The 72,089-nt window shown below is 36.5% G+C and overlaps 1 protein-coding gene across 1 annotated transcript; it reads right to left on the bottom strand.

Moving 5' to 3' along the window:
* Positions 1-48,486: 48,486 nt before the first annotated feature.
* LOC107895551 (uncharacterized) lies at positions 48,487-52,146 on the bottom strand. Its single transcript, XM_016820815.1, has 7 exons — positions 52,124-52,146; positions 51,768-51,916; positions 51,178-51,365; positions 50,633-50,940; positions 49,812-50,000; positions 48,846-49,122; positions 48,487-48,759 (listed from the first exon to the last, which is right to left on the bottom strand). Exons 1-7 carry the CDS (start codon positions 52,144-52,146, stop codon positions 48,487-48,489), a joined length of 1,407 nt encoding a protein of 468 aa, XP_016676304.1.
* Positions 52,147-72,089: the final 19,943 nt, after the last annotated feature.

Here is a 72,089-nt window from a genome sequence, read left to right as displayed (position 1 = left end):
TTTGTCAATCATTTCGGTTAGAGATCCGAGATTTACTTTGCGATTTTGACAAAAGTTGCAAAGGCATTAGGTACGAAGTTAAATTTCAGCACTGCCTTTCATCCACAAACTGATGGACAATCAGAGAGAGTGATTCAGATTCTTAAAGACATGCTCAGATGTTGCGTGTTGGAGTTCCAAGGAAGTTGGGAAAGGTACTTACCGTTGGTGGAATTTTTTTACAATAACAGTTATCAGACGAGTTTGAAAATGGCACCTTATGAAGCGTTGTATGGTCACAAGTGTCGGACACCACTGTATTGGACCGAACTCAAAGAAAACTAGATTTACGAAGTTGATTTAATCAAGGAAACTGAAGAAAAAGTGAAAGTGATTCCAGACTGTTTGAAAGCTGCTTCGGATAGGCAAAAATCTTACGCAGATTTGAAGCGAAAAGAGATCGAGTTTCAAGTTGGTGATAAAGTGTTTTTAAAAGTGTCTCCGTGGAAGAAAGTTCTTAGAACCGGTCGGAAAGGCAAGTTGAGTCCACGTATCGGACCGTATGAGGTAATTGAAAGAATTGGCCCGGTAGCGTATCGGTTAGCATTACCGCTGGAATTAGAGAAGATTCATGATGTATTCCATGTATCTATGTTACGTCGGTATCGTTCAGATCTTTCACATGTGATTTCACCGACAGAAATTGAGTTACAATCGGATATGACTTACAATGAAGAACCGACTAAAATTTTAGCTCGGGAGGTCAAGCAACTGAGAAATAAAATATCGCTCTCGTGAAGGTATTGTGGCAAAAACATGGGGTAGAAGAGGCTAAATGGGAGCTCGAGGAAACTATGAGGAATCAATACCCACACTTGTTTACCGGTAAGATTTTCGGGGACGAAAATCCTTAAAGGGGGGGAGAGTTGTAATATCCCGAATTAGGGCCTAATCAAAATAGTGGTTTTGTGACCCCAAATCTGAGATAGATATAATTATTTTATAATTATTTTGAGGTTTATGATATGATTGCATGATTGTGTGAAAATTTCGTGACGAAATTCTATGCATAAAGTGCTTAAGTTGAAATTAAGGACTAAATCGAATAATTTGCAAAACTTGCATTCTAGAAGTTTTTAGTATGAAATTGCTTTGGAATATTAATGAGGAGGTCTTAAATAGCAATTTGATTAATTTCTGAGTTTATGGACAAAAATTGGACATGGATGGAATTTTTGAAAGTTTAGTAAGGAAGGGCATTTTGGTCATTTGGATATTAAATGAAATAAAATGGGAAAAATAACACAAAAATGATCATCTTCTCCATAAGTTGCTGCCAAATTTTTCTCTCCACCATAGCTAGGATTTCAACACTTTTAAGCCTTGATTGTAAGTGATTTCTATGCCCGTTTTTAATTATTTTTATGTTTTTGAAATCCCGGTAGCTCGATTTAGCTTATGCTAGCAATAATTCAACCTAAGGTTCATATTTGGAAAAATAACCATAGGTGAAATTTGTATATTTTGGTGTTTTATGATAACATATGAGGTTTTAAATTATGCTAGACAACTTGTGCTACTCGGTTTTAAGTGAAAACAAGTAAAAGGGCTTAATCGATAAAAATACCTAATATTCATAAGTACATGTTAGAGTGTATGTTGCTATAGAAGGGAAAGATGATCAGTGTAACACCCCTTACCTGTACCTGAGGCCGAGATAAGGTATGAGGCATTACCGGACAAACATACAAACATTAAACTAAAATACGGGCCATAAAATTTCATTCATATTTCAAAACGTTCATTCACTTACACATAGTCCCTTATTTGAGTCTACGAAGCCCAAAACATACTTTAGAAAGGGTTCGGGACTAAACCGAGAACTTACAAAAATCTTGGAAATTTCATGCTTTAAGGCTCCACACGCCCGTGTCCCAAAGTCATGTTCCATACACGGCTGAGACGCATGGTCGTGTCTCTGCCTGTGTGGAATATACCTGAGCTATTTTCCAAGCTTTGGTCAACCTTAATCTCTTAACACTTATACAAAATCAAAAGCATATAACATGGTTTTCATTTAATGGTTAAATATTCTCAATTAAACCACAAATATAGCATTTGTATGTCATTATACATGTGTCTCTCATACTCATTTTACCTTGTTTATTATAGTACCACTTATACATTTATACCAAGTTTATCATCTTACAAAATATCTTCAACTTAATCATCAAGCGTTCATATTTAAAACTAGATCATATCTTTATAAAATACCACAATTCAGATATGCAAAATAACATGTTTGCCTGAAACATTTCAATTCAACTCCATACCCAACAAGCATTACATTGAGACTAGTGATATATATATATACATGTCATGATACATATCATTCTCTTTCTATTTTCTTATAAACACATATCATTTATTTCATTATATCAATATTTCATATACCATAGTTTCCATGTATTCCACATATATTTAGTTTCCTCCTCCTCCTCTCCATTCCACATCCTTAATGTATATAGCATTCTTGTAAGTACGATTTCACAATTTACTAATAAATGCTCATATGAAACTGTCTACACGAGTCATAGTCACTTACTTATTTATAATTCGAGCTACAGAGCTCCAAATTAAGATTTGTAAATTTCCCCTAAAATTAGACTCACATATCTTTCCACCATAAAATTTTCATAATTTTTTGTTTCTCCAATTAGTACATTTTATTCATTAAAATTTCCCCTGTTTCACTTTCTGACAGTTCTGACCTCTCTTCACTAAAAATTAATTATCTCACAGTACAGAACTCGGATAATGTTCTTGTTGATTTATCTTGAAAATAGACTCATTAGGTATTTTAAAAATATAAGTTTAAGCCTCTAATTATTTTTATCCAATTTTTTTTGATTTTCCAAAGTTAGAACAGGGGATCACATAATCATTCTAAACCAGTCTCACAAAAACATAAATATCTAAATATATAGAACTCCTTTTCTTTCTCCTTTTCTTTTATATGAAAATAGACTCATTAAGCTTTAATTTTATATCTCATTCAGTCTCTGATTCAATTTATACTATTTTTGGTGATTTTTCAAAATCACATCACTGCTACTGTCTAAAATAGTTTTATTGCTAATTGACTCTTTCACACTTTCTTTGTATTAACCTCATTTTAACATACATATCACAAATCATTTTCACCACATTTCATACATCACAAGTATAGGCCCATGAACACAAGGTCACCATAAAATCCTCCTCATGTATAACTTACTTGTTTATAACCTCACCACATCCTGGTCACTTAATGAACACATCATTCACATAATCAAGTTCCTGCACTTATTCATCACAAAACTCACAAAGCAATACATAGAGAGTCTTCCGTTGAACACTTCGGATCAATCCTTGATACTCGGTGGTTTCAGCACATAGCTCCACCCATCATATAGTTCAGCTCTCTTGTACACATGGTGAACACTCAGTACCACCCATGTCACTTAGCCAATTTATCTCGTAGCTCTCTTGTCTACATGGTGTCCTTCACCTGGAACCACGCATGCAACCTAGCTACATATATCCCATAGCTCTCTTGTCTACATGGTGTACACATAGTATCACCCATGCGACCTAGCTACATCATAATGTCTTGTAGCTCTCTTGTACACATGATGTGCACTCAGCACCATACATGTGACCTAGCTACATACTCTCTGTATCATCCAATCTTTCCGAAGGTTCAACCGGGATTTCTCTCTCTTTGCCAACAATTTCACCAATCAAGTAATTATCCACAAACATATTTCCAATATTATTATAAAATATCATAATACAAGTAATATTGATGTATTACTTACATATAAACTTACATCTCATTTAATATCAAGGCAATAACATTAAATTACACATTGCCTTATTAAAAATCATATGATCTTACAATTTTCCATAATATCCATAATCATAGAAATCACATTTATGTATGATAATTCAATGAACTTCATGTACCGTAGACATATTTTTAAATCAATTCATAAACTTGGCACCATAATCATTTAATTTAATATAATTCAATTAATTCACTAAATTTAACTTTCAAATATAAATTATAGCATTATTGTTGTATTATTATCATACCAACTTACATACTTTCAACACCTCAGAAATCATAATGAATATATCAATTTTACATTGAAACATGCATAAATTAATGCTTATTATACATATGAACTTACCTCGATACTAAAACGGCCATTTTACCAACTTTCCCAATTTTTGATTTTTCTCTCATTCTAGGTTCAAATCTCGTTTTCCGGGATCTAAAACATCATATTTTACTTATTTAATTCATGTGCTATTCAAAACAGTCCTTAACTCAAACTTTGGAAAAATTACAATTTTACCCCTAGGCTCGGGAATTAAACTTCATCCCTTATTCTTATGTCTTATGACATGCTGATCACTTTTTCCTTCTATAGAAACATCAAAGTCTCACTCTAACATATACTTATGACTATTAGGTATTTTTACCGATTAAGCCATTTTACTCGTTTTCACTGAAAACCGAGTAGCACAAGTTGTCTAACATAATTTAAAACATCATATTCTATTATAAAACAGAAAAATAAACACATTTCACCTATGGGTATTTTTCCAAATATGAACCCTAGCTTAAATTATTGCTAGAATAAGCTTAATCAAATTACCAGGATTCCAAAAACGTAAAGAACTTGAAAAACGGGGTTATAACGGACTTACTATTGAGCTTGGAAAGCTTGAAAACCCTATCCATGGCTTCCCCCATGCTAATTTCGGCCTCCATGAGAAAGATGAGTCAATTTTGGCTTTATTTTCCCTTTTTATTTCTTTTAATTACCAAATGACCAAAATGCCCTTCCTTACTAAACTTTCAAAAATTCCATCTATGTCCAATTTTTGTCCATCACTTAGAAATTGGTCAAATTTCTATTTAAGACCTCTTAATTAATATTTCAAAGCAATTTCATACTAGAAACTTCTAGAATGAAAGTTTTGCAACTTATTCAATTTAGTCCCTAACTTCAAATTGACCACTATATGCATAGAATTTCTTCACAGAATTTTCACAAAATCATGCAATCATATCATAGATCTCAAAATAATCATAAAATAATTATTTCTATCTCGAATTTTGTGGTCCCAAAACCTCTGTTCCAACTAGACCCAATTTTGGGCTATTACAGTCAGCGTGTCATAAAACATAAGAATAAGGGATGAAGTTTAATTCCCGAGCCTAGGAAAAAAAGTGTAAATATGCAAAAGTTTAAGGGCAAAATGATAATTTTTCCAAAGTTCGTACTAGGGGCTGTTTTAATGAATGAATGTATGTATTAAATAAATTAATTTGGTACTATAGATCAAGAGAAACAAGATTCAAGTCGTGATCGAAGGAAAAATAAAGTTTATGAGGAATAGGCTCGATTGCTAATATTTTGTATCGAGGTAAGTTCATGTGTAAATAAGGTAACATAATTTTATTTTAAGTGATTTAATGATATTTGTATGATATGATATTTATTATCATGAAATATTATGCTTTGTGAATTATTATTTGGTAATATGCAAATTATGTGAACAACTTGATAAGTATGAGATGTTAGCAAATATCGGTTTCTATATTTTGAAGAAGGCGATCAAAATGTGTAATTGAGAAGAATCCCGTTTGAACCTTGGGAATAGATTAGGGTACAAGTGACATGTCACTAGGATGGTTGAGTTCCAAACTCGTTGAATTGAGTCCGAGTTCGTGAGATGTAACTAGGCATCCGAGCTCGTTGAGTTGAGTCCGAGTTCACTTATTGAGTCCGAGTTCGTTTATGGGCAGGTTACATGGTAGCTTGGCTACATAGATTTCAAAAGCTATTGAGCTTGTTCAGTTATGAGTATAGCACTTACGTACAAACTATCCGCGTATTCGAAATTATATTCCGATGTGTTCAACGGGAGAATCCTAAGAGAATATGGAGAATACTTAAAACTAAAGTGATTCGATAATGAATGTGTTGAAGAAGTGAAAATGGACAGGTATGAGTTTAATCCTTGGTTGAGAACTTGGTAAGACAAAATTGTGGTAAGATAGTAAGTATTCTTATGATATGAGTGTCTTAATGATGTTTATGTTGGATTGCATGATCATGTTAGTTGTTATTTGCATGTGAACTTACTAAGCATATGCTTACTCCCTCCTTTTCATTCAATATAGTTTTGACAAGCCAGCTTGAGAATCAGGATAGGTCGAAGGCTCGTTCACACTATCCGAAAACCTAAATTGGTAAAATGGCTTGTATATTTTGAGTGTGGCATGTATATCAATATACTCATTTTGTGTAAATGATCATATGATATGGTTATGTTTTGGTAAGAAAAGGGTTTGTAAATGATTAGCTATTGGAATGGCTAATCAAGTTTATATATGATAACATATATGCTTTATGTCTTAACTAAACCATGAAAATCCTTGGAAAGGTCAAATTGGCCACAAAACAGAATCAGACAACAGTAGTGACATGAATTTGAAAAATCACTAAACATAATAGAAATGGAATTAAAGGATGAATAAGTTATGAAAACGAATCTTGATGAGTCTATTTTCATATGGATGGGACAAAATAGGTAAATGAGTTATATTTTATGATATATTTAAGTTTTGGTGGAACAGGGTTAGAGTGGTCTCTGAATCCCCTGTTCTGAATTTAAAAATTCACCATAAATTGTAAAAAAATAATTAGAAGTCATGTTTTATATGTATAGATTTCTTATTTAGTATAGTTTATAAGAAATAAATGACATAATCATTGAAACTCTATACAGGGAGATATCTGATTCGAAATACACAGGGGTTAGATTAGTCGAACCCTGAAACAGGGGAGACTTTAATCAATAAACTATACTAATTAGCTTGACCAAAAATTATAGAAAAAAATTAGTAGATAGATATATGAGTCTAGTTTTAGATTAAATTCACGGATCTTAATTTTGAGTTTCAAAACTCGAGATATGAACTTTTAAGCAACTGTGATGCAGTTAGCCAACTTGTCTAGAAATTCTAAAATAAATTGTTTAAGCTGTTTAATTAATGAATTAAGTTTAGTAACACCTCATGCTCGACTATAGAAATGGTCTCGGGTACGGGGGTGTTACAGAGTTGTTCAACAGTGTCTTATTGAGGTTTTGGATCCACTTATTGGTCAATGATAGGTATGAGAACTAGAACATTGTCAAAAGTGATAGCAGGAACTGAGTGAGAATTCAATTCCTTCTCAAAAGCAATGTTTCTAACTTTATTTCTCCCTCCAAACTCAACATCCTCAAAAAATATTACAGTTCTTGACTCAAAAATATTTCTTATTGTGGGATCATAAAACTCATAGCCACTAGATCACTCAAAAATATTTCTTATTGTGGCTTATAAGGCCTTGCCTCAAGTGGACATCCCCAAATGTGAAAATGCTTTAGAATAGGTTTTCAACCTATCCAAAGCTCATAAGATGTTTTTGCAACTGTTTTAATTGGTATTCTATTCAGAATGTAAATTGTTGTCTTTAGAGGCACTGACGAAATCAACACTTTCACACTTATCATGTTTCAACCTTCCTTTTACACACAATAAGAAATGAGCTCATTTAGAGTCCATTTCTCCTATTAATAGATGTAACCAATTTTAAATTGGTTAAATTGTGTAGGAAGTGATACCAAAACCATAAGAAAAAGCAATTCCTCAGGAAGCTCAATCTTAACTGCCTTAAGTCTTGAGGCAACATGAAACACCTCCGTAATATACTCTCTCATGTTTCTTTGACCCTTATATTTCATAGATATCAAAAAAATTCAAAAATAATGTCATCTCAACCTTATTGTTTTTAGCAAAATGTTTTTCAATTTTGTCAAGGAAATACTTGGCCTAAGTAATCTTTTCAAATTTTGTGCCCCTAAAGGCTTCTAGAATGATGTGTTTCATGATCATTAGACTCATGCGATTTGAACGGTCCCACATTTCAAAATCCCTCCTAACATCAGAGGTGCTTTCTGCAGTGAGAGGTGCAGATTGTTCTCCCTTTAATGTAAGGTCTATGTCCATACAGCCAAGCACTATAAGTAAGTACATTTTTCATTCCTTAAAACTAGTCATAGGTATAGAATTTATATTAGTAGATATTGTGGCAGCAGAAGTTGAACTAGTTAAATATAGAACAAAAACAAATAAAAACAAGCTCACATCAATATTCATAAGTAAACAATAAATTCAAGATAATGACTAATCCCATCTCAAGATACCAAACACAACATTAATATCAAGTCTTTGAACAATAATATTAACAGTAAACGATACTCTTGTTGCAGCAATCAAACATTGACAATAAATAATGTCAAACAATGAATTAATCTTTGGACTAACTTATTATTTACATAAATTACCTTCTAATTGTCGCACATTTATCACCACAAATATCATTAAAATTCTGCCAAATATTAATTTACCTTTGGGTCAATTAATAAACGCATGAATCACAAAAACATATAATCATCTTGATTTTTTTAAATAAACTAATCTACACAAAAGAGGTCACTTTGGCGGCATTATGTTTCAACTAATCTATTTAAAATATTCGATATCCTTAATTAAAACCTAAAGCTAAAATCTGAACTTATTTGTTTTAATATATTTCTCTTAATTTCATATTTCAATCAAATTAAAAGATAATAATATATAAATGTATATATACTTATCCCAAAACAACATACAATGATGTTGACAAATATAGTAATAGTTGAATAAATCTTAAACCATAAACAACTTCACATAAGACTTCAAATTTAAACCAAAATAATTTGAATAAAGGTAAACCTCATCTCAAGATATCGGACACTCTATTAATATTTCATATTTGGACAAAACATTAACTTGTAAGTGATATATTGGTTTAATAATCAAACATTGACAATAAGAACATGTCGAACCATAAATATTCCTTTAGGCCAATTTATTACTTACATGTAAAACCAAATAATTTTTACATGTCTATTACCATAGTTGCACATGTAATATAATTAACCTTCATTTGGGCCAATCAATATTAACATAACTTAAGTTACATACACACAACCTTTTATATTTTAAAACAAAATAATTTATACAAAAAAAATCACTTTAGTAACTTATTGCTTCAATTAAGTTATTTTAAAATATATATTAACATGTAGATATTCACATTTAAAATTTACCCAATAATCAAAGGTTAAAACTAAAATTTCTGATTGCACTACAGTTTTCGAAATAGCCCAAAATACAGTTGTCTAAATAGCGCAATAAAAAAAATGAAAACCTTAATCTTTGACTCTTTTCTTTTTGTTCCAAAACAATATATGTCAAAACCAAACAAAAAAATATAGTGATTCAAGGGTAAATAATTAACAAGCACATGTATTCATAATTTTGGCATAGACAAAAAGAAAACACCAAAGCAATTCATGCATATACGTATATTCAAAGTCAAATAGAAAAATTTATCGTGCATATATAATGTATATCCAAACTTGTATTTATGATTAAATAGAGATTCACATAAATACTTGAAAAAAATATTTCAAATCAATATATCTCAAAAACAAAAACATATTAGTTGATATATCCCATAATTCATATAATAGATTATATTAATATAATTTAACTAAATATTATAAATAATAATATACCAAACCCAAATATTATTCAACCACACTTAAAACCAAATTCAAAAATCATAATGAATTTACATCAAAGCATCAAAAAACTAAATAAACATTCCTAGCATAAAATTAACAATTTCAACCAACACATAGGTTTTAGGGAGCAAAAAAAGAAAAAAGAAATAGGAATATATCACACAATCATTGCTAGCAGCCAAACAATGAAACAATAAATCATAGGCTACCCGCTCATCGTATCTTAAAAAAAGAAAAAAAAAATTCAAAGCACGATGCTTTTGGTTTCACCGTTCAGCAAGAGACCAAACCATTTTCTTTTTTTAAATTAAACGCATATCATGGTCCATTAGAAAGTAAGTATTCTGTATATAAGCATCTGTAATTCAGGGAAAGCTAACCTTATCGAAGTTTCTCATTACCATTGTACTAACCCATATAATTCAGCCCCACGATAATGTCTTATAAAAAGAATTAATAATTAAATTCATTACTAAATAAACTGAATTCAATTCCTTAACTCCAATGCGGATTATACAATAACAGCCTAACAAGAAATTATCATTAGGATGATTTCCCTTCCATCATGAATCGAATAATAAGAAAAAGAACTCAATTATTATACTTGGCTTGGCCAGATACCACACGCTCATGTGGCGTGCTCATGTGGCGTGCTCGTGTGGGCCCACACGCCTGTGTGACCCACACATCTAATTTGGCCTAGCCCGTTGGATCACATGGCTACACTCTGGCATTACACGACCATGTCTTGCGCATGGCCTGACATTCGTCAATCGCACGGCCGTGTCGTCACACACGGCCTACCACACGGTCATGTGGCATCGACAGTGGGGTTTTTCGGCTTTCTTCGAATCTCGTTTTTCTATGTTTCGGGTACACATCTGATACGATTTCATAGTAATTGCAATTCCAAGACCACCAGAACCTAAACTTGACCAACAAACCACCGTATTAATTGCTTAAATCGAAATTAAAACCGAAACCAAGTCTCCCCACAATCTAATATACAACCGAATCCCTTACCTTAAAACGAGCACGATTATTTCGCGTAACTACAGAACCGAAGAGAAGTCCCCAGCCCTTAACTCTACTCCTAAGCACAAAATACACATCATTAACATAACCAAACACCCAACCATTGCACAAAGCTTTTGAAGCACTTACCAAACACCACGTGAAACCAAATGTTGCACAAACAAAGACAGATTGAAACAGAAATCGAAAGGAGAAGGAGAAGAGAGAAAGGCTGATTTTCGACAAAGAGGGAGGAGAAACTGACGTCAGAAATTCCATGGATGAGAGAGAAACGATATATTTTTTTTGAAAAAAATAAAATAAAAATCCCATGGAATATTCTGATAACTCCCCACTAAAACACATCTAACTACCCTAGAATCCCAATACCATCGAACTACTATCATAAAACCGAGCAAAACAAATAACATCCACGCTCGCACAAGGATTCGAACACAGGACCTCCAACCACCTAACTCGTTTACCACTCGAACCAGCAAGGTCATTCTGATACGAAATTACAGACAATTAAATATAAGCCCACTGAACAATGGTAGGTCTTAATTCCAAAAACAACCAAAATTGCTAAAGGTAAGACTTGAACTTGGGACCTCTCACACACACCCAGAACACTTAACCACTGAAGCAGATACACATTTGTGTCAAAATTTAATAGAAACATACATAAGAAATTTGGGGCATTACATAGAGTTACACGGGCAAAGGCACACAGCCGTGTACAAGATACGGCCGAGCTACATAGGCGTGGGACAAGAAAAGGAGAGTGCACATAGCCGTGCGACACGGGCATGTCCAAGGCCGTGTAAAGACTTGGCATGTAGTGTTAAAATCGCACACGGGCTGTGTTAAGCCACACGAGCCTGTGACACAGCCGTGTGGCCCAACACGGGCTTCACACGATCATGTCTCCTTTTAAACCCCTAATCCCCTTTTTTTATTTTTTTCTTCTTTCCTAGCCCTAACCCTAGCCGCTGTTTCCATAGCCCTCCTCTACTCCAACTAAAAGCACCTCCTTTTCAGCCATCATTAAGAAAATCAGCCCTTCCCTCTCCCTTTTCTTTCATTTTCTCCTCCTTTCGAACATCCCTCACCCATCCCACATTCTCACCCCGTTAAACCACTCCAACCGACCCCCTCTTTTTTCCTCTTCCTTACCCCCAACTCCGGCCAACCATTGCCCTTTCTTTTCTACTTACAAACCCGACCCTCACAACCTCGCAACCCACCCGAGCCCCCACATCCCTCGATTTCCCTCTTCTTTCCCCTGCGCACAAACCAACTCCTACCACCGTACCCCGTCGGCCCAAACCCCCACTCCCGCGTGTTGACATTCGGGCCGTCCCCCAACCTACCCACGCCGGTCCACCATCATCATCCGGTAACCACCACTGTCGGTTACTTTTTCTTTACCCTTTTATTATCATTATTATTTGTTTATTATCTTCTTTATTTAATTATTCTATTAATATTTTATTTTAGTTTATTATTATGATTTGATTATGTTGATTTTTATTTTGCTGCCGATTAGTTTAGGTTAGTTTTTCTTATCAATATGATTATTATTATTTTGACTTTATTATTATTTATACTTGCTGCTGCTCTTTTCTCTTATTTCATTTTCTTATCATCCAAGGTTTATTCTTCATGCTACTATTTTAGTTTATTTTTATAATCACTATTATGATTCCTTTTTATTTTATTATTCTTACTTTCTTGCTACTATTTCAATTACTACTGTTCTTTATAATTACTTCTGCTTTTTCTTATTCTTGATTTCAGAATGCCATGAATTTTTCTTTTAGTTGAGAACTCCTCATTTGATTTATTATCCCTTATTTTCATCACTTTGATTCATGATAGCTTCACTTCTGTTTTTCCATGATTGGATATTCGAACGCACTGTTTAGGAGTAATTTACTATTTAAGACTACTTGGACTTTGCAATCTCAGCCTTTGTTTGCATATTTGGTGATTATTTATCTATTAATGAACTTTTTTACTTTTTCAGGTACACCGCGACGAACACATGAGGCAAGTCTAAGGCCGCCGTCCCTACTTCGAAAGAGTGGAAGACCCATGGTGGGACCTCCTCCTCGAGCACTTCCATCGAAGCCCGCCACCCTTATCTTCGATTTTATGCGAACCCCTAAGAGGATTTATATAAGCTCATTCTAGTACGACCACTCGGCTTAGGTCGCTGTATTGACTGAGCCGCGTTGGACCAGGTCTGACTAGCTGATGATATTTGTGCCTTTATTGCCACAGATTCTTGGGACAGATCCTTCTCCATCATCGAGCTCACCTACATGGAGCTTACCTTGGAGTTCTGCTCGACATTTCTTATACAGCAAGTCATGACGACTCATGACGAGCCAGGCACCATCACTTTTTGACTTGGTGGTTTGGTGCGCCACATGAGCGTCCCCAAGTTCGGTGCTGCTATGGGACTTTACACAAAGGAATTTATGAGCGCTGAGAACTTCTTTTGACTTCATCGGCACATCTATCATGCTCCATCATGTTGTTGGACCGATCTTATAGTGAATCGGACACTTTATGATGCGAGTCGCTCGAAAGCGACTTCTCTTTCTCCAACTTTACGGTACCTTCATGCACTTTTAACTTATACTTTGACAGGTAAGAGAGAGAGCACCGGAGTCGTTAGCACTCATGATGCTTATTATCTATGGAGCATAGCACACGGGCATATCTTTGATTTAGCATACTTTATCCTCTAGCGTTCTGCCATTAGACTGACCACCACAGGAATGGCCCCATTTGTTTAGGGCCTTATGTTACTCACCTCGCTCGACACTTCAATCTCCTTGACACACTAAAGCAATCTTCCACACTCACACTTGTCAGCCAGATGTCCCTACAAGAAATTTCAAACATGATACACATGCGGATGATCGAGCGGTGTCGTGGAGTGGATCCTGTTCAATATCGATTGTTTCATTTTGACGTTTAGAATGAACCTGAGGACTTCACTAATGATGTTCCTCTCCATTACGAGGGCCCACCACAGCATCCACCTTCGAGTCACCGCACTATTTCTTCTGCCCCTACTTCAAAAGACATCTCGGAGTGGCTCACTCACTTCGAGCAGTACTGCGCTCAGAGGTTTGACAGTCTTGGCGTGATATTGTAGAGGATCTGTTAGCATTTCTATATCTCCTCTTCAGCGCCGACGACTCACGGCAGCAATGTGTCTGATGATGAGGACCATTGAGTCCATTTATTTTATTTTATTTTATTTTTAGTTTTATTTCTATTTTTATGTTTATTGTTATTTTCTTAGACTTCTTTTGCTTTTATCTTTTGAACTATATTTGATTTTATGGTTGTTTATAATCGAGTATAACCCTTTAATCTTCTTCACCATTTGTGTTTATTTTCTCATTAGTTGTTCAGAATCGTGCACTACATTTATATTTATCTACAATTCTACTTTTCACTTTTCTAGGAATTTCATCCAATATTCGAGACAGTTTCAATTCTCTCCCTCTCTTATGATATTCTGCTTCTACTGTGATAATTTTTGTTTGTACATTAAGGACAATGTACATCTTAGGTGTGGGGAGGTTATTTATATGATGATTAGAAAATCCCTGAATTATGTCTTGTGTTCAAGTAATTTTCTCATGTTACTATTAGAATGAATTCTTATCGATTTGTGATTATCATTGATATGTTTTAGATTAAATTCATCGATATTTGTGCATTAATTGTTTAAACTTTAATACATGAGAGAACCAAGCATGATAAGTCTATTTTCAAAATTAAAAATTTTAGGTTGTTTCCCTAAATTGAGGTATTACCTTGAAGTTTGAGATTTGCAAGATTAATATCAAAAACCATAATTTTTTATGAGATTTTGAGCCTTTAGAGTATACATTTTTCTTACTCATTTTATTATTGGTTATGAGTGTGTCAATATTGATTTGTTATTCTAGAACTTGCTTCAATTATGCATGTCGAGACCACACCTTTGATTTGATATACTGAGATGATAAAGGCACTTAGGTTTTAACCCACTTATCCCATAAAAAGCTTAACTTCATAATTAACCCTTAGTGAACCCCTTTAGGCCTAACACACCGTTTCTTGATTTACCAATTAATGATAACCCATAACTCATTCTTTGTTCATGAGAATTTTTCCAATTTTATTGACTCCATTTTTATCAAGATTTGATTTGGTTAATTGTTTGATTAAGCCTTTTGATTAAGTTGCTGAATTATTTCTTCTTATTTACATATTAAAAAAATCATCAAAAAAAATACATATATAGCTATTTAGTTCTTTGTTAATTGAGCTTGAACAGTTAAATTCATATTTTGAGAAGAAGCTCGTGTTTTTCTTAAATAGTTTCGATTGATGTAATTATTTGTAATTCAGCATTTGTTATTTTTCTAGTTTGGTAATTTATCAATTCGATCTCGATTCTAACTCACTTTTTCAGCTTTTATCCATATCTTTAACCTAAACCCCATTACAACCTCTTAAAGACCTTTTGATTTGTGTATCATCTCATTTTATAGTGGTGGAGATTTCATTTTCATGCAAACCTATGGTAATGCCTTTTCATGTTTGACTATTGAGTGCTTATTTTTGAACCTTAAACACTTTGAGTCATTTGAGTGCATCTTTAGTGAGGATGTCAATTCTTGTCGGTTTTGAATTAAAGGTAACAACTTAGATAAGGGGAAATACCTATGTTTTCATGATTTAAAAATGCTCGACTTGGATTGTTTGAATCTTTAATGCTCTTTTAGTTGAATTATCAATGTATGATTATTTGTGAATTAAGACAAAACATTATTGATGAGAATTATGAGTGGAGAAAGTTTAATTTTAATTGTGAGTTGAGGATTTTGCTTGAGGACAAGCAAACGCTTAAGTGTGGGGATATTTGATAAACCATAAAAGAAAAATTTTTTAATCCCATGCTTGGTATATTTTTGGATGATTTATTATGTGAATTAGTGAACTTGATGCTCTTAATCTTTTAGATTTATGTTTCTATACTTAGGTGAGTATATGGAAGTGAAAGGAGAGAAAAATAAGCTAAAATCAGACAAAAAAAAGTTGTTTTCAAGAACCACACGGCCTGAGCACTTCCACATGGGCTGGGCACACGCCCGTGTGAGCCACATGGGCTAGCCACACACTCATATGCCAGCCCGTGTCAATTTTGAACCCTGCTTCTCTTTTGCACGAAAAAACCCAATTTTTAGGGTTTCTGAGCATTCTAAAGTTTATAAATACATATTTGAAGAGAACTAAAAGGACATGCAGAGTAGAACAAAGAAATTACTCAAAGAACACCGTCAGAATCAACTCAGAAGCAGATCTCCTTCAAGATTGAAGATCTCCATACAAATTTCCTTCAAAGTTTTATTGGGTTTCTTATGTCTTGTTGTTATTCTAATTTTGAGATGTTTCCATCCCAAATTATGAACTAAATTCCCTCGATACCTAGGGAAGATGAAACCTATGATGGATCTTATTATTTGATTTTCTTAATTACATGATAAATACTTGATTCTTGTTCTCAATTATGTATGCTTATTTCTTGCTTTAATATTTTTCAAAATGTGCATATTTTAGTGGAGCAAAAATCCCTATTTAAGAGTAGATCTAGCATAATTGAGTGGAGTTGCACGCAATCCATGAAATAGGATGACATAAATCTACCGGATGAGAGTCAAATCTAATAGAGGAATCCATAGATCGAGTTAATTTGACAATAGGAGTTTTAATTAGAAAGAGATTTCAATTAATCAACCTAGAGTCAGTTGTTCTTACTCTCGAAAGAGATATTAACATAATTTAGGGATTTTTATGGATCAAGACACAAGTGAATAAATCGTTTAATTCAGATCCAGAATAACAACTGAAGTCTAGGTGGATTTTTTCTTGGGTATTGTCTATCTTATTGGTTTTCTTCAAATATTTTCCCAATTCACTCTCTGTTGCGCTCTTAGTAATTAGTTTAGTTAATTTTAGGTTAAAAATAATTCCTTCAATTTATCAGTTAGATAATAAAAAGATAGTATTTACTAGTACTTTTAGTCTTATTAATTTTTGATATTCCTGACTCACCATAGCTATACTACTATTCGATAGGTGCGCTTGCCTTTGTCGTGATTTTAGTTAGTTCAGTGATCATCATGCATCTCAATGAACTATTGCTAAGAACTAGGGTTTAGTTGTTGGGATGTTTGATCCATGTGAGGAATGGTGGCATTGTACTGAGTAGGTTGAGCGTACCACCAAGGTAGGGGTAGGTATAGATAATAAGGTGGATAAGTGTGAGTGTCTCTAGAGAGAGAAGAGGAGGGGCCTAGTAAAGGTTGAAAATGATGTTGGGTAGTCTAGTTAGGATTAAGAGGTGGTTGTAGAGTGACTTGTAGGGGTGGTTGGGTTTGTGTTTGTGCTTGTGCTTGTGCTTGGGTTGAAGGTTTTTCAGTGTCTAGGTTTGTAGAGTTTGCATGGTTACTAGTAGAAGAAGGAGTCATGGTTTCAATCGATGCCACCGCATCAATTGTTGATACAGATGATAAATGAGGAGACAAGAACGAGGAAGTGGCAATCGTAAGGAGGTCGATTCACCTGTGACAAGTGAAAAACAAGAGTTGGAGGCTAAAATAGAAAGGAGATGATGGAAAAAGGAGGAGGAGCAGTTTGGAGAATGTTAAGTCACTGAGGAGAGTGGTTGAGGAGGAAGAAATAAAATATCCTTGGTTTTCTGTGTGTTGAGGTATATATATGGGAGGTTCTCCTTATTTGGTAGTGCCACATCATCGACAATATGGATGGTAGGTTGCTTATGTTGTCGGCTAAATGGAAAGTCTATTGCATTCAATTATCATCAAGCATAGTGTTGCCGGGCCTACTCTAACATTTTTGCTGCTAAGGTTGTGTGAGGTTGCTATACCTTGGTGCTTCTTCAGTGGTCCCCCTTAAAGGCCAAGAGCGAGTGGCCAAAAATAGGTGGCTTGTTGGAAGCCAAAAGTCAGTGGTTGGTCAAACATAATTCACTGAGGAGTCACCTTGAATGGTATTCAATGGATGGCCATCTATAGGCCTCTTTTTGGTCTTTTATCAAGCACTTTGCCACGTGTCCTTGTTGAGGAAGGGATAGGGTTAAATATAAAATTGGTACTTGAATTTGGCCACTTCTCCCAGATTGGTACTTAAGAGTTTCCTTGTCCCAAATTGGTATTCAAATTCTTTTTCGTCAACTAGTTTGGTACCTTTTTTAATACCATTAAGTCTAGGACAGGTGGTAGTAGACAACATGTGTCATTAATGACATCATGATGATGCCATAATTAAAAATATATGTTAAATATCAATAAAAAATTTAAATATCATAATTTAATTTTTTTAAAATTAAAAATATAAATATATATAAATGATAAATGATAAATTAAAAAAATTCTCAGATTTTTTGAATATCTCCATAATTTTGTTCCATTTCCCTTTGCGTGCATTGTCTTTCATCTCCGGCTTCATTTCTTTATCTATTTCTAAATATCTCAAATTTTCTAAATAAAATTCTTTCTTGAAGCTTTTATTAATTGGTTTCTATTTGAGTTGGATGTGTTTAACTTGGATTTTTATTGATCTTATTTCCTCCGAAGGTTTCTTTTTCATGTTAAAGAAGAGTATGTTCTTTGACTTTATGAGATTTTGCAAATAAGTTTGAAGAAAAAAAAAGAACATTCATTAATAACCCAGTAACCCTTTATTCAAGATAATATACAAACATGCAAATTAATAAAATAATTAAATGGATACTTGAAATGGATATTCAACAAAAAACAATTAGAATATCAATAAACAAAACCAAACAAAAACTCAAATTTGAAATTATGGAAAAAAAACCAAATCTGCAACAATTTTGTTTGCATTCTTCCTTTCCTTGGCTTACTGTCTTTCTTGATGTTGAATAACCGCTTTTTGATTTGATAGAGGAAGTGACATCTAAGGGAAAATAGGAGATGAAATCGAAACGGAAAAGGAAAAGGGACTAAGAAAGAATGTCTTGAGAAGAGGCTTTAAGGGATGACTATTTGACCTTCGATGCAGGAAGCATAAAAGGTTAACACAAATTAAAAATGATATAATTTGGTTAAGTTTTATTGGGCTTTAGTTATTAATAAAGTATGGGCCAAATATGTGTAAATACTCTAGTAATTAATTTCTAATTTATTATGGGCTGGTTAGAAATTAGGGTTAATGTGCAAATTTTATATATTAAGGTTTTGGTCCTCAAATTACACATAATTTTTCTAATATCTTATCTTAATATCTTATCTTTAGATGAGGGAGAGCAAATATTCTCTAAATTTCTTATGTGCTAATTTGGAAGATCAAAATTGTAAGATCTAAAAATATTAAGGAATCGATGGATCCAGGTACACTTCTACATCTAGTTTTATTCTTGATTTGTTCTTAACCTTTGACATGACAGATCTTGGTTTACAACTTTTAGTTTATATCAGGTCTTGTTTTTACGATTCTAACAAGTTGCAACAACCCATTTTTTGGGTCAAATCGGAACAGTGGTTTTGGGACCACAAATTCGAAGTGGAAATATTTATTTTATTATTTTTTAAGGTCTATAGTATGATTGAATGATTGTGTGAAAATTTCATTAAGGAATTTTATCATTTGAGTGTCCAATTTGGTTTGGACCACAATTTGGTTTGGACTAAATTGTGAGTGTCCAATTTGGTCCTATAGCAATCCCCAAATCCCACTATTTCACACATTTATCACCTATTTTGCAACTTATGCAAAATAGTCCCTTTAGGTGTTTTCATGCTAACACCTTTCACAAAAGTTGTTTAGAACTTTTCTAAAACTCATATTCTTCCATAAAAACTCAGCAAACATCACAAGTCCATCCATCGTAAAACCCTAAACTCTTAATCATATTGCAAAATAGTCCCCTCATATGAAAGCTCATGCTTTAGGGGATCCAAAAATGTAAAAATCTTCAAGAAAACTTATTAAAATCACTTACTTGTAGAGAGACTAAGTGGCTGAAAGTTTTGAGATCTCAAAACCCTTTCTTTTTCCAGTATAATCGGTCAAGATGAAGAGAATGGATGGAAAAGATGAAGGCTAGGCATTTAGGGTATTATTTTATCACATAAAATGACATCACTTACCTAACACTTTGACCATTTGAAAATTCTTGTCTTATGGCCGGCCAAGCCATATTTAGGGGTCTAATTTCACTTTAAATACCCTAAATTTTAGATCTTTAGCTATTTAACACGTTTGGGTACTAAGATGCAACTTTTTTCCTTTTATGCGATTTAAGTCCTTTTTCGCAATCGGCCTCATAAACATCAAAATTAACTCACCAAATTTTTCATACACTAATATAATCATGTTATAAGCTCATAATAATAAAAATAATTTTCCAAACTTGGATTTGTGGTCCTGAGACCACTGTTCCGTCTAGGCCCTAAATCGGGCTGTTACAATTCTCCCCCTTAGGGATTTTTGTCGTCGAAAATCTTACTGTGAATAAGTTCGGGTAGTGCTCTTTCATAGTCTCCTCGGGTTCCCACGTGGCTTCTTCGACCCCATGTCTATGCCATAAAACTTTCACGAGTTCTATTCTCTTATTCCTCAACTGTTTGGTTTCCCGAGCCAAAATCTTGACTAGTTCTTCTCCATAAGTCATGTCTGGATGAATCTCAACCTTTGTCGGCTCAATCACATGGAATACATCATGGATCTTTTCCAGTTCTGATGGCAATCTTAACCGATAGCCTACCGACCCAATTTTCTCAACCACTTCATAAGGTCCGATAAAACACGGACTTAATTTTCCCTTTCTACCAAATCTGAGGACCTTTTTCCAAGGAGATACCTTTAGAAATACCTCATCACAGACTTGAAAGTCAATTTCTTTTCGTTTCAAATATGCATAGGATTTATGTCTATCCGAAGCGGTCTTTAAACAATCACGAATCACCTTAACTTTTTCTTTGCTCTCCTTAATCAAATTGACCCCATGAATCTGTCTTTCTCTTAGCTCAGTCCAATATAGAGGCATTCGACATTTTCGTCCGTACAAAACCTCATAATGCGCCATTTTCAAACTTGTCTGATAACTGTTGTTGTAGGCGAATTTAACTAATGGTAAGTATCTTTCCCAAATTCCATGGAATTTAAGAATACAATACCGTAACATGTCCTCTAAAATTTGAATACCTCTTTTCGATTGCCCATCGGTTTGCAGATGAAATACTGTGCTAAAACTCAACTTAGTTCCCAAAGCCTCTTGTAACTTCTTCCAGAACCTCGAGGTAAACCTCGGGTCACGGTCTGAGATAATCGATAATGGCATTCCATGAAGCCTTACAATCTTGGAAATATATAAGTCAGCTAATTTCTCAAGGGAGTAATCGGTACGCATTGGTATGAAATGTGCCGACTTAGTTAGCCTATCCACAACAACCCGTACTGTATCTTTCTTTTTAGGGGTTAACAACAAACCTGTCACAAAATCCATAATGATCCGATCCCACTTCCACTCAGGGACCATGATAGGCTGAAGTAGACCCGAAGGTACTTGATATTCAGCCTTTACTTGCTGACATATTAGGCACTTGGACACAAACTTTGAAATATTACTTTTCATACCCAACCACCAATACATTTTCTTAAGGTCGTTGTACATTTTCACACTTCCCAGATGGACGGACGAACAACTACTATGAGCCTCACTCAAGATCTTCTGAATAAGTTTACTGTTCTTAGGTACACAAACTCTATCTCGATACATTATACATCCATCGGCATCAATACTAAATTCTGATTCAATTTCTGATTCACGCTAAGCCACCTTGGCTTGTAATTTCTTATCACCTTTCTGAGCTTCACGGATCTCTTGAAGAAATGTCGGTCTAGCCCTCAACTCTGCTAGAACCAAACCCTCGTTGGACACTATCAATTGAGTATTCAAGGCTCTCAAGGCAAACAACAACTTCTTATTCAAGGCATCGGTGACCAAATTCATTTTTCCTAAATGGTAGTCAATAACCAACTCATAATCTTTTATTAGTTCCAACCATCGGTGTTGCCGCAAATTTCACTCCTTCTGTGTCATCAAGTATTTTAAACTCTTATGGTCGGTAAATACTCGGCATTTCTCGCCATACAGATGATGTCTCCAGATTTTCAATACAAACACAATGGCGGCCAACTCTAAATCGTTCGTCAGGTAGTTTTTCTTATATGGCTTTAGTTGTCTAGAAGCGTAAGCTACGACCTTACCTTCTTGCATAAGTACGCACTCCAATCCATTCAAGGAGACGTCGCTATATATCACAAACTGCTTGCCCTACTCCGGTTGTACTAACACCGGGGCTTCTGTTAACAAAGCCTTTAATTTTTCGAAACTTTGCTGGCATTTTTCCGTCCATTCAAACTTGACATCTTTTTGCAGTAGTTTAGTCATCGTGGTAGCTATTATAGAGAATCTGCTTACAAAACGTATATAGTATCTGGCCAAACCCAAAAAGCTTTGGACCTCTGTCACATTCCTTGGTGGTTTCCACTCAACAATAGCTGAGATCTTGCTCGGGTCCACTCAGATTTCGTCACCCGACATAATGTGTCCTAGGAACCTGACTCTTTAAGCCAAAATTCGCTCTTACTGAATTTTGCGTACAACTGCTTGTCTTTCAAGGTTTGCAATACAACTCTCAGATGATCCGTATGCTCACCCTCATCTCGCGAGTAAATTAATATGTCATCGATGAAGACGATGACAAACTTATCCAAATACAGCCTGAAAATACTGTTCATCAGATCCATAAAAACTGTTGAGGCGTTAGTCAAGCCAAAAGGCATGACGAGGAACTCAAAATGCCCGTATCTTGTCTGAAATGCAGTCTTCGGCACATCTTGCCCTTTAACTCTTAGCTGATAGTAGCCAGACCTCAGGTCGATCTTAGAAAACACGGTGGCTCCCTTCAACTGATCGAACAAATCATCAATCCTTGGCAAGGGATACTTGTTTTTCACTGTTACCTTGTTGAGTTGTCTTTAGTCGATGCATAGCCTCATTGACCCATATTTCTTCTTCAAAAAGAGTACCGGAGCACCCCACGGGGAATAGCTCAGTCTCACAAAACCCTTGTCTGTTGGCTCTTACAACTGTGCTTTCAACTCCTTCAATTCTGTTAGAGCCATTCTATAAGGGGCGATCGAGATGGGTGCCATTCCAGGGACTAATTCAATCTCAAACTCAACCTCCCTCACTAGAGGTAATCCAGGTAACTTTTCTGGGAACACATCTATAAACTCGCAGACTACCAGCAATGATTCAATCTTTAACTCAGACACTTGAGCATTCAGTACAAAAGCTATATAAGCCTCATATCCCTTTTTCAGATATTCTCAGTAGTCAATAACGATATTACTACCGGTAGATTTTCTGACTCATTTGGTCTAACTCGAAGAACATTCCCGTCTTCACATCTCAACTCTATTACTTTTCGTCCATAATCTACTACGACACCATGAGAGGCCAACCAATCAATCCCAAGGATTACATCAAATTCATTAAATGACAACAACATCAAGTTGGCCGGAAAACAATGTCCTCTAATTGTCAAAGGAAAATTTCTACATACTTGGTCCTCTAACACATGCTTGCCTAACAGGTTAGACACTTTTATCACAAACTAGGTGGACTCTACTATCATGCTCATATGGGGTATTAATTCCATACAAATATACGAGTGGGTAGATCTCGGGTCAATTAAAGTAACAATAGCTCTATCGTGGATAGAAAAAGTACCAGTGATTACATCGAGAGACTCTGCCTCTTCACGGGCTCGTATCGTATAGGTCCTTGTAGGAGCCCTGCCCTCGGACCCCACTGTTGTATCTCTAGGGGCACTTCTACTGTTGGCCCCACTGCCCGGGTTCTTCTGTGGTCTACCCCTCGAGGGAGCACTACATACTCTCACATCATGTTTTCTCTCTCTGTCATCCAATTCGGGGCAATTACGGATGAAATGGTCTAGTGACCCATATTTGAAGTAGCCCCTCCCGTTTCCTCGGCACTCACCAAAGTGACGTTTCCCACATTGCGAACACTCCGGCCTATTTGGCCGAGCATTACTGACGCTCGCGATCGAGGTGGTCTGGACTCTAGATGCCTTGCTCTGCTGGTTCTTGTTTCTATTTGAATACCCCACCGAAGCATTCGATCGGGTGGAGAATTCCTTTAATCTTTTGAAGGAAGACTAACGTGACTTCCCCATCTGCCTCTTCTTTAAATCTTGCGACTCAATTGTCGCTTTCTTCCTCTCCTTTACCAACTCCTCTGCCTTACATGCTCTCTCGACGAGCGTTACAAATTCTCTTATTTCTAGGATGGCCACAAACACTCGGATATGTTAATTAAGACAATCCTCAAATCTTTTGCACATTATGGCTTCTGAAAACATGCATTCCTGCGCATACTTACTGAGCCTCATGAATTCACGCTAGTACACCGTCACTGAAATTGACCTTGCTTTAGCTGTAAGAATTACTTCCTCTGTTTGGTCAATGAATCTTTGGCTATTGTACTTTTTCCGAAATTCCTCCTGGAAAAATTCCCAATTAATCCTCTCTCTCGGTACCATGGACACAAGAGTGTTCCACCACTGATAGGCCGAGTCCCGTAGAAGTGACACGGCACACTTCACGCACTCTTCAGATGTGCATGACAGTTCATCGAATACCCTGATGGTATTTTCTAGCCAGAACTCTTCCCTCTCCGGGTCATCATCTATACCAGCCCCAAATTCTTCAGCCCCTTGTATCCAGATCTTATCTACCGAAGGCTTCTCTCTTCTAAACATGTTCACACTTTGCGGAGCTACCGGGGCATACTGAGGAATCGAAGGAGGTGGAGGAGGTGGAGTGTTTGGATTCACACGAACAAAATCCGTATACCAAGCATCCATCATTCGTAGGTAGGCTTCCCTAGCCCCTCCGCCTTGGCCCATGTTCACAGGCTCACTTTCCACTGGCATAGTCCCTTCGACGGGAGCGGACGCGTTGCTTTCCATGTCATTCGTCGTGGCTCTATCAGGATCCAATTACTATATGAAAACAGAATTCATAATCGTCAGGAATCGTCACACTATCAATATATTTTTATGGCATGTATAGCTAGACTCGTAATCCCGCTAGGTTAGTCCTAGAACCGACTAAAACATAGCTCTGATAACACTAAATGTAACATCCCATATTTGTAACCTAAGCCGAAACAGAGTACAAGGCATTACCTACGTGATCTCGTACTTGCAACCCATCTTAGGTCACCAAGACTCAGTCTGATTTAAAACTTTTTCAATTTCTACTTTAAACCTTTTTAATATGGACCTACGAGGCCTAAATTGACCATTGGAAACCATTCAGTACTTTTACAGGTCCTTATCTAATCTATGCAAACTTTGCATTTAAAACAGGGCACACGCCCGTGTAGAAAGGTAACACGCCCGTGTAACCATCCTAACATAGCCGTGTTGATGACCCATGTATATCACACAACCTAAACACCTAGGGACATGCCCGTGCCCCTTACCCGTGTTGCCAATTTATTTGCACCATTTTACAAAATTTAAGTGCATACTTCACACGGCCTGGACAAACGCCCGTGTTGCTCACACAGCCTTGATACGCCCGTGTGAGAAAACTTGAGTATTCTGTTTCTGTCGTCAGCACACCCAACATGTCAGACGGCCATAGCACATGCCCATGTACTAGGCCATGTCTTCCACACGACTGAGACACACGTTCGTGTCTCCGCCCGTGTGGTTATTACTATGCATATTGCCTTGAAAATTTTACGTGCAGGGGACACACGACCTCATCACACGCCCATGGGGCTGACCATGTGTCACATACGACCTAGACGCACACCCATGTGCCTACCCGTGTGGACAAAATAAGGCTATTTACCAAGCCTATTTGCCACCCTTATTTACATCAATTAACACAAACGCAACCAACACCAATTCTAGTCTATACCATACAACCAAATCAGCTACAACAGACTTTCTTTCCTAAAGCAATACACCCAACCAAGGAAATATCATCTTTGCATATAATCAAAATGAGTAATAGTCAATATCAAGGCCAAATTCAAAGTGTGGGACTTATCCCAAGCCTACACACTAGGCCAATGCTTAAGGACACAAAATAATCAAGTCTAAGCCCTATACATGCCATATTCAAAAATATAAATCCAACTATACCAAAGGTTTCAGACAATAGTGTGATCGATATCTCTGACTCCAAGTGATCCTCGAGCTAGATAGGCGGCACTACGAGAAAATGGAAAGAAAGGAAGGTAAGCATAAAAGCTTAGTAAGCTGCATATAAATAACTATACTACAACAACTCACCAATAATCATCATGCTCATAACACAAGGATAAGCATAATCATGACTTACTCAATACCATCCATACAAGTCATATGCTCTCTAATGAGCTCATTTCTCATACGTACCAATTAGGTACCTGTATCACAAACAACATGGTTATGCTTTCGTTATTAACTCGCAAACAAACTTACACCATTGAACCATTGGGTACACTACCGGTTAATCCATAAGCCTCGATCTAGGGATAAGATGTCGACGCTACGTCCCGGACATAGTCTTACACTGGTTCACATCTCAAGTCAATGCCATGTCCTAGACATGGTCTTACTCTGACTGTCATTATCGAAGCTGATGCGTGTCCCAGACACGTCTTACCCTAGCATTCATACCAATGTCGTTTCCATGTCCCAGACATGATCTTACACTGGCTCTCATAATGTGGCCGACGCATGTCCTAGACATGTCTTACACTAGCTCACACAAGTGACCTGAATGTCTCAGCTTGAACATCAGGTCCATTTTCTAGTGTTCCAAAGGAATTTCTACTATCTCATTATCCTTATGCATTCTTAATACTCAATCAAGTAATTCAAGTTATATCCATTCTGTGACAATTTAAACACATCTTTTATTAATATAGTTGCATTATTTACATACAACTTACCTTGGTCTACAAAATGTCCTCGACTAGTTGGTTTAGTCGATTTGCTTGGCTTTCCCCCGATATAGGTTCGGGTTTGGCAAAACTTGATCTATAATAAAAAAAAATGCACCTATTAAGTCACTAATTACAATTATGCAATCACAATTTCACATCTCTGGTAAAATGACTAATTTGGTCGTAAACTTTAAAAAAATAACCATTTTACCCCTATGATCGAAAATCAATTTTTATCAATTTTTTTCATATTTCAAGCCTAGCCAAACTCTTTTTGCTCCTATAGAAGTCCAAAATCTTACTATTTCACACACTTATCACCTACTTTGCAACTTATGCAAAATAGTCCCTTTAGGTGTTTTCATGCTAACACCTTTCACAAAAGTTGTTTAGAACTTTTCTAAAACTCATATTCTTCCATAAAAACTCAGCAAACATCACAATTCCATCCATGGTAAAACCCTAAAATCTTAATCATATTGCAAAATAGTCCCCTCATATGAAAGCTCATGCTTTAGGGGATCCAAAAATGTAAAAATCTTCAAGAAAACTCATTAAAATCACTTACTTGTAGAGAGACTAAGTGGCTGAACGTTTCGAGATCTCAAAACCCTTTCTTTTTCCAGTATAATCGGTCAAGATGGAGAGAATGGATGGAAAAGATGAAGGCTAGGCATTTAGGGTATTATTTTATCACATAAAATGACATCACTTACCTAACACTTTGACCATTTGAAAATTCTTGTCTTATGACCGGCCAAGCCATATTTAGGGGTCTAATTTCACTTTAAATACCCTAAATTTTAGATCTCTAGCTATTTAACACGTTTGGGTACTAAGATACAACTCTTTCCTTTTATGCGATTTAAGTCATTTTCGCAATCGGCCTCATAAACATCAAAATTAACTCACCAAATTTTTCATACACTAATATAATCATGTTATAACCTCATAATAATAATAAAAATAATTTTCCAAACTTTGAATTTGTGGCCTCGAGACCACTGTTCCTTTTAGGCCATAAATCGGGCTTTTATAGTCACACACGACTGAGACACACGCTCGTGTCTCTACCTATGTGGACAAAAATAGGCTATTTACAAGGCCAACATGCCACCCAAAAAGAGTCATCCTTACAGGCATCAACCAAAGCATAATTTATGACCAAATATCAACTAAAACCATACCTAAACATGCATAATTCAATCCATAATATAACCAATCAATTTCATACTCACTTTCATGTCAAAGCATACCAATTTCATGAACTAAATCATACCAATATTACATTGCAATAAATACACATAACACATATCATAACATCACTAGCCTATACATGCCATATATTAACATTTACAACTTCAAAAGTACTAAAATAACATTCGATAGTGTGACGAATATCCTTTACGATCCTCGAGCTCACAATAGCTTCGATACTCTATAAAACAATGAAAAACACACACAAAGTAAGCTTTCAAAAGCTTAGTAAGCCATATACAAATAAACTTAACACATAAGATAAATATAAGCCAATTTATACATGGAATCCATAGTAAATTTCATACACGATTTTCATAATTCACATCTAACTCATTTGTTCTTAATACAATTGCATTTAACCACCATTCATTCTTATGAAATTCACATGTAATTATTTATACACATACTCACCTTTCATTCTTGAATAACATATACATTTCATCCGTACCTGAATCGGATACTCGTTCACAATTTCATTCCATTCTTGATATTGCCCTTTGAACCGTTCAGAATTGATAAGGATACTCGAATAGCTTGTAAACTAGTATAATGCCAACGTTCCAGATGTGGTCTTACATGTTATCAAATATCGATGCCACTGACCCAAACAGGGTCTTACACGAAATCATATACGATGCTAATGTCCCAAACATGGTCTTACACGTAAATCTCAAATCGATGCCAATGTCCCAGACGTGGTCTTACACGAAATCACATATCAGAATCCTATGTCATGACATATGTATCCTAACTATTTCTATAGTTCGTACGGGGCTTTCGGACGCCATAATTCGATCGATGTTTTCTCAATTTCACATATTCATCTTCTATAGCCATTCATTACATTTTAGTATCATAAAAGCATGAATAAATCAATTCAAATACATTTATTTGCATATGAACTTACCTCGTATAGAGACGAACAGACCAGAACGACTAATCGACAACTTTTGATTTACAACGATCCAAATCTGATTTCCTCTTTTCTTGATCTAAATACATTCAAAATTAACCCTTTCATTCATCAACACATTAAATTTCATCCACAAACACATATTTCAGCATTTTTTCACTTTAGCCCCTAAAGTTACACATTTATGATTTTAGTCCCTATTTCATAAATACACAAAATTCACAAAATTTCCTTATGCACATACTTGGCCGAATATTCCCTTAGTTCATATAAGCCCACATCTTTCATTTATTTCACAATTTAACCACACATTTAACACTTTTCACAAATTAGTCCTTTTATGCAATTTCACTAAAAATCACTTTACAAAATATAGATATCTATCATCAAGCTTTAATAATTCATCATCGGACATTCAAAAACACATGAACTCATCAATGGAAACTTTTAAAATCATCAACACTTTCAGAAATTGACACATGGGTTAGCTAGTATTCGAATCAACGATCTCAAATTCGTAAAAATTATCAAAAATCAAGGAAAACATAGACCTTAATTAAGCTTAACCATGGCCAAATGCTCAAACCCTATTCATGGTTTTCTAACATGCATTTTTGGTGGAATAAATAGGGAAACATGGACACAAATTTGTTTGGTTTTATTTTATTAACCTTTATTTCATTAATTACTAATTTAACCTTAGTAATAACATTAAAATTCCACTATTTCATGTCCATCTATGTCCATTCATTAAAACCATGGTCTAATTAAATCATAAGGACCTCACATTTATTAAGACATAGCAATTCGGCACTTATTCAATTAAAACACAACTTTTGCATTTTATGCGATTAAGTCCTTTTATAAAATCAAGCACACAAAAGATAAAATTTTCACACGAAATTTTCACACATATCACATATCATACTGTAAATACAGAAAATAATATTAAAATATTTTTTTGACTCGAATTTGTGGTCCTAAAACCACTGTTCTGACTAGGGTCTAAATCGGGCTGTTACATTGGCCACTTTCAAGCTCGATTGTAAGTTCGTTCTTGCCCCATTTTTCATAATTTTTATGTTTTTGAAGTTGTCTCAGCCTAATCTAGCCTTTCCAATGACTAATTTGAAGAAGGATTAAAGTCTAAAATTTGACCAATGTTTAATATGTGTGTATTTTGATGTTTAATGGTAGAATATGCATGTTTATTGTGTGTTAAACGACTTTTACAAAGTGATTTTCGGTAAAAACATCAAATAGGGGCTTATTTGTAAAAGTTTATAAAATGTGTAGAAAAGTGTGAATAAATGAAAAATGTAGGCTGTGATGAGTACTAGTAAGGTTCAGCTAGGCTTGGGTTGTGATGAAATTGAATGAAGTTCATTTTATGAGCCTAGGAACTAAAATGTAAAATGTTGAAAAGTTGGGGCAAAAATGTAAATTTTGGCATAGTGTGTTTTGGGGCAGAATTGAACAATGTGATAATTAAATAAGTTAAATTTGGTATTATAGATCAAGAAAAATGAAGTTCAGGTCAAGATCAGGGGAAAAACAAAATAATTGGCGAATAGCTCCCCTTGGTCGTTTTTGTAACCAAGGTAAGTTTGTATGTTAAATAAGCTTTAATATAATTGTATTTAAATGCTTTACTATTGCATGAACTATATGATTGATTATGTGGACGAGTTTAACTTTACAGATGAATTTGACGACGGTTCGATAAGCAAGAAATCCCGTTTGAACATTAAGAATAGATTAGGATACAAGTGACATGTCACTAGGGTTACCATGTGTTATGTGATTATGTGATCCGGGTGTTGGTCTCGTATGTCCTACTGGTGGCTGAGTATACCAGCATATGTTGCGATTACTTGACAGCTTGTGTGAGCAGCACCAAGTAGCTACGTCTTGACTGACAGCTTGTGTGAGCAGCACCAAGTAGCTACGTCTTGACTGGAAGCTTGTGTGAGAAGGCCCATTGATTAGCTTAAGAACGAGCAATTATGTGATATGAGATTGAGGTAGCATTTGTAACACCCAAACCTGACCCGGATGTTATGGCCGAATCTGTCGATGTCACATTGAAGTGTTTTTCGTAAAGTGAGATATCATTGAAAAACTCGTTCTTTACTTAACCTCTTTATGTGATCTTAAGATCGATTTTAATATGTTTGATCGTTTTCAAAATGTAAGCTGTTTGTTAAAAAGTTAGTCATATTAAAACGTCTTTATTATTATTGTAAAACATTATTGCATGCAGAAGCTTTTTAAAATAGGTTTCATATCCGTGGTGTCTTTGAAAAACATTTATCTTTTTGAAAACCACGTCTTTTTCCTATTGCTAGCGGTTATAAATCAAAGCAAGTAAAAAAATCCCTAAATTAAAAATAAAATCCAAAGAGGCCTTATTCCAATAAAAATACCCAAAGTAAATTACTTATAATTTAAAAAAACAAATATGGAAGCATGTGTGGTTGTGTGGCCACCTTTGAGTCCCTCGCAGCACCGGTCCAGCTATTACTGGGGATTAACTGTAGAGATTAACAGAAGGGTGAGTTTACAAAAAACTCAGTGCGTAATCCCTTATAAACAATCAAACAATCATACAGTGAGCAAATACAGTCTGGGCCTAAGCCCATTGTAGTAACGGTTCAGTTTCAGTTGAGGCCTTAGCCCATTACAGTATCAGTATCAGTTTGGGTCTGAGCCCATTTCAGTGACAGTAGCAGTACAGATATGCAATCAAAAAATCCTACCCAACCAGCCTCTACAGTCCATCTCCCTCCAACCCTATATTCCATATAGGAATATAATCAACCCACCCATCCCTACACTCCAAATAGTACTCGTTGCAACACTTAACAGTATTTACAGTAGAGCTGCCAGTACTGTACACTTCCTCCAATCATAATAAATCCATCCCCATGCAATAAATCATGAAATATGTCATGTCATGTCATATCATAATATTACGCATATACTCAATGCAGTTATCATAGCATGCTAAAATATCGTCATACATCACATAGGGGCAAAACAATCATTTTATCAAATAGGGTCTAGGTAACTTACTGACCCAACAGTAGGTCTACAGTCGTCTTGGGTGAACAGTGCAACCTTAACAGTCAAATAGTAAAAATGGGCCCACGGCCCATATTGCGACCCCATGTGGGCCACACAGGATGTGGGCCTAAACGCCCGTGTGGCCCACATAGCCTAGTAATGGCCTTGGTTGTGCGGATTAGCCAGCCTGGCCCAATATTCTCTACACTTCCATGCGGTTTACCTGTATGGGGCCCACATACCCTTGGGGCCCACACGGCTAAGTTCAGCTCGAAATGGCCCAAGACGGCCTCAGCCCATTAAATCACTCATGGTTGGCCTCGACGACCATATGCCCATGTTTAGGCACATGGACTACCACACGAGCGAACTTACGCCGGTGTAGCGTCACCGTTTGCTTATTCTGGCTTTTACCGATTTTCAAAGTTGAGATTATGCTTACACACCTTGATTACAAAAGTGCGCAACTAACCCACTAGCACTCGAAACCTATTTTCAATCAAAAGCTTCAGTTAATTGCCTATCAATCGAGTTGAAAAAGAACCCTAGCCAAAACACTTATCCAAGAGATTACCTATCACTCGCCTTGATCGATCGATTAAGGCTTGCACACTTAAATCGTCGCAAGAGATTGATTATAACCCTTAAAGATTACCTACATTCCAACCGAAACTTGTTAACTATTACCATACATGCAAGTAGTTTGATCCAAGTGTATATCAACTTACCGAAAGCGTAAACTAAGAATGGGAGAGAAAAGTGATCGGCCTACACCCAAAAGCACACACTTAAACCAAGACACAAGATGGAAGAATCACACCCTTAGCAGTAATCGGCAGAGAAAAGAAGATGTTAGATGGAAAACTATTACGGCAGAGAGAAAGAGAAAGAGAAAGAGAACAACCGTGAGCCTGAACAGAGATGGCGACAGAGGCAGGGTTCGACTATAAGCCAAGCATTCGGCAGCCAGAAGAACACTACAATGACAAGGGAGAAACTTGATAAAACCAAAAAGGTAGAGGGAGAGAGAAGAAGAAGTGTTCGGCCAAAGCCCTAAGAAGCAACCAGAGGGAATTGTTGAAATCCGAAAGAATAGCAAAAGGGGGAGAAGGGTATTTGGCCTAACGCACAACCGATTTGAGAGAGGAAGAGAAGCAATGAGAATCAGTCAAAATAAAAAAATGTAAAAGAAAGGGATTGGTTACACCCAAACAAATTGAGAGAAAGAGACAAAGAGCATTCGGCCAATGAACAAAAAGGGAGAATAAAGTTGCAAAAAGTGGAAAAAGGAGATACCCAAATGGTCTTTTGCTATATTCGGCCCCAAGAAGAGAGGGAATAATCACTCAAAACCAAAAATACAGAGAAGAATGCTAACTCAAAATCGAAAATCTGAGAGACAGAGTTCTAATTCGGCACACACTCTTCCACTACCTTCAAATTCCACTATTTTTCTCCCCAAATCACTCCTAAGATCAGTCAACCAAATCCTCACTTATCCATATCCCTTAACAACCAAAATTCCTCCCTAACAACCTTTTAAAAATCGGCCACAATTCCCCACACTTTTCAAACACTCAAGTTTCGGTCAAACTACAACTTTCCTATGGCCAACCGCAAAATTAAACGCTCCTTCTGCTCAAACTAGGACTCGAACCTCATACCTCATGGACAACAACACGCCACCTATCCCCTAGACCAGCAAGCCCTTTTCTGACATGTTTTACCCCCATTTATTTAAAAAACCTACTGACTAGAGACATGGTTTATTCATTAAAAACAAAACTTTTGCATAAGCCAAGACTTGAACCCAAGACTTCTCAAACTCTTCCCAAGACACTTAACCACTGAAGTAGACATACAGTTGAGTCACAAACATACAAAAATAAATACTTAGGATTTTGGGGCGTTACAGCATTGGCTACTTATGTGGCACTTAATGTTCAAGATTCCCAAGTATCTGACATTATTATTCCAAGTGGTTCATGGGTATATCAAAGATGAGAATAAGTGTAAATTTGTTACGATATGGTACAGGTATGTACTCGAAGCTTATGATTATTAACTCGTGAAATGACAATTTCAAGGTAAGTTATGATGGAAGTGAATTATTATCATGAGATTATGGTAAATAATGTCATCTTATGTTATTACTTGCATGATTAATGTATGGTAAGGTTGCTTATTTCTTCACATGAGCTTACTATGCTATATAGCTTACTTTATTTTATTTTCAATGTTTCATAGTGTCACCAAGCTAGCTCAGATTAGAGATCGTCGAAAGTCGCATCACACTATCAAACTGTCCTTTGGGTACCGATTATTTTAAAATGTTTTGAAAGTATGGCATGTATAGGGACTTGGTCATTTTGTTGTATATGTCATTTGATTTGGCCAAATGTATTGGCTTATATTTGTTTAAGGTGATTTGGTATTTACCCATGTAATTGGCTTATTTTAGCTAAAATGGTTGTAAGCCCATTTATATAAGTATTTGTGTTAATGCTTCTTGTTTTTTTTGTTTTGTAATGGGTTGCTATATGCTTATTATGGTTAAATGACTTGTTGTGAAATGGATGAGGCGGGTCCCTAGGTGTGCAGGAAACCTAAGTAGAATTATGCATGATGAAAGTATTCATGTTGATACTTGTGAATGTGAGTTTGGTATGAATTGATTTGGTAAATTATGCTATAGTAAATATCTTAAGTGTTGGTAATGAATGATATGATTTAGCCTTGTTTATGATTATTTTGTTTGCTTAAACATGCCATGGATTATGCTTTAGACTTGTGTGTGTGTAAGTGTAAAAGAGGGTGACAAATGACTTGGTAAATAGCCTTTATTTTGTCCACATGGGTAGACACACGAGCATGTGTCCAGGCTGTGTGTGACACACGGTCTGCCTCATGTGCATGTGTTCTGGCTGTATGTCCTCTGTACCTTAATTTTGAGAAACAGAATGCTCAAAATTGAGCACACAGACAGAGACACGGACGTGTGTCTCAGCCGTGTGAGGGGCACTACCTCAGGCATAAGTGTGTGTCTCGACCGTGTGAAGTCTAGACCTATTTTATGAAAATATAATTTATCACACGGCCTGGCACATGGGCACGTGACTTGGCCGTGTGACATCAATTTGTTCATGCATTGTGAAACAGAGAGTTACATGGGTTAAGGACACGGGCGTGTGTGACCACACAGCCTGCCCACACGGCCGTATCCCAAGCCATACGGCTGTGTGACCCTTGTTCATAGCAAAAATTTTCTAAGTTTTGTAAAAATTTCCTGAGTGCTCAGTTTAATCCCGAACCACTTCCAAAGCATGATTTGGGCATCGTAGGCTTGTATTAGGGACTTTATGATTAAATGTAAATGGTTTTAATTTGGAAGCAAAATTTATGACTCAGAATTGCATGACTGTTTGTGATGTAAGTTCGGTAATGGCTCGTACCTTGTTCCGGCGTTGAATACGGGTAAGGGGTGTTACACTAGTGGCATCCGAGCCTCGTCATACTCATGTCGAATCATTAAAAATAAATTATTTTTTTATTATTTTTGGATTAATATTTTTCAAATTTTATGAACTTGATATTTTGATTATACATATTAAATCTTTTGGATTTATATTAAAAATTTTAGGGTTTGAAATAGAAATTAGGCAACGATGATGTTTTGAATTACACAATTTAGATACAGATTAATTATTCGACCCTTTATCAGGGGCCTGGATACTTTTTTGGGTTTCTTGGTAGCGTTGTTGATAGGTCATTGCGGCGCTTGTCAAGGTGTCTTATCATTAAAACAATTTAACTCATTGATTGAATAAATCCCTCGTTGCCCATGAATTTTTCTTTTTCCTATTATTGCTTATGTTTGATATTTGCCTTTTAATGTTTTTTCTGGCTAGCGATTTTACCTTTATCTATCTTTTTGTCAAGGTTTTAGGGTTGGTATCTCCGGTCTGGTTTATGTTATCCTTATTTATTAACGAGTGTTGAACCTGGGAATTTTTTATATTTTGGTATATTTTTGGGATAAAATTCTATTAAGAAATATATATATATAAACAGTTATATATATTTGGTGGTTACGAAATTTTTTTAAGTGTTCATGCATATAAAAGTTCTTTATGTTAATCTACTTAATTATAAATGCACTTATAAAGTTATATGTAGATACAAAGTAAGTCAATAATATTTTTATTATATGCATATATTTATCAATGAATTTAAGGGAGTAATGCATGATTTTATTTTTGCATGAATTGAAATTTTATTTTAACGGTTCGGTTATAAACTTTGGTCGAATTGGTTTGATAGGTGTTTTGATATAAACTCATGTTAATCATATATGTCTAAATAATTTAGTTTTAAGTTTGGCTCTATAATACTAGGTTTTGCATTTTATAGTTCCAAATATTTGATTAAATTATGATAATATAGTTCATTGTATGAATTGTGGGATATGCCAATTATTATGATTTTATTTTTTAAATTTATTTACTTGAAAATATTTTTTAAGTATTCATGTGAATCTCTATTTAATCATAAATACATTTTGGATTTACACGGGTTATTTCAGAAACTGTAGTGCAATTAGAAATTTTAGTTTTGACCTTTAACTATTGGGTAATTTTTAAGTTTGAATATTATATTTATATATATTAACATAACTTAATTGAAATAATAAATTGTCAAAGTGGCATCGGATATTGAAATTATTTTGTTTTAAAATATAAAAGGTTGTGTGCATGTAACTTAAGGTACATTAATATTTATCGGCCCAAAAAAAGGTTAATATTCAAAAAAAATACATGTGCAACGGTGGTAATAAGCATGTGACGATTATTTAGTTTTATATGTGAGCAATAAATCGGCTCAAAGGAAGATTTATTGTTCGACATGTTATTATTGTCAATGCTTGATTGCTACACCAAGAAATCACTTACAAGTTAATGTTTTGTCCATCTTGACATTAGATTTACCTTTATTCAAATTATTTTGGTTTAATTTTGAAATATTTTTAAACAAATAAATTCAAATTCTGGCTTTGGGATTTAATTAAGGATGTCTAATATTTTAAATATATTAGTTGAAACAAAATGCCACCAAAGTGCCCTCTTTTGCATAGATTAGTTTATTTAAAATATCAAGATGATTATATGTTTTTTTTAATTCATGCGTTTATTAATTGACTCAAAGGTAAGTTAATATTTAGTAAAATTTCAATGACATTTGTTGTGTTAAATGTGTGACAATTATAAGGTACTTTATGTGAGAAGTATGTTATTCCAAAGATTAATTCATTGTTTAACATAATTTATTGTCAATGTTTGATTGCTACAACAAGAGTACCACTTACTATTAATATTACTATCCAAAAAACTTGATATTAATGTTGTATTTGGTATCTTGAGATGAGATTAGTCATTATCTTAAATTTATTGTTTACTTATGAATATTTGATGTGAGCTTGTTTTTATTTATTTTTTGTTCCATATTCAATTAGTTCAACTTCTACTAACACAATACCTGTTAACATTAATTCTATACTCATGCTTAATGGGATCAATTTCAAGGAATGAAAAACACACTTACTTATAGTGCTTGGTTGTATGGACATAGACCTTACACTAAGGGAAGAACAAACCGCACCTCTCACTACGAAAAGCACCCCTGATGCTAAAAAGGATTTTGAGATGTAGGATCATTCAAATCGCATGAGTCTAATGATCATGAAGTACAACATTCTAGAAGCCTTTAGGGGCACGAATCTGAAGAGATTGCTCAGGCCAAGGTTTTCCTTGACGAATTTGATAAACGTTTTGCTAAAAATAATAAAGTTGATATGACATCATTTCTGACTTCTTTGATGGCTATGAATTATAAGGGTCAAGGAAATGTGAGTACATTATGGAGATGTCTCATGTTGCTTCAAGACTTAAGGCATTTAAGATCGAGCTTTCTGAGGAATTGCTTGTTCTTATGGTTTTGGTATCGTTTCCTGTACAGTTTCACCACTTTAAAATTAGTTACAATTTTCAAAAGGAGAAATGGTTTCTAAACGAACCCATTTCTCATTGTATGCAAGAGGAAGAAAGGTTGAAACATGATAAGTCTAAAAGTGTCCATTTGGCTAGTGCCTCTAAAGACAACAGCTTACATTCTGAATGGAATACCCACTAAAGCAGTTACAAAAACACCTTATGAGCTTTGGACAGGTCGAAAGCCTAGTCTAAAGCACTTTCACATTTGAGGATGTCCAGTTAAGGCAAGGCCTTATAAGCTACATGAAAATAAAATGGACTCCAAAAAAAGTGAACAATTACTTTATTGGCTATTCTGAGCGATATAATGCCTATGAGTTTTATGACCCCACAATTAGGAATATTTTTGAGACGGGAACTGTAACATTTTTTGAGGATTTTGAGTTTGGATGGAGAGAGAAGGTTAGAGACATTACTGTTGAGGAGAAATTGGATTCTAACTCAGCTTCTGCTTTCACTTTTGACGATGTTCAGGTTCTCATACTTATCAGTGATCAAGAAGTGAATCTAGAACTTCAATAAGACAATGTTGAACAACTCCCTATTCAAGATGAGGTAATTATTCCAGAAGAACAAAGTCAACAACCTCATGAACAAATGTCATTAAGAAGGTCCACTTGAAAAAGGGTTATAATGGCTTTAGTGGAATACTTTGATCTTAAGTTGCATCAGATGAATGTTAAGTTAATTGTTTCTCAATGGTAACATTGATTATGCATTTATATGGTGCAACTAGAAAACTTTGCGTATGATGATGCAAAGTTAATGATTTGCAAATTAAAAAACTTTATCTATGGGCCTAAGCAAACTTCTCGTCAATAATATTACAAATTTAACAAATGATATCTCATTCAGTTTAGAGATGAATTTAGTCTATAATTGTATATACCACAAGTTTAGTGGGAGTAAGTATAGTCTCAATCAATACCTTAAAAATGATTTTGAGATTACAGAAATGCATAAGATACCTTACATTTTAGTAGTGGAAAGTCTAATATATGGTCAGGTTTGTACACATTTGAATATTGCGTACATTTTTGGGATTTTAGGCAGATATTTAAACAACCCTGATATGGACCATTAGATGGTAGTCAAGAGAGTTATAATATATTTTTAGAGAATAAAAGATTACACGCTCACATATCGGAAGTCTGTAAGCTAGAGATCATCAGTTATACAGACTCTGATTTTGATGGAATATTGATGCAAGATTTTGTCACTAGGGTGTAATTTGTGACAAAAATTGGTAGTCCTTTATTCTAATAACAACAGGAGCACATCAAAGTGAAAACATATAAACTTTAAGTTCTTGGTTGTTAAAGTAAAAGCTTACAGTGGTTAGGTGTCTAAAATCATATTGGGACAAACTTCATGATTGTGGACTCACTTCTTAAGGGACTACACCCAAGGTTTTTTTTAGCACACTACTCATATGGGTGTAATGTCATTTGAGGATATTTGGTTTTAGTGGGAGCTTTTACTTTTAAATGCTTTTTTTGTTATAGAAACATTATTAGTTATTTTGGTTTACAGATATTAAGTTTACTTTCTGCAAAAATAAAATTTATTTAGTTTATTCATAGTATGATTTTAATAAAATTTGATCTCATTAAGGCTAAGGAGGACCAGTTGGAAATAGACATGTTTAGATCATATTACATGTAATTTCCATGCTACACATCCATACTTGATCTATGTCATTTAGTTGTGTTAATATACGTGATCAGGGATGGATTTAGTTATGGTATATGTAACGGAAGTCACATTGGTTCTATGTTAACATAATTAATAGATGATATAGTTCAAAATACCTTTCGGATATGATAGTAAAGTTTTTGAGCTCATAAGGTTATATAATTACATGTAATTATAGAGTAATTAGTATATATATATGGTCAAAGTGGGAAATTGTTGGAAAATATGGTCTTCACATATATAATAAGAGTAATTACATGTTATTATTTACTATCATAAAAGGTTAGCTCCAATTGAAAATGATCTAATTTGGTTAAGTTTTATTGGGCTTTAGTTATTAATAAAGCATGGGCCAGATATGTGTAGATATTCTAGTAACTAATTTCTAATTGATGATGGGCTAATTAGAAATTAAGGTTAAGGTGCAAAAGTTATATATTAGGGTTATGGTCCCCAAATTACACATAAGATAACTTTTATATTATCTCATCTTTAGGAAAGAGAGAAAAAATATTCTTTGAATTTCTTGTGTGCTAATTTGGAAGATCAAAATTGTAAGATCCAAAAATATCAAGGAATCGATGGATTCAGGTACGCTTTCGCATCTAGTTTTGTTCTTGATTTTTTCCTGATGTTTTGACATGACAGATCCTGGTTTACAACTTTTAGGTTATATTAAATCTTGTTTTTATTGATCTAACATAAATAAGATATGGCATCAAAAAGGAGAAGGCAGAGGGACTAAAAAGAGTGTATCAAGAAAGGGCTTTGAAGGACGACTAGTTGACCTTCAACGCAAGAAGCATCGAATTGCATTAGTGGGATAACTTGCTTAAATACTCCCCAAGCCTCGAAAGCTAGTGCTCATGAACATCAACTCCTAACCCCCATCAACCAACCCTTTAATCCTTCATAATACTAAGACCCTCAAATCCCATGACTACAAAAAATGATTTAGCGAAAGGCCAAATACCGACCACCATTAAACCACCTCGATTTTCAGTAGAGTCAAAAACAGTGGTTTCGAGACCATCATTCTGACGAAATACTACGTAGATATTATTCAAATTAGTATATTATGAGTTCTATAGAGTCATATTAAAATTTAATTGAGAAATTTTATTGTTTGGATAGCTTAATAATTAAAAATGACTGAATTGTAAAAACTGCAAAGGTTGAGTAGTTAAATTAAAGGGGCTATAAGGGAAATTTAACCATGCAAAATTAGTTATTGGGATTTGATGAGATTATGTTTAATAAATTGAATTAATTAGGCTTAATTATGATTTATTAAAGCTTAATTAAGAAAGTTGAAGTATTTACAAAACTGTCGTTAGTATATATATTAAATTAAACCTAAAATCTAAAGAAAATTTTCATTTCTCTTCATCATCTTCACGGAAAAGAAAGGAAAAAACTAGGGTTTTCAACTTTGAACTTTAAGCTTTGATTTGGTAAGTGTATTGAAGCTCATTTTTAGTAATTTTAATGATTTTGAGTTCGTATTAACTTGGTCTAGCTAAATCGAGGACTAATTTGTGAAATTGTTAAATGTTATAAAAGCTTCTATTGATGAATGAGGTTGTTTCTTGAAGATTTTGATGAAATATGGAAACTTGTTGATAGATTAGATTATTTTGAAAAGTGATTTTTGATGATTTTGATGCTTAAAGACTAAATTGATTAAATGACAAATTGTTTGTAATTAAGGTGAAATTATTGCAAATAGGGATTGATATGAAATTATAGAATACTTGGGTATCATGGGTGTTTAGGAAAAGAAATGTAAATTACATGATTAGGGCTTAAGGATTGAATTGAATAAGATGGAAAGTTAAAGGGAAAATAGGTAATTTGCCAAAAAGGACTTAGTTGCATGAAAGAATTAAATTGTGATGTTATTTTAATTAATGGAATGAAATTTATTATTGTTAGATCAAGAACGAGCTGATAATCATGGAAAAGGGAAAACTGCAAAATAGTCCCTATACTTTGGAATCTTCTATAAAACAGCCCAGTAAGTTCGTACGTTCAATTATACTCCTAAATGCTTACAGTCTTATTAATATGTCATTAGTATACATGTATCATATACTGGAAAAAGGCTCTATCGAGCCAAATCTTACTGTTATACTGAATGAAGCTCAACCGAGCAAGTCATATCGTTATACTGAATGGAACTCAACAGAGCAAATTTTACTATTATACTGACTAGTGTTTAATTGATCAAATTCTACTGTTGTACTGAGTGAAGCTCAACTGAGTAGAAATCTATGGATATACTGATGAAAATTTCAATCGAGCAATGCTCGCTGAGTATACTAAACTACTGAAGTGGTTGTAATTACCGCTATAAACTGCGTATAATGGAAATCTCTAAACGAACTTACAAAGCTTTATTTAATCTTACCTTTAATTTTTTTTCATTTTGTATATCACATTTTGAAGTTTAAGATGGTCGGGTCAACGTTAGGAATCACACTATCCGGGAATCTTGGTGGACTTAATTTTCTCGATTTTGGTATATGGCATGTACTAGGAACCAATGTATTGTTATTTCAAATGCCTAGCTTTTGAGTAAAATGTAATGACGTGTTATGAACTTGATCAATTTGTGATTTCCTACTTGTTATTTGAATATGTTGAAAGGTCATAGTATGAAATAGAATGCTATAGGTTACCTTAATCCTTGTAATGAAATGGATGTATGTTTAAAGAGATAATTCTATTGTGGTTACAAGTTAAGAATAGGTATATGATTATGTTTGAGAATTTTTGAAGTTGAATTGCACCTTCCATGTGTGTATTTGAAAGTATGTAGGTACCTATGCAGTAAAGGAGTGAAATTGAGCAAGAAATGGATAAATTTGGACTCATACGGGTAAGGACACAGGCTGGGACACGGTCATGTGCCCTAGTTCAAAGTTTACATAGGTGTCTCTCTCAGCCATGTGAGGCACACGGCCTCACCACACGGTCATGTTTCCCCTTTTTTTAATATTTGCTACGTTTTCCCAAATTTCCTAAATTGTTTCAAATTGGTCCTGAATTGCTTCTAAGTCATTTTTAGGGCCTCGAGGGCTCGACTTAGAGACAATATGCATACATGTGAATGGTTTATGATATGTTTAAATTATTGAATGATACTATGTTTAGAGGTTTTCAGTTATACGATAATGCTCCATAATCTTAAACCGGCGACGGATATGGGTTAAGGGTGTTACAACAATGATTGGAACAGCCAATCTATTTGAGAGATTTGAGCTGTGAAGAAGTTCATCATACCAAGAAGAAGTCATGGTCGAAGTTACAAGATGGTTCAACAGTCAGATCTTCATATCAGCGTTAGAGAAGTTCAAAAGTTGAAGGCATTCTTGTGGCTTTGGGGAAATTTTCCGAGAAATCTAATCAGAGCATTCAAAAAAGGGAATGGAGAGCAACAAGTGCCACTTTCGAGCTAGAAAAGTGGCCAATCATGGTGGCGCAGGCTAGGTGCTAGCTAGGGTTGAGGGAGGAAGAAAGAAAAAAGAAGACGAGAAGAATGGGAGAAAGAAAAGAAAAGAAATGGGCAATATATTTTTATTATTTTTGTATATAATTTTAAATTTACTAATAATTTTCTAATTTAATTTTTAGATGATGACATCATCATGATGTCACTAATAACACGTGTTGTTGCCTGGTACTACCACTTGTCCTAAACTTAATAGTGTTAAAAAAAATACTAAACTAGTTTACAGAAAAAAAAAAGTTTGAGTAGCAATTGGGACCAAAAAAAATTCTTAAGTACTAATTTGGGAGAAGTGGACAAGGTTAGATACCAAATTTATATTTAATAATTATTAATTTTATATATTTATTTTATGTAATTATAGTATTAAAAATATATCATATTCAATTAATATTTTGAAAAAATTGTTTCACTTTATAATTTGACATTAATATTTATTATTAATTACTTTTCGCTACTAACAAAATTTTAATATAAATTTGTAATGCTTATAAAATCATAAAATTATAAATTCAGTTACAAATTCAGGCTTTAGGTCAAATTTATCTCAGGTTCGGGTCAAATTAGTCTTGTACTCAGATTCTTGTAGACTTGAGCCTTCTCAGGCTCAGGCTCAGATTTTCTCAAGCTCGGGTCTTTTATGGGCTCAATCTCAAATCATTATGGGCTTGAATTGACACGAGTGAGCTTTCAAGCTCGGGCTTATTTTGCCAACTTTAGTTTTCAACTTTAAATGAATCGACATTAGTTAAACTCATATAAATAGAAAAATTATTATTTATTAAACATTTTTTCAAATATTAAATTAGGTACCCTAAATTGAATTCATATAAATATAAAATTCTTTTATTTTATTTCTCGTGTTTTTATTATAAAAAAGTAGTTACCAAATATGTTTTTGAAGTTTTCTGTAACACCCCAAACCCGACCGAATCTAGCGATGTCAAATGGAATAGGATTTGAAATCGAATCATTAAGATAAAACCATTTCCGTTTATTAGCTTCTATTTGTCTCTCATCAATTTCAAAATTATTTTCTTGTTAATTGATTCGTTTGTAAACATATTCCGTAGCAGAAGCTTTCAAAACCGTGATATTTTAAGAAAACCGTTTGCATTTAGAAAAATGTTGTTTTTTTAATAAAATCGGGTTTCCGTTGAGTTTTGCAGTTCAAAAGTCCATGAAAACAGTTAAAATCCAAAATAAAGACAAACAGTCCAAAAGTCCCAAATTACATCAAAAATAGGAAATAGAAACCATAAATGAAATTAAAGCAGTTCAATAGACATGTGGTCACTGTTGAGTCCTTCCCCGCACCGATCCGTCTAACTCTGAGGATTACCTATACAGATAAAATAGAAAGGGGTGAGTTTATGTAAACTCAGTGTGTAATCCCTACAGAAGACATGCATACAGTCAAACAACAATTATCAGTCTAATGCAATCTAGGGCCTAAGCCCATTACAGATTCAAGTACAGTTTACGCCTTAGCCCATTCAGATACAGTTCTAGGTATAAATTAGGGCTAGCCGATCTCAAATACAGTATGCATACAGTAACAGAAAATCAGTATCCTACCCACCAGCCTCTACACACCATCTCCGACCATCCCTACACACCATGTGGGATTTAAAACACCCATCCAGCCTACACACCAAGTTGTATCGAATGCGACACATATCAGTAATATTGCAGCTGAGCTGCCAGATAATAGGCATGAAAGCCTTTCAGTACACTTCCTCTAATAATCAATCATCCCACCCCAATGCAAATGCAACTAAACATACTCAATGCAGACATACAAAAATACATGCTCACATGCTAGAATTCAGTTATCAGTCATACATACGGATCAGTAAACATGCATAAATTTTATCATGCTCAATACATACATTATATATTCAGGTCACACAATTTTGGGTCTAACTAGCGGTTACCAACCCTATAGTAGGTTCACAATCGACTTGGGCAACCGGTGCAACCCTAAAAAACATTATAGCTAAATGGGCCCACACGCCCATGTGGCTTGCCCGTATGGGCCCACACGCCCAGATTGGCCTTAGCCAGTGTGGATCACACGGCCCGGCCCAAACTCCCACATGCCCTTGTAGACTACCCGTGTGGACCCACACACCCGTGTGTCGTACACAACCTACCTGGCCATCACACAATCGTGCCTAGCGCACGGCCTAGCCTTTGTCGATCACACGGTCGTGTGCCGTAGATAGTTTACAATTTTAGCTTTTGTCGAATCCCATTTTTTATGTTTTCGGGTACACAACTGGTACGTTTTTATGTGAAAAAACTCTCGATACCACCAACACCTAAAAACGTCAAATCAAACTCCACAATCAGTAACCATTTGACGAAACTCCAACGGAACCTATCCAAAACAAAATCTTAGAATAACTTTTCACCCATTTACCGTCGACGAGCAGCGATTACTAGATCGAACTAAACTGTTGTAGTGAATTCCCTAGTTCCACGATCTTCCCTACGCAACACCCTCACCAAATTTAATTCCCAAACCACAACATCAACATCCACTCAAAGAAAGAGACCCAAAAAGGAAAATCTACAAACTTACCGAGACTAAAGGTGCACAACCGTAATACCGAGCCCTAACAGATAATTGAACAATCAATTGAATCGAATGGCAGAAGAACGAAACTAGAAGTGGTAGGAAAAAAGGAGGCAGAACATCAGAAAGGTAACCAAAATTTTAGAAAAAGGTAAAAGGAAAAAGAATAAAACAAAATATGATATAACCCAAATCCCTACTAGACCATAATCCCTTTGTAACACCCCAAACCCGGCCTAGACATTATGGCTAAATCTCACGATGTCACACGAGAGTGTATTTGAAAACGTGTTGCCCTTAAGCTGTGTCAGTTATTATCTTTCATTTAATTCAAAAAACACGAATTAATTGCTTAGCTTTAAAACATTCCCTTTATGCAGAAGCTTTTGTCGAAGCTCGTCTTTAAAAATTAATGTCATTTGATTTAAAATCGAGTTTTAAGCTAAAATCTCGTAAACCATTTTAAAGCTCCAAATAAAGTCCTCAAATTACATTAACCACAACCCAGAAAAAACTTAAGAAAAAAATACCAAAACTGAATTTAAAATAGTCCAAAAGCATGTGGCCACCATCGAGTCCTCCGCTGCATTGATCCATCTACTGCTGGGGATTACCTGAACATAATAAACAGAAAAAGAGTGAGTTTTTGCAACTTAGTGTGTACATTCCCACAGTTCAGCATGCATACAGTCAAATAACAGAATACAGTCATAATTCAGGCCTGAACCCTCTACAGAAGCTGTGGCCCATGGCCACTCAGAAACAGAATCAGATACAGACTTAGGGCTTCAGCCTATCTCAGATATATATATATCATGCATAACATATTAGAATAACAGAACATACCCACCAACCCTGCACACCAACTCCGTCCAACCCAACACACCATGTGAGGATAAAATTGACCCACTCATCCCTGCACACCAAATATAGGGATAAAATCAACCCATCCAACCCTACACACCATAAAGTACTGCAATGCAGTACATGTCATAAATATGCAGCTTAGCTACCAGATAACAGGTTTATAAAACCTTTCAGATACTTCCTTCACTTCATCAAACGCACCCTGATGCAATGGATCATACAATGTGGCATGCTATACTGCAGGTAAATAGATCATACGTTTATATTCAGAACAGTACATAGATACATGCTAGATATAATATATATTAACAAGTGCAACATAATGTCATATCACAGAAATAAGGGTCTAAGTAAAGCTTACCGGCCCTACGACAGGTCACAGTCGACTTGGGCGACCCGTGCAACCTTATAGAACATTGCAGAATAATAGGCTCACATGCCCATGTAGCCTGCCCGTGTGGACCCACACGCCCGTGTAGCCTATACAACCCAAATTGGCCTTGCCCGTGTGGATCACATGGCCTGGTGAAAATTCCCACACACCCATTTGGTTCACTTGTGTGGCCCACACGGCCCAATGGCTGAGCCCGTCTTGTACATGGCCTCGCCAGCCATCACACGACCGTGTCCATCGTGCCTGTGTCGCACGCGCACGACTTGGTTCATCGACCACACACCCGTATACTTCCACACGGCCAACCACACGGGGGACCACACGCTTGTGTGGTGTCAATAGAATCATTTTCGGCTTTTACCAATTCTTATTTTTTACGCAGTCAGGGTACATACCTAGTATTGTTTCAAAGCTAATACAACCACGAGCACTCCAGAACCTAATATCGAATAGCACGTCACTTAGTTAGTCACCTAAACCGAGTCACAAAGAATAGACAACTCTCAAAAGTTAACGATGACCTTACCTCTGACGAACAATGGCAGTTCCTCACTGATTAATGCACCGTTTTAGCAATCCACAGCACATTGATTGCCTCCTAAATAGAAAACAGCTTATTAATAACCACAACAATCATAAAATGAAATTAAACGTGCCCATACCCTTACCGTATTTTCACCAAACTCAAAGATGAGTAGAGATGATGGAAAAGGGCCAAAAACTAATAATAGAAAGACGTAAAATCGGCAGTAAATAAGGAATTTTTGGCTGGAAGAAAAGAAAGAAGAAGAAAAAATATGGTGAAGAGGAAAATTGCAGAGAAATTTGGCAGAGAGGGAAAACTAGAGTATTTGGGTAACTCCCAAATCCCTTATATTGCTCCCACTAAACCTCAACTGTAGCAAATACTCAGAATCCCAAGCCAACTCAAACACTCACACAACATTAGCTGCAAAAATACTGCCTCCATTCAGACTCGAACCCAAGACCTCCCTCACACCAACACTCCACTTATCCACCAGACCAGCAGGCCCTTTCTAACATATTTTAATAAACAAAAACAACCAAATACAAGGCCTTATTCAAATAAAAACATAATTTCCCCAAGCTAGGGCCTGAACTTGAGACCTCTCAGATACTCCCAGAACACTTAGCCACTAAAGCAGATACACAGTTATGTCATATTCTAACAGAATCAAAAATAAAAATTTTGGGGCATTACAACTCTGCCCTCCTAAAAGAAAATTTCGTCCTCGAAATTTACCTGATCAGAAAAGGTGAAGATACTGCTAACGCATTGAATCCTCCGGCTCTCAAGTAACCTCTTCAGTACTATGATTCCGCCACAGCACCTCCACTAAAGGGATAGATTTCCTATGCAGAACCTTAACATCACAATCTAAGAACTGAATTGGCTCCTCCTTGATTGTTAGATCTGGTCTAACCTCAATCTCCTCCACAGACACAATGCGCGTGAGATCAGAGCGATAGCGCCTCAACATTGAGACATGGAATACATCGTGAATGCGGTCTAACTCCGGTAGAAACTCAATTGATAAGCGATCGGTCCCACTGGCTTCAGAATTCTGTACAGCCCGATAAATCGAGGGCTCAACTTGCCCTTGCGACCGAACCTCAGCACCTTCTTCCACGGTGAGACCTTAAGAAAAACCATGCTCCCCACAGAATACTCGATGTCCTTTCTCTTCAAATCAGTATAGGACTTTTTTCTTTCAGAAGCCATCTTCAGTCGATCTCGAATCAAACAGACTTTATCCTCAGTTTCTGATACCAATTCTGAACCCAAAACTCGTCGCTCACCCAACTTAATCCAGCATAAGAGAGTGCGACACTTACGACCGTATAGTGCCTTGTAAGGTGCCATCTGCAAACTAGACTGATAGTTGTTGTTGTAAGCGAACTCTGATAACGATAAGTACTCCTCCCAACTGCCACGAAAATCTATCACACAACTCCTCAACATATCCTCCAAAACCTAAATCACCCTCTTCGACTGACCATCTGTCTGAGGATGAAAAGTCGTACTGAAGTCCAATCTTGATCCCAAAGCCTCATGAAGCCTCTACCAAAATTGAGACGTAAAACGATGATCCCTATCAGAAATGATCGAGACAGGTACCCCATGAGCCTCACTATCTCAGAAATATAAAGTTTGTCCAACTTTTGTAGGGAGAAGTCTGTCCTAACAGGAATGAAATGTGCAGTTTTGGTCAATCAATCCACGATGGCCCAAACAGAATCCTTCTTAGTTGGTGTTAGGGGCAACCCACTAACGAAGTCCATCGCTACTCGCTCCCATTTCCATAACGGTATCTTAACAGGCTGCAGCAAACTTGAAGGTAACTGATGCTCGGCCTTAACCTACTGACAAGTCAAGCAACGAGCAACAAAATCAGTAACCTCGCGCTTCAACCCTGGCCACTAGTATAATTCTCGCAGATCTCGGTACATCTTATTCCCACCGGGATACATAGCATAGGGGCTATTATGCGCCTCCCTCAAAATCGATAGTCTTAGATCCTCATCATTCGGTACATAGATCCGTCCTCGAAAACATAGTACCCCATCCTCATTAATCCCAAAATCCGTAGTATCTTCACTCTCAATCTAACGGAACCTCAACTCAAGAGACTTATCTCCTATCTGTTTATCCCTGATTTGCTCAATCCATATCGGTCTTACTTGCAGCTCAGTCAATAGACTTCCATCATCGAATAAACTGAGTCGAGTGAATATCGCTCTCAAATTAGCCCTACGACTCAACGCGTCAGCCACCACATTGGCCTTACCAAGATGAGACTCAATACTGCAGTCATAATCCTTAAGCAGTTCAAACCACTGACACTGCCTAAGGTTTAACTCTTTCTGAGTAAGGAGATATTTGAGGCTCTTGTGATCATGTAGATAGCACACTTCTCATTGTACAGATAGTGATTCCAAATCTTAAGAGCAAAGACTACTGCTGCCAACTCCAAATCGTACGTCAGATAATTAACTTTGTGAGTCTTGAGCTAACGAGATGCATAAGCAACAACTTTACCATCTTGTATTAGAACGCAACCCAGACCCACATGTGATGCATCACTATAAACCACGAAGCCCTTATCGGGTTCAGGCTGAACCAGAATAGGTGCTCGAGTTAACACAGTCTTGAGCTTCTAAAAGCTCTCTTGCTGTGCATCAGTCCAAACAAAAGAAACTCCCTTACGTAGTAGCTTAGTGATCGGAGCTGGGATCAAAGAGAATCCTTCTACGAATCGTCGATAATATCCTGCCAGCCCCAGAAAGCTACAAATTTTTGACACATTCTCCTACTATTTCTAATTCAACATAGACTCAATCTTACGAGTATCCACACGAATCCCCTCAGCAGAAATCACATGCCCTAGAAATGTCACTTTCCGCAGCCAAAACTCACACTTGCTAAACTTCGCATACAACTGTTTCTCACAAAAAATCTGCAGAACCACTATGAGATGCTCATCCTGTTGATCCTCTGGCTTAGAATACACCAAGATGTCGTCAATGAGTACCACTACAAACTGATCCAAGTAGGGCTGAAACACAGGATTCATCAAGTCTATGAATGCTGCTGGTGCATTTGTCAACCCAATGGGCATAACTAGGAACTCGTAATGTCCATAACGAGTCCGAAACACCGTCTTATGCACATCAGCCTCCTTCACTCTTAAATAATGGTAAACCAATTGCAAATCGATCTTAGAGAACACTGAAGCCCCTCTAAACTGATTGAATAAGTTGTCTATCCTCAAAAGTGGGTATTTATTCTTAATCTTTAACTTGTTCAACTGACGATAGTCGATACACATCTTCATTGTACCGTCCTTTTTCTTTACGAATAGAATAGGTGCTCCCCACGTAGACACACAGGGACAAATAAACCCACAATCTAAAAGCTCCTAAATTTAAGCCTTAAGTTCAATTAGCTATTTTGGTGCCATTCGGTAAGGAGCGATAGATACCTGAGCTGTGCCCGAAAACAACTCAATCCCAAACTCCACCTCACAACTCAGAGGTAATCCTAGTAATTCCTCTAGAAAAATATCTGAAAAGACCCTTATAGTTCGGATGTCCTTAACTGAAGAGTCCACGGAATCAACAACACTAATGTAAGCCAAGAATGCCTCATACCCTTTCCTTACTAACTTTTCTGCCCTCAATGCAGATATCACATTAGTCAAATAGTCTCGTCGTTCACCAATCACGACCACCTCACTATTCCCATCGGTCCTCAGAATAACCCTTTTTGTAGGACAGTCTAGACTCACTCGATGTTTGACTAACTAGTCCATACCCAAAATAAAATCGAACTCCCTAAATGGAAGCTCCATCAAATCTGCCAAAAACACTGTCCCTTACGCCTCTAGCGGAACATCTCTATACAACCTATCCACTCGCACAGACTGTCCCAAATGACTTATCACAGTCAACTCACTATAAGTATTCCCGAGCAAAATCTCCAAAGTCTTAGACACAATACTAGCTACATATGAGTGGGTAAAGCCTATGTCTATTCATGCCAAATAAGGCACATTAAAAATTAAGAACGTACCCGTAATGACGTCTGGAGCATCTCGGTCCTCACGGCGACGTGTAGCATAAACCAAAGCAAGCTGTCTCGCCTCAATCGCTCCAGCACCTCTACCCGGTACTCTTTGTCTTCTGCCGTTACCATTACCACCCTTGGCCTGTCCTCGGCCCCTAGGTGGTTGTGCAGTTTCAATAGTCAGAGCTTACATCTGATTAGTCTTCAATGGACAATCTTTTACACGATGCTCAGTAGACCCACACCTCAAACAAGCTCTAGTAGCCCTCTAACACTCGCCCGGATGACGTCTATTATAATGCTGACAGATTGTCTCCCCAGCAAGTACAACAATAGGCCCAACTCTCACGGGCCCATCAAACCTGGCCTTTTTCCTAGGCTTCATCGCAGAATTCGAAGGCTTTACAACCCTCTTAGCCTTCCCTCTGTCTCGGTTTTAACGTTCAGTGCGCTTTACTTCCTCAGCGATCTTTTCATTTTCAACTAGTACAGAGAAATCCCGCCCCCTCTGAGGAGCTATCAGAACCCGTAAACTGTCTCGGAGACTTTCCTTGAACTGGAAACAGTGCTCATACTCTGTCACCACCATTCCCCTTGTATAACGGCTCAGTCTCAGAAACTCAGCCTCATACTCGGCCACTGAACGATCTTTCTGAGTGAGATTAAGGAACTCTCGGCTCCTAGCGTCGATATAACTGGCCTCCATAAATTTTCTCTGAAAAGCCATCTTAAACAAATCTCATGTCAACCGGTCGGGCTGAGTGCCCTCCTTAATCGTCAACCATCACTGATATGCTTCATCTAGAAGCAGTGAAACAGCCCCCTTGAGCTTCTGCTCGGCAGTAAAATCCAGATCGTCCAAGATGTGTTTCGTGGTCTCCATCCAATACTCAGCCACATTTAAAAGCAACTCACGCGATGCCCCTGAATAACTCTGCCCTATTAGACCGGAGTCATTTCTTAACCGACTCACGGCCCTCAAAACTAGGGTTGGGTCCAGCGACCCTCTCTAAAATTTGTAGCATGGCTTAGGACAATGCGTCGTCCCTAGCCGCACGATCATGATACCCAGACCCGGATCCAATCTCAGTAACAGGAGACATCGACGTCTCGTTAGTGTCCAAATTCATAATTGTATCAGATGCGAAGGACTCAGCTTGAGCCCTTCTACGGCCCCTACCTCGACATCTAGTACCCCATCCACGAGTACCACGTATGCTCATCGTAATTTTAGATTAATCTGTATTAATAGATTTATACAGATCAGTTTATAGTTTCGATACTTATTAACAAATATTTTAAGCAGTAAAGTTATCATAGCATTCAGAGTCTGTTATTACAAGTCGCAGTTTACTATGGTTTTCAGTTTGCACAACCTAGAGTGTTTCAAAAGACCCCATTACCTATAGTAGTTTCATAGCATACGACAGAATTTTCAAACAGATCCAAACAGCATTTCAATATATTCTAAGCATGCTTTCAGACAATTCTAAATAGAGTTTCAAAAACTTGGTGTACCACTTTAAAATATTTCAAATCATTTCTCAAAAACCATTCTTTTTACAATCCAAATCCATAGCTGAGTTTTGCAACCCTGCTCTGATACCAGTAAATGTAACACCCCAAACCCAGCCTAAACATTATGGTCGAATCTAACGAAGTCAAACGAGAGTGTTTTTGAAAATGTGTTGACGTTAAGCTGTGTTAGTTGTTATCTTTCATTTAATTTAGAAAACGCGGGTTAATTGCTTAGCTTTAAAACATTCCCTTTATGCAGAAGCTTTTGTCGAACTCGTCTTTAAAAATTAATGTCATTTGATTTAAAATCAAGTTTTAAGCTCAAATCTCGTAAACCATTTTAAAGATCCCAATAAAGTCCTCAAATTACATTAACCACAACCCAGAAAAAAATTAAGAAAGAAATACCAAAACTGAATTTTAAATAGTCCAAAAGTATGTGGCCACCATCGAGTCCTCCGCTGCACCGATCCATCTACTGTTAAGGATTACCTGAACAGATCAAACAGATAAAGAGTAAGTTTTCGCAACTCAGTGTGTACATCCCCACAGTTCAGCATGCATACAGTCAAATAACAGAATACAGTCATAATTCGAGCCTGAACCCTTTACAGAAGTTGTGGCCCCTAGCCCACTCAGAAGCGGAATCAGATAAAGACTTAGGGCTTCAGCCTATCTCAGATATATATATATCATGTATAACAGATCAAAATAACAAAACATGCCCACCAACCCTGCACACCAACTCTGTCCAACCCAATACACCATGTAAGGATAAAATCGACCCACCCATCCCTGCACACCAAATATGAGGATAAAACTGACCCATCCAACCCTACACTCCATAAAGTACTGCAATGCAGCACATGTCATAAATATGCAACTTAGTTTCCAGATAACAAACTTATGAAGCCTTTCAGATACTACCTTCACTTCATCAAACCCACCCCGATGCAATGCATCATACAATTTGGCATGCTATACTGTAGGTAAATAGATCATACGTTTATATTCAGAACAGTACATAGATACATGCTAGATATAATACATATTAACACGTGCAACACAATATCAGCTCACAGAAATAAGGGTCTAAGTAAGGCTTACCGACCCTACAACAGGCCACAGTTGACTTGGGCAACCCATGCAACCTTACAGAACATTACAGAATAATGGGCTCACACACCCATATGGCCTGCCCTTGTGGGCCCAGACGCCCATTTTGCCCATACGGCCCAATTTGGCCTTGGCCGTAAGGATCACACGTCTGGCCTAAATTCCCACACACTTGTGTGATTCACCCGTGTGGGCCCACACAGTCCAATTAGCTAAGCTCATCTCTCACACGGCCTCGCTAGCTATCACTAGATCGTGCCTGTATCATGCGCGCACGGCTTGGTTCGTCTACCACACGTCTGTGTACTTCCACACGGCCTATCACACGGGCACCCACACACCCGTGTGGTGTCCACAGAATCATTTTTGGGTTTCATCGATTCTCGTTTTCTACGCAGTCAGGGTAAACACCTGGTATCGCTTCAAAGCTAACGCAACCACGAGCACTCCAGAACCTAATATCGAACAGCACGTCACCTAGTTAGTCACATAAACTGAGTCACAACGAATAAGCAACTCCCAAAAGTTAACTACGACCTTACCTCTGACGAACAACGACAGTTCCTCACTGATTAGAGTGTCGTTTTAGCAATCCATAGCACCTTGACTGCCTCCTAAACAGAAAATAGCCTCTTAACAATCCTAACAATCATAAAATAAAACTAAACGCACCCATACTCTTACTGTATTTGCGCCAAATACAGAGATGAGTAGAGATGAGTAGAGATGATGGAAAAGGGCCAAAAACTAATAAAAGAAAGAAGTAAAATCGACAGCAAATAAGGAATTTTCAGCTGGAATAAAAGAAAGAAGAAGAAGAAAAAATGTGGAGAAAAGGGAAATTGTAGAGAAATTCAGTAGAGAGGGAAAAGTAGAGTAATTGGGTAAGTCCCAAATCCCTTGTTTTGCTCCCACTAAACCTCAACTGTAGCAAATACTCAGAATCCCAAGTCGACTCAAACACTCTCACGGTATTAGCAGCAAAAATACTGCCTCTACTTAGACTCGAACCCAAGACCACCCTCACACCAACACTTCACTTATCCACCAGACCAGCAAGCCCTTTCTTGCATATTTTAATAAACAAAAACTTATAAGCCTAACAACCAAAAACAAAGCCTTATTCAAATAAAAACCAAAATTTTTCCCAACCTAGGGCTTGAACTTGGGACCTCTCAGACACTCCCAGAACACTTAGCTACTAAAGCAGATACACAGTTATGTCATATTCTAATAGAATCAGAAATACAAATTTTGGGTCATTACACCCTTATTTTCCTCCCCCTAATCCCACTACTCATAACTTCCCCAGACTTTAATCTCCAATGAAACTCTTGCACAAAACCGAGCAAAAATAAATACCCCTGCCTGCGTAGGGATTTGAACAGAAGACTTTCACCAAACTAACACTCAACTTAACCACCAAACCGACAATCCCATTCTGATATGAAATCACAAGTAATTAAATATAAGCCCGCTGAACATGTGTAAGGCTTAAGTCAGAAGAATACCAAAATTTACCAAATACAGGGCTTGAACTTAGGATCTCATATACACACCCAGAACACTTAACCATTGAAGCAGATACACATTTTATGTTAAAAACCTATAGAAGCAGAATTATAAAATTTGAGGCGTTACAACTCTACGCCCTAAAAGAAATTTCAACCTTAAAATTTACCTGATCAAAACAAATGAGGATACTACTAACGCATTGCATCCTCAAGCTCCCATGTAGCCTCATCGGTGCTATGATTCTACCACAGCACCTTTACTAACGGGATAGACTTCTTCCAAAGAACCTTAACATCACGATCAAGGATCTGAACTGGCTTCTCCTCAAATGTCAAGTCTGGCCTAACCTCAATCTCCTCGATAGGGACAATATAAGTAGGATCAGAGCGGTAACGCCTCAACATCGAGACGTGGAATACGTCATGAATACGGACTAGCTCTGTAGGTAACTCTAACTGATAAAAGATCGATCCCACTCGCTTTAGAATCTAGTACGGCCCAATAAACCTAGGGCTCAGCTTGCCCTTCTGGCCGAACCTCATAACTTTTTTCCACGGAGAGACATTAAGAAACACGAAGTCCCCTACAGAATACTTAATCTCACGTCTCTTCAAATCTGCATAAGACTTCTATCTGTCAAAAGCCACTTTCAAATGATCCCTAATCAGTCAAACCTTATCCTCAGTCTCGGAAACCAACTCAGGACCTAACACTCGACATTCGCCTAGCCCAGTCTAACATAAAGGAGTACGACACTTACAGCCATACAGAGTCTCATAAGGTGTCATCTGAATACTCGACTAGAAACTATTATTGTAAGTGAACTCGGCTAATGACAGATAATCCTCTCAACTGCCTCAAAAATTGATAACATAACTTCTCAACATATCCTCTAGTATCTGAATCACCCTCTTAGATTAACCATCGGTCTGAGGATGGAATGCAGTACTGAAGTCCAATCTCAAACCACGAGCCTCAAGCAATTTTTTCCAAAATCGAGAAGTAAAACGAAGATCTCTATAAAAATAATCGACATTGGAATCCCATATAGTCTCACTATCTTAGAAATGTAGAGCTTTGCCAACTTTTAAAGAGAATAGTTGGTCCTAACTGGAATGAAGTGCGCAAACTTGGTCAGTCGATCCATGATGACCTAAATAGAATTCTTTTTTGTGGGTGTCAAAGGCAACCCACTAATGAAGTCCATCGTTACTCGCTCCCACTTTCATAGCGGAATCCTAAACGGCTGCAGCAAACCCAAAGGTAAGTGATGCTCAGTCTTAACCAGCTGGCATGTCAAACATCGTGCCACAAAATCAGTAACCTCCCGTTACAATCTCGGCCACCAGTACAGTTTTTGATGATTACGGTACATCTTATTCCCACCCGGATGCATAACATAAGGGCTACTATGCACCTCTCTCTGAATAGACTGCCTCAGATTAGTATCATTTTGGTACACAAATCTGACCTCGAAAATAGAGTACATATCATTATTCAGCCTAAAGTCCGTAGTACTACCACCCTCAACTTGACGGAACTAAAAACCCAACGATTCATCCTCTAACTGCCTATTCTGAATCTATTCCATCCAAGTCGGTTTAACCTACAACTCAGCCAACAAACTTTCATCATCAAACATACTAAGTCAAGCGAAAATTGCTCTCAAATCAGTCATCGTCCTACGGCTCAACGCATCGGCCACCACATTGGCCTTGCTAGGATGGTACTCGATAGTACAATCATAGTCCTTAAGCAGCTCAATCCATCTACGCTACCTAAGGTTCAACTCCTTCTGGAACGTTCAACTCCTTCTGGGTTAGGAGGTACCTGAGACTTTTGTGATCAGTGTAGATAATACACCTCTCACCGTACAGATAGTGCCTCTAGATTTTCAAAGCAAAGACTACGGCGGCTAATTCCAAATCATACCTCAGATAGTTTGCGTCATGCGTCTTGAGCTGACGAGATGCATATGCCACAACCTTACCATCCTGCATCAAAACAAAACCCAATCCCACATGTAAAGTGTCACTATAAACCACAAACTCCTTTCTAGGTTCATGTTGTATTAGAACAGGAGCCTCAATCAGAATAGTCTTGAGCTTCTCGAAGCTCTCCTTCTGTACATCAGTCTAGAAAAATAGAGCATCCTTATGTAGCAGCTTAGTTAAGGGCGCTACAATCAGTGAGAGACCTTCCACAATCCGCCGATAATAACCTGTCAGACCCAGAAAATTATGAATCTCAGATACATTCTTAGGCTATTTCCAATCCAGTACAGCCTCAATCTTCTTAGATCGACTCGGATTCCCTCAATAAACACTACATGCCCCCAAAAAAGTGACTTCATGAAGCCAGAACTCACACTTACTGAATTTAGCGTATAGTTACTTCTCACGTAGAATCTGAAGCACAACTCTAAGATGCTTATCATGCTAATCTTCACTCTTAGAGTATACCAGAATGTCGTCAATGAAGACCACGACGAACTAATCCTGATAAGGCTGAAATACTCGATTCATCATATCCATAAATGTAGCCAGAGCATTAGCCAGACCAAAAGGCATTACTAGGAACTTGTAATGTTCATAATGAGTCCTAAATGCAGTCTTATGCATATCCACCTCCTTAACCCTCAATTAATGATACCTTGAATGGAGTTTGATCTTAGAGAACACAGAAGCCCTTCGGAACTGATCAAATAAGTCTTCGATCCTCAAAAGTGGATACTTGTTCTTAATGGTCAGCTTGTTCAACTGCTGATATTCTATGCACATCTTCATAGTCCCATCTTTTTTCTTAACAAACAGAACTCGTGCTCCCCATGAAGACACACTTGGGTGGATAAAGCCACAGTCCAACAACTCCTGAAGTTGAGCCTTAAGCTCCATAAGCTTCTTTGGTGCCATTCGATAGGGGGCGATAGACACTGGAGCTGTACCAGGAAGAGCCTCAATCCCAAATTTCACTTCTCGATTCAGAGGTAAACCTGGTAGCTCCTCATGAAAAACGTCTAGAAAAGCTCTTACAGTTCTGATATCCTTTACAGTAGAGTCCCTAAAAACAGAAACACTAATATATTCCAAGAACGCCTCACATCCCATACGAACCAGTTTCTCAGCCACCAGTACAGAGATCGTATTAGCCAAATAACTCTGACATTCTCTAATCATGACTACCTCAATATCCTCCTCGGTTCTCAAGAAGACCCTCTTAGTCATACAGTCCAAACTGATACGGTGCTCGACCAACCAGTCCATACCCAGAATCAGGTCGAACTCCCCAAACGGAAGCTCCATCTGATTAGCCAGAGATACTAACCCTTAACCTCTAGTGGAACATCTCTATACAATTTGCTAACCCGAATCGATTGCCCTAGTAAACTCAGTACAGTCACCTCACTAGAAGTACTCTCAACCAAAATCCTCAAGTTTCCAAACACAGTGCTAGCTACATAGAAATATGTGGAACCTATGTCTATTAAAGAAGAAAAGGTACATCATAAATTAAGAACGTACCGGTAATGATATCTGAAGCACCTCTATCCTCTCAGCGATGAGCAGCATAAACAAGAGTAGGCTGCCTCGCCTCAGACTGTCCAGCACCTCTGCCAAGTGCTCTCTATCCACGACCTATACCGTTACCACCCCTAGCCTGACCACAACCCTTCAGTGGCTGCTAAACTACCTTCTATGGTTATGTAGTACCAAAACCTAAAGCCTGCACTTGATCGACCCTCAACAGACACTCCCGAATGCGATGCTCTAATGACCTACACCTCAAACACGCCCTAGTCCTCCTCTAAAACTTGCCCTGATAGCGTTTACCACAATCTTCACACAGCTGTAACCAGCCCATCAGTCTTGGCCTTTTTCTTCGGCCTTTATACCAAACTCGAGAGCTCTGAATCCCTCTTGTTTCTACACCTCCCACGATCTCTATTTTGGCACTCGGCACACTTAACCTTCTCGACAATCTTCGCCTTCTCTACCAGAATGGAGAACTCTCGCTCCCTCTGCAGAGCTATCAGCACTCAGATTATCCCTAAGTCCATATTCAAAACGAACACATCTATCATATTTAAACGCCACCATACCTCATGTATAGCGGCTCAGTCTAAAAAATTTGGCCTCTTACTTAACCATTGATCGATCTCCCTGAGTGAGGTTCAAAAACCCACTTCTACGAGCATCGATGTAACTTGCTCCCACATACTTCCTTTGGAAGGTAGACTTAAAGAACTACCAAGACAGACGGTCGGGCTGAGTGCCCTCCTTAGCGGTCAGCCACCACTAATAGGCCTCATTGCGAAGCAACGAGACAGCACCCCTCAATTTCTACTTAGGGGTACAGTCTAAATCATCCATTATCCTCTTAGTAGCCTCCATTCAGTACTCAGCCACATTAGGGCGACTCCAGTGACACCCTTAAATTTGGCCTCTTACTTAACCATTGATCGATCTCCCTGAGTGAGGTTCAAAAACCCACTTCTACGAGCATCGATGTAACTTGCTCCCACATACTTCCTTTGGAAGGTAGACTTAAAGAACTACCAAGACAGACGGTCGGGCTGAGTGCCCTCCTTAGCGGTCAGCCACCACTAATAGGCCTCATTGCGAAGCAACGAGACAGCACCCCTCAATTTCTACTTAGGGGTACAGTCTAAATCATCCATTATCCTCTTAGTAGCCTCCATCCAGTACTCAGCCACATTAGGGCGACTCCAGTGACACCCTTAAATTTTCAGCTCCATTGGACAAGAGTCATTCCGTAACCGACCTTTCGCCCCCAGACCTAGTGTTGGGCCCAGCGACCCTTTCCAGTATCCTTAACATAGCCTAGACAATGCGTCGTCCCCAGCCATGTGATCTCAAGACCCGGTCTTAGTAGCAGGTGACACTAGCGTCTCACTCGTATCCAGGTTCGGCATGCTGCCCAGAGAAGAGGACTCAGCTCAAGCCCCCTACGGCCTCTACCTCGATCTCATGTCTCACTCGTATCCAGGATACCTCACGTGCTCATGTCTATTCAAATTTATCTATATTACAAATTTTATGAATCAGTTATAGTTTCAGTATTTATTAACAGATGTTTTATATAAAGCAGTATCATAATTTTAGAGTTTGTTTTTCGCAAGTACAGTATCTATCAGTTTCTGTTCCACTACAATTTTAGTATACATTAACTAGAGTGTTTTCAGAACAGACTATCTATAATACCACAACAGTTTATCAGAATACTTATAGGATTAGTGCCGGAGACTTGTGTCCCACATTTTCAATCAAATCATTTCAAACTATTTGAAAATTAGTTCTTAAAAACCAAGTTTTAAAATCTAGCTCTAATACCACTAAATGTAACACCCCAAACTCAGCTAGACATTATGGCTGAATTTGGCGATGTCACATGGAATAGGATTTGAAATCGAATCATCAAGTTAAAACCATTTTCGTTTATTAGCTTCTATTTGCCTCTTGTCAATTTTAAAATTATTTTCTCGTTAATTAATTCGTTTGTAAATATATCTTATAACGGAAGCTTTTAAAATCGTGATATTTTAAGAAAATTGTTCGCATTTAGGAAAATGTTGTTTTTTAATAAAATCGAGTTTTCATTGAGTTTTGCAGTTTAAAAGTCCATAAAATAGTTAAAATCCAAAATAAAGACAAACAGTCCAAAAGTCCCAAATTACATCAAAAATAAGTAATAGAAACCATAAATGAAATTAAAGCAGTTTAACTGACATGTGGTCACCGTTGAATCCTCCGTCGTACCGATCCGTCTAAGTCCGGGGATTACCTATACAGATAAAATAGAAAGGGGTGAGTTTACGTAAACTCGGTGTGTAATCCCTACAGAAGATATGCATACAATCAAACAACAGTTATCTTTCTAATGCAATCTAGGGCCTAAGCATATTACAGATTCAAGTAGAGTTTATGCCTTGCCAATTCAAATACAGTTTCAGGTATAAATTAAGGCCTTAGCCCATCTCAGATACAGTATGCATACAGTAACAGAAAATCAGTATCCTACCCACCAGCCTCTACACATCATCTCCGACCATCCCTACACACCATGTGGGGTTTAAAACACCCACCCAGCCCTACACACCAAGTCATACCGAATGCGACACATATTAGTAATATTGTAGCTGAGCTTTCAGATAATAAGCATGAAAGCCTTTTAGTACACTTCCTCCAGTAATCAATCATCCCACCCGAATACAGATGCAACTAAGCATGTTCAATACAGACATACAGAATTTAGTTATCAGTCATACATACGGATCAGTAAACATGCATAAATTTTATCATGCTCAATACATACAGTATATATTCAGGTCACATGATTTTGGGTCTAAATAGCACTTATCAACCCTACAATAGGTTCACAGTCGACTTGGGTGACCCTTACAACCCTAGAAAACATTGTAGCTAAATGGGTCAACACGTCGATGTAGCTTGCTTGTGTGGGCCCACATGCCCAAATTGACTTTGGCCCGTGTGGATTACACGGCCTGGCCTAAACTCCCACACGCTTGTGTGGATTACCCGTGTGGGCCCACAGGTCCATGTGGTCCGCACGACCAATTCGATCAAGCCTGTGTATCGCACACAGCCTACCTAGCCATCACACAGCCATGTCTAACGCACGGCCTAGCCTTCGTAGACCACACGGCCGTGTCATTCACTCACGGCCTACTTTTCTGTGTTTTTGGGTACACACCTGGTACGTTTTTTATGTGAAAACACTCTCGATACCACCAGCACCTAAAAACGTCAAATGAAACTCCACAATTAGTAACCATATTACGAAACTCCAATGTAACCTATCTGAAATAAAACCTTAGAACAACTTTTCACCTACTTACCGTCAACGAGCAGCTATTGCTAGATTGAGCTAAACTATTGTAGTTAATTCCCTAGTTCCACGATCTTCCCCTACGCAACACCTTTACCAAAGTTAATTCCCAAACCACAACATCAACATCCACTCAAAGAAAGAGACCCAAAAAGGAAAATCTAAAAACTTACCGAGACGAAAGGTGCACAACCGCAGTACTGAGCCCCAACAAATAATCAAAAAATCGATTTAATCAAATGGTAGAATAACGAAACCAGAAGTGGTAGGAAAAAGGGAGGCAGACCGTTAGAAAGGTAACCAAAATTTCGTAAAGAGGAAAAAAAGAAAAAGAATAAAATAAAAAATGAGATAACCCAAATCCCCACTAGACCATAATCTCTTATTTTCCTTCCCCTAATCCCACTACTCATAACTTCCCTAGACTTTATTCTCCACTAAAACTCTTGCGCAGAACCGAGCAAAAATAAATACCCATGCCTACGCTAGGATTCAAACACAAGACCTTCAATAAACTAACACTCAATTTAACCACTAGACTAGCAAGCCCATTCTAATATTAAATTACAAGTAATTAAATATAAGCTCGCTGAAAAGTGTAAGGCTTAAGTCAGAAAAATACCAAAATTTACCAAAAATAGGGCTTGAACTTGGGACCTTACACACACATTTAGAACACTTAACCACTGAAGCAGATACACATTTTGTGCCAAAAACCTACAAAAGCAGAATTATAAAATTTGGGGCGTTACATTTTCATTATTGAAAATAAATTTTTATTTTTATTTATCAAAGGTGTTTTTCTATTTTTAAATAATAAAAAATAAAAACTCTTTTCTAAAAATAAAAATAGAAAATATTTTCAGAAACCACTATTTAGTCTCAGGAAGCATAAGCTATATTCTTTTTTTTTCTTGGAAAATAGAAAACATTAAAGGAAAATGTATGATTGAAAATTTTAAAAATGATATTTTAAAAATGAAGATAAAAATATGTGAAAATTAAAAAATAATAAAAATTTGTTTCATTGTTTTCACTAAAATTTTTTTGTAAGATTGAAAATGTTGAAAACAAACATTATTAACTTTAAATGAGTTGTCTAGTTTAAACCCATGTAGACTTGATCATGAGTGGGGCCACCCGGTCCGACCCGAAGGCCTGCCTGAAATGTGGGAGGGTGGGCAAAAATATAGGCTCGAAAAATAGACTTAGACAAAAACATAAGGCTCGTTTAAAAAAACGAACCGGATTGGGCCTCGAGTAAGACATTTTTGACCCGGTTCTAGCCCAACCCGAATTCACTAAATGACAAAAAATATATGCTCTTTTTTTTTGTTTTTGAATGTTGTTTTCTTGTTGTTTTCTCCCTATTTTTTTACCATTTTACTATTATGTTGCTATTATTTTATTGTTATTATTTGGATATTGTATAAAACTTATTTTATTGTTAATTTTATTATTATTTTAAAGGCATTTGTTAATTTTGTTATTATTTTAGAGACATTTGCTTGTTAAGCTACATTTATCTTAGTTTTATTTAAGTCAACATATTTTTTAAAATTTATTTTCAATTTGTTAGGAAATGTTTATTTGGATGTTTTTAGTATTTTTGATGTATTATATATATTTAAAATTATATAAAAATAATATAAAAATTAATACGGGCGGGTCGGGTTGGGCCCGAGTTTTAGCATTTTTATTTGGGTCGAGCTTGGCAAAATTTTAAGCTCATTTTTTGGGCCGGGCCTGGCCCAAGCGTAATAAATGGGCCTAAATTTTTAGTTGAACCCGGCCCGGCCCATGAACAGCTCTAAACCCATGTAAACGCAAAATATATATATTCTTTTTTTGATAATATTTTAAATATTATATTTGGTACGTTAATTTTAATCAGTATAAATGTAATTATTTTCATTTTATTTCTCATATTTCTATTATAGAAAAAAGATGCTAAATATCATTATTGAAAATAATTTTTTATTTATATTTATTAAACATGTTTTTCAATTTTCAAAAGATAATATCATTTAAAACAAGATATAACGTGGATGATAAACTGTTTAAGATTACAGAAAATTGCGGAAAACTTTACTCAAATCATCTTAACTAGGAGAAAAGTGAAGAGTAAAAGGAAGTAGATAATTATAAGGTGTAATAAAATTAAATTTTGATTTCCTATTTTATTTTTGCAGAGAAAACTTGAACCAGGATGTAGCCTATGTATAAAAGAAAAGATAAAATATAGAATTTCTATTTTGTCAAATGATTTAAATGAATTGTAGAGGAACTTTCCAATCATGAATAAAGAATATTAAATACACTTAAATTAAGTGTTTTAAATTTTTTTAAAGAGAACCCTTAGAAAATAGTAAAAATGGGTGGTTAGCAAGCAAATCTGACATAAAAATTAATACTACATTATAATCTTATAATAATGATGATGCATGATAATCAATTCAACAATATTTTTTTTCCTGATTGCACCTTCTCACCAATGAGATATTAATTAAAAAGAAAAAGGACAAGAACAAGTTTGTTAGACAAATAAAAAATGATACTATGCTTGTTATAAAAAGGTCGACCCACCCCTTGAATAATGAATGCAATACACAACCTTCCCTTGTGTAAGAATGTGGACGAAATGGAAATATTTATTACTGGCTACAGCGCTGCTTACCTTCTCGGGTTGGTTTCGATTCTATTCACAACCTTCTAGCTTCAACACATCTACACTTATCCAGCAGTAGCAATTTAGGGCGACGCCCAAGATAAGCTTCTACAAATTTAGTCTCCAATGGCCACCTGCTACATGTCATGGAACATTAAGTTGCAAACCTCCCATCCCTTTGGACTTCAAAATTTATGGTATATGGCCACAAGATAAAAATGACATACCAATACCTCCTTACAGTAAAAGTAATCGTTGTACTCGCAAGAGACCCACTCGTCCCGAAGATCTCCCGGTAAGCACACATAATGAATTTACTTTCGTTTATTTGAAATAAGGCTAAACCCTAAAAATTTAATTAAGTCTCTTATCCAAAACTGGATTATTTGAATTATGAGTTATATATTTTTATAACTTTTTAATATTTTTAATAATTTTTTTTAGAAAAATTTTATTAAATTTGTAACTTTTAAATAATATCTAAAAATTAAATAATAATTTTCATAATATTTTATAAATTATAATAAATTTTATGATTTTTATAATTTTTAATGAATTTTTACTTACATAATCAATTAAGCCTTCATAAAATAAAATAAAAATCAATTACACAATCAACGTTATTATTTTTTCAAGACAATTTACTATGTCAACACTTAACAGCTCGGTAGCCTATTTGACAGGTAAATAAATTCAAGGAGCTTAATTGATGACAAATCATAATTTAAAAGACTCAATTGAATGCACTTTTTGACAAAAATTTTAATTTATTTTTTAATTATTTTTAAATTCCTTATTTAGCTTTTTAGCCTTGAAATAATTAATTAATTTGTCAACTATCTAACAAATCTTTTGGTCTATTTTTTTCCCTCGTTTAAAAGAAAAAATTGGGTAGAATTGAAAGAGAATTAGAGTCACGATGGCCAAACTTGCGTGATGCACATAACAAGGCTGCAAATTACAGATTTTGGAAATATGAATGGAAAATGCATGGAACCTGTTCTGATTACCCTACAGATCCTCTTCAGTACTTCAAGTCTGCCTTAAAACTCAAGCGTGGCTTAAAAACAAGTAATATCTCGATTATACACCGTTTATTAGCTCATATATTTTATTAAAACTTATTGATATTAAAATAAACCTTTTATTATTATGGAAAGAGGATGTGAGGGATTTAACCCGTGTCTTCTAAGACTATTAGTATAATATTATTATATGAAGTATGAACTAATTTCCATTTTTAGGTTGATCTTAAGGGTTGAATTTTATGAATATCCTATCTTAAAAATAATTGCTTGAACCAAATAATTTATAAATATTCATATTATCTTCACCTCCTAATACAATCTCTAATTTGCTTTATTTGTTATTTTGATCTAGTTGTTAGATTTCGTCCTGGAACAAAAAAGACAGTACAAGAGTTTGTAGATGAAGTTTTTGATGTTTTAAAAGCATATCCTGAGATTGCTTGCAACGAAAACCCAAGTCGCACTCGAAAGCAACTGTGGGAGATTCGTTTATGCTATGATAAGCCAAAGCCCGGGAAGCTTCCTAAGAAGCTCCTAAATTGTATTCATCAATTACCAGAAAAAAACAGTCGTATAATAGGCCCCTGTAGAACAATGACCGATCGGATAGTTTTTCGCACTAGTTAATAAAATCTATGAATAATTACTATTCAATGTAATCATTGTTGTAAACCCTCAAACTTGAATTCTAGCATTTGGCTTATACGCTATTGTCTTTACCTCAGAGTTCGTGCCCTGGGTTTGAGTCACGATGTGTGCGTAGTAGTGAGTTGTCATACCAAAAGTGTGCAAGTTGTTTGAATTCTTCTACTTATCTCTCTGCATTCTCTTGTTGTGCGTTTGAGTCGTGATATGTATGTAGTAGTGATGTATCTCGTCACCATGCCAAAAAATGTATGAGTTATTTGAAATATTCTACTTATCTATCCATATTTTCTTGTCTGGCCAATTTGATATATAAAATAATTAATTAATTAATCATATTATCTATTTTGAATATAGAGGTGTTCACCACAAACAAATTGCCAAATAGTGACGTCCTAAAAAGCATTAACAAAAAAAATCAAAAGGAGCACTTCAAAGAGTGAAGTACGAGTATCTACCCATCGTCTATTTTTCGTGTGGCCATTATGGTCACATAAAAGAAATATGCCCTAAAAGAGCGACTGAGCTTAACAAGTCTGAAGAAAGAATCACAAACGGAAAAAAAATGGCAAATGAGAAACACAACTTCAAACATGGAGGATACCCCTAAGAACTCGAATGGCCATGGCCCATGGATGTTAGTGGAAATGAGAAGCAGACGACTATCAAGGATGATCAGGAGAAGCAGCAGCCAGGACCTAGGACCAACCAACACCTCTTGGTTTCAAGCCTTGGAAACCCTAGCTGAGGAAGAGGGTCTTCAGGTGTAAAGGTCTAAGGAATGGAACAACCTAAAGGAAAATAGGCCCAGAGGATTTATTTACGTCAAAAGGGGCAGGACTATCACGTTTGGGTCTGGGCCAACAAGGGTCTCTTATTAATAGCCCAGGTCAGCAAGCATTGGACCAAATTAGGCCTACCAAGGAGAGTGGATTGGGATTGGCTATAAGCCATAAAGGAGTGGGTCTGGTTGAGTTGGGTTTGAAGGAAGAAGTAGGAATAACTAACCTAAACATAAGGCATAGTCGATTGGGTATAAAGAATGGCTCAACAAGGGGATTAGGTCAGCATAAGCCCGCTGAGAGGGAAGGCCTCATAGATGTAACCAAAGAAAGGATTGGTAGAGATGGGTTGGAAAGGGTTAGTTCGGCCAAAGGAAGTTTAAAAACGTTAGCTTCTAGGGCTAGAAAGGAAGAAGATACTGACCAGGTGCATAGCACCGATGTCTTGGCAGACGGTACAACATTCCTTGGTCTGATGAGGACTAGCATGGAAGAACAAAGGCGATCAATTATAGAAGGGCACACACGTAATACGATGTTCGTAGGGGAGTGGAGAGAAGAGGTAGCGAGAGTAAGACATCATATGGAGATTGCCACAGAAGCTAGCTCTCATCCTAACCAATGCTTGAGCTTTGACAGATTGCAAGAAGTGATGATGACCATAACAGAAGGCATTATAGACTCGAGTCGACACTCAATAGTGGCATTCCAGAAGAAAATTTGCCCTGAACCTTTAAAAGGTTCAAAAGCAGGAAGATTTGGGGTTATGAGGGTTAGATCAACACCAAGAGTCTCACAAGCTGGAGGGGGCAAGTATAACGGGAAAAACAAAAAACTTAATAAAACTTTTAGAGAGAAGGGTAATCCCTTAAAAGTCTTTTCCCCAAATCAATAACCAACATAGTGGAGTTGTTTCAAAGTTAAATCCAACAAGGTTTGGTGTCTGAGATATCTAAGGAAGTGGGTGGTGGCCCAGATGTGCAAGAGGGTGACCAATAGTAGGAGTAGAAGAACACTATAGTATCAATTTTTAATGAATACCAATCTATCTATTTTTACCTAGAATTGTCAAGGGTGCACAAATATGAAGTTTATGCATATTTTTAAGGAATACAATATGGACTACAAGCCCAATATTGTCAGCCTATTGGAAACAAAAGTCAGTGGTGGTAAAGCAAATGGGAAATTACGAAGCTAGGGTTTCAGAATTAGCATCGGATCAAAGCAAGAGGATTTTTTAGAGGAATTTGGATTGGATGGAAGGATGCAGTCCGACTTGAAATTATTTAAAATCACCCTCAGTTCGTTTTAACAAGGGTATCCACATGGACTCTCATATAGAATGTTTTATTTTTTTTCGTTTATGGAAGTCCGAATATAACTAGAAGAAGAATGCTTTGGGGAGCACTAAAAGAGACCATTCCTAATACCTCTATTCCCTGGATAGTAGTAGGGGACTTTAATGCCATCCTTTCTGAGTGTGACAAAAAAAAGAAGTAGTTCTATTGGGAGTCGTTTCCATTATTTTAGAGAATTTATTGAGTCTAATAGGCTATATGACCTGGGGTTTAGAAGGTTTTTCGTTTACCTGGCAGAGAGGAGGGACCTTTGAAAGACCAAACCGAGCTTTGGGGAACTTGGTTTGAAATCAAACTTTTCCAAGGTGTCTAGTAACACATCTAGTAAGAATCAAGTCAGATCGTTATCCTCTTCTCATTAACCTATGCCCGGAGCTTAATTTACCAAAAGGGTGTCCCTTTCGCTTTCTGGACGAATGGACCCAATATCTATGTTTTTTTTGGCACCATTAAGGACTTGTGGAACTATTGCGAAAACATGTCCAAAACTTTAGGAAAACTCACCGAGGGTTTCAAGGAATGGAATAAGAATGTATATAGGCATATTGAAGTCCGCAAACAAAAATTAATACAGTCCTTGAGTCAAATTCAGAAGGAAATGGAACGACCAGGTTTAGAAATGTTATTAAAAAGGGAGACGAAAATGAGAGAAAAACTTGAGAATGTGCTAAATCATGAAGAATTACTTTGGAAGCAGAAATCAAGGTGTGACTGGCTCAAATTAAGAGATAGAAACACAATTTTTCCACAGTCGAACAATGTATAAACGGAAAGTTAATCGCATTAATACACTACGCAACATGAATGGTGAGTGGTTGTACGATCCAGATGAAATTCAATCTGAAGGAGTGAGCTATTTTCAAAATTTGTACGAGGAGATGCTTAATCAAAAAGGGGAGCCACCCTCTAATCGCTTTCCCCAATTGGAGCAAAATGACATGGAATTCCTAGGGAAACAAGTTTCAAATGACAAAATTAGAAAGGAATTGTTCGATATGGCGCCATTAAAAGCACCTGGAAGTGATGGCTATCATGCGGTCTTCTTTCAGAATCAGTGGGATAGCACTAGAGAGACAATTTGTGAATGGGTTAAAGAAGTTTTTAAAGAAAGGCCTATTTATCAAGATTTAAATAACACACTCATTGTTCTTATTCCAAAGATTACTCAAGATCTCACAATTCCAACCAATTAGCCTTTGCTCGGTACACTATAAACTAGTTATAAAACCTACAGATAACAGGTTCAAGATCGTATTCCCCAAATAATTACAGGCTAGGTTCATCGCAGGCCAAAACATCTCTGACAATATCATCATTGTTCAAGAGGTGATTCATTCCATGCGAAGGGAAAACAAGAAATGGATGGTTGTTAAAATCGACTTAGAAAAAGCATATGATAGAGTTTAATGGGATTTGATTATCAATTCAATCCAAGCAACAGGTATACCAGAATTTATACGAAAGGTGATCATGTCAGCCATTTCATCATCCGTCATGCAAGTTTTATAGAACAGAGTACCCACATCAAAATTCAAACCTACAAGAGGAGTGCACCAAGGATGCCCTTTATCACCTTACTTATTCATTATATGTATGAAATGGCTAGGGCATAGTCTCAAAGAGGCCACACTTTTCGGCAAATGGAGCCCTATTAAGTTAACTAGGAACAGGCCAACTTTATCACATTTATTCTTTGTAGATGATTTGGTAATCTTTTCTAAAGTAGACAAAACATGGCTTGTTGCTAAAACGCATCCTGGATACTTTCTGTAGCATTTTAGGGCACCGTATAAATGCATGAAAAAATAACATGTTTGTCTCCAAAGGGGTCGATGACACTTTATGCAATAGGCTAATATGACCACTAGGCTTTCAACAAGTTTAAGAGCTAGGCTCATGCCTAGTAGTCCTACTGCTACACAAAAAAGTTACCAACTCTACCCTAGGGTTTGTGATCGAGAAGGTCAAAGCTAAATTATGTAATTAGGATGCAAAGCAATTATCTATTGCAAGAAGATTCACCCTAGCTCAATCAATCCTTCTCGTTATCCCAAATTATTTTATGTAGTCCATGCAGATTTCGAAAGGAGTTTGTGAAGAGATCGAGTGTCTAGCAAGGTAGTTCATATAGGGGTCTAATTCGGGAAAAGAAAAGGTGGCGCTAGTCAATTGGAATTCTATTTTTCAACCCTAAAAATGTAGACGCTTGGGCCTTTGACACTTAGAAGATTATAATGTTTCCTTTTTACTAAAATTAGGATTTAATCTTGTCACAAAAATAAGGCTCTATGGGTCAAGGTTTTGCACTCAAAATATGGAATGAAAGAGTGGGTCCCTAATAACATTGTGCAAGGGAATTGTTCAGCCATTTGGAAAGGGATTGCAAAGGTATGGCCCTTGCTGAAAGAAAATTTATGTTGGCCAATTGGAACAGAAGTCTCGGTCCGCTGTTGGGAAAACTCATGGATCCCTAAAATAGGGCTATTAAAAGCATATATACCTTCCGCAGACAGACCAATCACGAATTGTTTTCTTAAGGATATGGTTACCAAAGATAGAGCATGGAACCTAGAGGCTTTTAGCGAATGTCTTCTGGTTGAAATTGTTAAAAAGATTACAGCCATTCCCCCTTCACATCCGTTAGCAAGTCCAGATAAAATCTTTTGGGTACATACAACAAATGGGGATTTTTCAACTAAGAGTGCATATTAAATGTTAAAAGTAAGAATATGGAACGCGCAATACGCAAGGTGAAGGATCGTTTGAAAGTACCAGGGACCGCATCGAGTTCGTTTCTTCCTATGGCTCATTTCCAAACAATGATTACTTGC

The sequence above is a fragment of the Gossypium hirsutum genome, chromosome A10, assembly GCF_007990345.1.
Source record: "Gossypium hirsutum isolate 1008001.06 chromosome A10, Gossypium_hirsutum_v2.1, whole genome shotgun sequence".
In the NCBI taxonomy this organism is placed as follows: Eukaryota; Viridiplantae; Streptophyta; class Magnoliopsida; order Malvales; family Malvaceae; genus Gossypium; species Gossypium hirsutum.
This window is presented reverse-complemented; position numbering and strand designations above follow the sequence as displayed.

Excerpts from the sequence above, each read along its gene's own strand:
- LOC107895551 (XM_016820815.1), bottom strand. The coding sequence starts at position 52,146 with ATGAAGCCTAGGAAAAAGGCCAG. Across the intron at positions 51,917-52,123 it reads AAGCCTAGGAAAAAGGCCAG|GGGCCGAGGACAGGCCAAGG; the intron begins GTTTGATGGGCC and ends ACAACCACCTAG. Across the intron at positions 49,123-49,811 it reads GATAAGTCTCTTGAGTTGAG|TTGGGAGGAGTACTTATCGT; the intron begins GTTCCGTTAGAT and ends TTTTCGTGGCAG.